The sequence below is a fragment of the Oreochromis aureus genome, linkage group 22 (assembly GCF_013358895.1).
Source record: "Oreochromis aureus strain Israel breed Guangdong linkage group 22, ZZ_aureus, whole genome shotgun sequence".
In the NCBI taxonomy this organism is placed as follows: Eukaryota; Metazoa; Chordata; class Actinopteri; order Cichliformes; family Cichlidae; genus Oreochromis; species Oreochromis aureus.
Window position 1 is genome coordinate 41120979 of NC_052962.1, and position 71914 is coordinate 41192892.

The 71914-nt window shown below is 46.7% G+C and overlaps 3 protein-coding genes and 1 gene segment (V, D, J or C); all 4 read right to left on the reverse strand.

Annotated features, from left to right (window-relative positions):
* Positions 1-16592: 16592 nt before the first annotated feature.
* On the reverse strand, positions 16593-19680 carry LOC116322264. 3 transcript variants are annotated; one of them, XM_031742294.2, is made up of 6 exons: positions 19545-19680; positions 18483-18812; positions 18254-18349; positions 17834-17884; positions 17595-17719; positions 16593-17470 (listed from the first exon to the last, which is right to left on the reverse strand). In XM_031742294.2, the coding sequence occupies exons 1-6, from the start codon at positions 19582-19584 to the stop codon at positions 17282-17284; spliced, it is 831 nt and encodes a 276-aa protein (XP_031598154.1). In that variant the 5' UTR covers positions 19585-19680; the 3' UTR covers positions 16593-17281. The 3 variants fall into 3 exon arrangements, with proteins under 3 accessions (XP_031598154.1, XP_031598153.1, XP_031598152.1); XM_031742293.2 differs by having other exon boundaries at positions 18224-18349; XM_031742292.2 differs by lacking the exon at positions 18254-18349.
* A 1535-nt stretch (positions 19681-21215) lies between these two features.
* LOC116322257 (zinc finger and SCAN domain-containing protein 2-like) lies at positions 21216-24394 on the reverse strand. Its single transcript, XM_031742288.2, has 2 exons — positions 24040-24394; positions 21216-23160 (listed from the first exon to the last, which is right to left on the reverse strand). Exons 1-2 carry the CDS (start codon positions 24209-24211, stop codon positions 22301-22303), a joined length of 1032 nt encoding a protein of 343 aa, XP_031598148.1. The 5' UTR covers positions 24212-24394; the 3' UTR covers positions 21216-22300.
* A 10761-nt stretch (positions 24395-35155) lies between these two features.
* LOC116322263 lies at positions 35156-44998 on the reverse strand. The segment is given in 4 exon segments: positions 35156-35587; positions 36374-36408; positions 44312-44639; positions 44798-44998. Coding segments are annotated over 4 exon segments (750 nt in total).
* A 6071-nt stretch (positions 44999-51069) lies between these two features.
* The window catches only part of LOC116322258 (semaphorin-6D-like), a 103367-nt gene continuing 82522 nt past the window's right edge, over positions 51070-71914 (reverse strand). For both annotated transcript variants that reach the window (XM_039605599.1, XM_039605598.1), the window contains 3 exons: positions 56211-56461; positions 55689-55820; positions 51070-55215 (listed from right to left, as the gene is read on the reverse strand). In XM_039605599.1, the coding sequence (XP_039461533.1) occupies positions 53992-55215; positions 55689-55820; positions 56211-56461 (1607 nt within the window). In that variant the 3' untranslated portion in view covers positions 51070-53991. The remainder of the gene's footprint in view (positions 55216-55688; positions 55821-56210; positions 56462-71914) is intronic.

The window sequence follows — 71914 nt, forward strand, 5'->3', positions numbered from 1 at the left end:
ACGAGCTCTCAGCACTGGTACGGAGTCAGAGGGAATACCGAGAGTGTAGCCTGATGTGTTTCACTGAATCATGGTGCTTCCCTGGAAGGCTTCCACACTGTTCGGGCGGACAGGGACAGCATCGCTAGCGGTAAGCGGAAAGGAGGTGGGCTTGCTGTTTTAGTTAACAACCGGTGGTGTAACCCCGCCCACATAACAATCAAAGAAAGGATTTGTTGCCCGGACATTGAACTGTGTACCGTATTATTTACCCAGGGAATTCTCTCACGTCATCTTGGTGGCTGTTTATGTCCCTCCCTCTGCTAACCCCACAGCTGCATGTGACACTATCCACTCGGCCATAGCCCGGTTACAGACTCAGCACCCGAGTGCCTTTATTGTGATCTCGGGTGACTTCAACCATGTATCACTGGACAATACACTACCAACATTCAGACAATATGTGGACTGTCCCACCAGGGGAGAGAAAATTCTAGACCTACTGTATGCTAATGTCAAGGATGCATACAGCTCCTCCTCCCTCCCCCCACTTGGTAGGTCAGATCATAACCTGATTCGCCTCACCCCACGCTATGTGCCAATTGTGAGGAGGGAACCTGTGACCACGAGGAGCAGTAGGAGGTGGTCAGAGGAGGCCTTAGCGGAACTACAGGGCTGTTTCGAGGTGACCGACTGGGAAACACTCTGTGAGCCTCACGCCGAGCACATCAATGGGCTTACTGAGTGTATCACAGACTACATAACTTTCTGCACCGACTCCATTGTTCCAGCTCAGACTGTTCATTGTTACCCAAATAACAAGCCGTGGGTGACTAAGGACATCAAAGCTCTCCTCAACGACAAGAAGAGGGCTTTCAGAGGGGGCAATAAAGAGGAGGTGAGGAAGGTCCAGGTGTTACTAAAGGACAAGATCAGAGAGGCTAAGGACAATTACAGGAGGAAGCTGGAGTGGAAACTCCAGCAGAACAGCATGAGAGAGGAGTGGAAGGGCATGAAGACCATCACTGGATTCAGGCCAACCAACAGCAGGGGAGCTGAGGGAGGTGAGAACAGAGCTAATGAGCTGAATCTGTTTTTCAACAGAATCGACACTACAGTGTCTGCTCACACCCCCACAACCTCACCTGTAGTCAGCCTGGAACCCAGAGCCACACCCCTGTGCCAGCCTCTCTCTTCACATGGCGCTGTTGCCTCCTGTGAGATTCCTGACACCCCTCCCCCACCCATCACCTTCACTCAATACCAGGTGGAGATGCAAATGAGGAGACTTCACTCAGGCAAGTCTGCTGGACCAGACGGAGTGAGTCCCCGCGTCCTCAGGGCCTGTGCCCCCCAGCTGTGTGGAGTCTTTCATAAACTGTTTATGCTGAGTCCGAGTCTGCAGAGGGTACCAGTGATGTGGAAGACATCGTGCCTCGTCCCTGTACCAAAGACGCCACGTCCCAGTGGCCCCCAGGATTACAGGCCCGTGGCACTGACCTCCCACGTCATGAAGACCCTGGAAAGACTCATCCTGGACCAGCTGCAACCCATAGTAAGACCACATCTGGATCCCCTTCAATTCGCTTATCAGCCTCGTCTCGGAACAGAGGACGCCATCATCTACCTGCTCGATCGTGTCTACACCCATCTGGACCAGCCGGCGAGCACTGTGAGGGTCATGTTTTTTTGACTCTTCCAGTGCTTTCAACACCATCAGGCCGACCCTCCTGGGTGATAAGCTAACAGCGATGCAGGTGGATGCTTCTCTGGTGTCCTGGATTGTTGATTACCTGACAGGAAGACCACAATATGTACGTCTCCCACAGTGTGTGTCTGACAAGGTAATCAGCAACACAGGGGCACCACAGGGGACTGTCCTCTCCCCCTTCCTCTTCACCCTCTACACCACAGACTTCAGCCACTGCACAGAGACCTCCATCTTCAGAAGTTTTCTGATGACTCTGCGGTGGTTGGATGCATCAGCAGGGATGATGAGACAGAGTACCGGGCTGTGGTCGACTCCTTTGTCATGTGGTGTGAGCAGAATCATCTGCAGCTCAACATGGCAAAGACCAAAGAACTGATCGTGGACTTCAGGAAGACCAGGAAACACTTGACCCCTGTTTCAATCCAAGGGGTCAGTGTTGACATTGTGGAGGACTACAGATACCTTGGAGTACACATTGACAATAAACTGGACTGGGCTAAAAACACCACAGCACTTTACAGAAAGGGTCAGAGTCGTCTCTATTTTTTGAGGCGACTGAGGTCCTTCAACATCTGCCAGAAAATGCTCAGGATTTTCTATGAGTCTGTTGTGGCCAGTGCGATCCTCTCTGCTGTTGCATGCTGGGGGAGCAGGCTGAGGGTCGCAGATGCCAACAGACTCGATAAACTGATCCGTAAGGCCAGTAGTGTTGTGGGGATGGAGCTGGACTCCCTCAAGGTGGTGTCGGAGAGGCGGATGTTGTCCAAAATAAAGACAATGTTGGATAACACCTCCCACCCACTCCATGACATGCTGGCCAGTCACAGGAGTGCGTTCAGTGAGAGACTGAGATTACCCATGATGCACCACTGAACGACACAGGAAATCATTCCTGCCTGTGGCTCCCTGTACAACTCTTCCACTTAACACACTGGTTACTGCTACAACTACATGTTTCTTTCCAGCTATTTATTAATGTGTGACTTATATATATATATATATATATATATATATATATATATATATATATATTGTACTATTCTTAGTTAGCGTGTTGTCTGTTTTGTTAATGTTGGTTTATTATGGAGCACTGTAACAAAAAATAATTTCCCCCAGGGATCAATAAAGTATTCTGATTCTGATTATTTATATTATAATCTGTATAGTACTTTAGCAGCACACCTTTCACTTTATTAAAAGCACTTTATTTAGCATCACACTTTAAGCATGGATTTGCACAGAAGATTATTTGCATTATTGCATATTTATTGAATATTTATTGGGAATTTTAACATAAGTTGGTAGCCTTATTTCAGGTCCTGCACAGCGCTCCTCATCAAGGAATGTGGTGGTGTCTGTGAAAAGGAATGGTGATTGAGAGGGAATAAGGTAAGGAGAACTAATGTTGCACACTTGGATTAAAATGAATTGAAACCAGTGTGGCTTTGTGAGCTCGCCTTTACTGTATCTGCAAACATCTGCAAACATATATGTAGACATAGCACAACGTTACACACTTTTGCAGTCTCACACAACTCTTATAGGCGCACTGCCTTATGGTTAGTCTTTAAACTCAAATCTCTAATATTTCTTACAGTACAACAATGAAATAAACATAAACAAAAGATAGTGTGATCCACCAGTCTATATCTGCTGTGGTTACAGCTCGGTGCAGGTATAAATCCACAAAAGCGCCACGAGGTTTCCGTACAAACTAATGAATTATCTCTAGCTGCTAATCGTTAGTGCCACGGCTAATTCACATCGCTACCAATAACTTATATACTAATGACACATAATGGGGATTAACGGCCAACTTTCCCACATTCTCTGCAACCCAGTGGACTCATCTGTAGATACATTTTAAGTTATTTACCATCTTGTATCTGCTTACCTGCAAACATATATGTAGACATAGCACAACGTTACACACTTTTGCAGTCTCACACAACTCTTATAGGCGCACTGCCTTATGGTTAGTGGCTGGGCTTATTTACTCCCGCTAGAGCTGCTCATTTTAGGGGATACTCCCTCTTGTGGTGTAACGGAGGAATAACTACCCTTCCTGCGCTATATCATTTTTGGAGACTGGGGCACACATTATTTTACAACAATCAAAGAAAATACATATTTGAACAATCAGACCATTTAACTAACTATAATATTGTGACTAAATTATAGGGGGGTGTCCTGTTTTGTCCACGATGTCTTTCTTGTCCTTACACTAATGCAAGTGTGTGTGTGAAAAATCTAGAATTAAAGGGGGTGCAAAGAAGTGATTGTAAGATGTGATTACTCACCTTTCTTTCCTGTGTTCTCTCCAAGGTGTTTGGGCAAATGCTTCCCTGGGGGTCCAGACACCATTTAAAGGTTCTGAGAGAGACGATGGGTTAAGGGAGTGTGGGGAATCTTTTTTGCTGGGGTTTGGTGTAAGATTAAAGTGTAAAATATTTATTAATATGAAAATGTGAAATGCATTTATATATTTATTTTTTCAAATTGATGTGTTGTATACTGTGGTGGAAGGTTGGGATTTAAGAATTTACCTGTGAGTGAATTAATGGTTTAGTCTAGAGATGGCACAATACCACTTTTTTATGTCCGATACCGATATCATAAATTTGGATATCTGCCGATACCGATATGAATCCGATATAGTGTGTTTTTTTAATCAATAAAACTGTTTTTTTTATATTTTGCTGCATTTTGTATAAGTTCATACTAAAGTTTAAATAAACAACGACACTAAAGCTATTCTGTTATACCTGCATGTAAAAAATACACTGCACCCAAAATATTTCATAGTTCAGCAACACTGATCAATCTAATAAACTTAAACCTGCTCCATCCTCCCTATTCTGGTATTTTAAAGAGTACTTAGCAGAAATATTAAGCAACCTAACTAATAGGGTTGCAAACTCCCAGCAAAAAAAAAAATAGGGAACCACCCCCCACCCTCCACCTCATGATGCTTAATCGACGTAATCAACTTTAATTTGATGCAGGGTGAAAAAAAAATGCACAGAAATAAATTATTTTTCAAGAATAATTAAATAGATTCAACATCTTTCTTCTACAGAATTGCAGACTGCACAGATGGTACCTTCCCAAAGGAAAAAGTACTATAGCTTACTAGGGTATATTAGACTTAACAGTTACTATATACAGTAATGGACTTCTATACATTTTACATCAGATTAAAACTTTGGGTGTAAGATTCAGATAATTATTTATTAAAAGCTAGACATTTTAAATGAGAATAAGAAAGAAAAGTATGTCTTTGTGCCCCCTTTTCCCTGTTCATGCCCTATCGGCCCCCCTGGCTACACTTTGCTAGATCCGCCCCTGCACAGTTACCAGCCGTCAGCTACTAGAAAAGGATCCTGGTGTAGAAAGTAATATTAAATACATTCTAACAACAGCTTATCAAGCTTAAACGTGCTGCTGTTGTTCAGCCGCTGGTTTCCTCTTTCTGGTGCAAAGTGGGCCAAAAACAAAGAAGAGAGACGGACTCACGACAGAAAAGCCGATCAGCTGATCATTGATCAGTTTAATGATTGAAGTAGCAGCAGGAGAGAGAGAGAGAGAGAGGCAGTCGCTCCATATATCGGTTGTTAAGCTTAACGTGGGAACGCTTTACAAACATTCAGAGATGAACTTACACACTTGCTTTACTTCTCTCTGGGATAACTTCCTCGGAGATGAAATGCTGGTTTGGTAGCGAGGCTACAAATACACACAGCCGCTCTATCACATGAGCACACTGCTCCGACGTGCTACGGTTATGAGCCGAGTTACGCCGTGTGGCAAGTTTTGTGAGGTGCATTTTTGATATTTAATGGATCGATTACAGTTTTTATTTCTCGCCGATATCCGATCCAGGAATTTACGTCAGTATCGGACCGATACCGATACGTAATATTGGATCCATCCATCTCTAGTTTAGTCTGTGACAGCTGAAGGTATTTAATGCTGCCAGTCGTCATTAGATTGGAGTGAATTGTTTGTAAGGAGAGCTTCATGGCAAATACTTTTTGTTCCACTGCACTTGCCTTGGTCCATCTCACTGTGATTCCAGCCGCCTAAGGGCCACCCTATTACACTCCTGTATTGTCTTCCCTTTGTAATGATAACAGCAAATCCTTATTTGCCTAGTATCATGTGTTAGTTGTTAATACTCCTAGACTGTAGGGGGCGCTAGATAGCTAGAGGGCGCTACCTCGGAGCAGACTGTGATGGCTAAGGTTGTTTTACATGTGAACCACAGTTCGATAAAATACCTTCTCTTCAAGTAATGGTGTCATTCTTAAGAACCCACAACAACATAAAGAAATAAGACATGGTGTCAGAAGATGGACTTGAAGAAAGGTAACGGACTACAATATAGCAGTACCGACGGATCAGCTTAGCAGTGAACGTAGTGTAGCTAACTCGCTGAGGGAGAGAAAAGAGACCTAGCGACGTGAGCATGGACGGCTTACACCCACCACCGATTCTTCAGTTGACTGGAAATGTGGCTGAAAATTGGAGAAGATTTAAGCAACGTTTCATGTTGTACCTGTCAGCAATTGGACTTGACGAGGCAAGTGATAAAAAGCAAGCGTCAGTGTTTTTGCATGTAGTAGGTGATGAGGCACTGGAAGTCTATAATAACTTCACGTTTACTGATGGTGACAGAATGAAGCTGAATAAAATAATGGAGAAGTTTGAGGCTTACTGCATACCTAAGAGAAATGTGACATTTGAGAGGCACAGATTCTTCACATGTGTACAGAAGACAGGGGAGACAATAGATCAGTATGTCACAGAGCTGCAGAACAGGAGTAAAACATGTGAATTTGGAGGACTGACAGACTCTTTGATAAAAGACAGACTTGTGTGCGGGATTCCAGATAACGGTCTGAGAGAGAGGCTACTGAGAGAGGAAAATCTTGACCTGGAAAAAGCATTAACACTGTGCAGAGCAGCTGAAACAGTGAGGGCACAAGCTAAAGAACTGCTTGGTGACAGCTGCAGAGTGGATGCTGTGAATAAGAACACACACAGAGTCAAAAAGGAGAGTGCTGCTGCTGAAATGAAACTGCAATTGAAATCGCCAGCAAACAGGGACAGAAAAGAAAAGACTTGTGGTCGCCATGAATGCAACATCCTCCTAAAAATGTCCAGCATATGAGAAAAGATGCAATAATTGTAACAAAAATAACCATTATGCTAGGTGCTGCAAAGCTCAAACCCTGAAACAAAGTACAGTCCATACTGTGGATGAAGAAGACACAGAGGAACTCTATGTAGCTGCAGTGACAGACAATAAGACAGGTGAAAAGGACTGGATAATGACACTCAAAGTGAATGACACACTCATGAAAGTCAAGCTGGATACTGGAGCTCAAGTGAATGTCATATCAGAAGCAGAGTTCAAGAAAATCAGACCTAGACCTAAAATACATGCAACAAAGGTGAAAGTGAGTGGATACTCAGGTGCAGAAATACCTGTGAAAGGAAAATGCATGGTTAAAGTGACACACAAAGACAAGGAGCACACGCTAACATTCATTGTGGTGCCGAAGAATGTGCAGCCTATACTAGGGTTACATGCCTGTGAGCGTCTGAACCTAGTGAAAAGAGTGCTCGTCGTGGAAACTGATGATGACATGGACTATAATGAGCTGATGAAGGAATATGGTGACCTATTTCAGGGACTTGGTTGCCTTGCTGGGGAACACACAATCAGAGTCGATGAAAGTGTAACACCAGTCATTCATCCATGCATGCAAAGTACCATTTGCTCTACAAAAGCCACTAAAAGCCAAGTTGGACAGGATGGAAAACCTGGAAGTGATTGAAAAGATCGATGAACCAACGGAGTGGGTGAGTTCTCTTGTTATTGTGGAGAAAAAGACTGGAAAGCTCAGAGTTTGCATGGATCCTAGAGATCTGAATAGAGCAATAAAGAGAGAACATTTCAAACTACCTACAAGAGAAGAGATAATGTCACAGTTTGCAAAAGCGAAGTACTTTAGCAAGCTAGACGCTTCATCAGGATTTTGGCAACTGAAGCTGGACGAAGCAAGTTCAAAACTGTGCACGTTCAACAGCCCATTTGGCAGGTACAGATTCCGGCGACTGCCGTTTGGCATTGCTTCAGCACCTGAGGTGTATCACAAGACAATACACATGATCTATGAACACCTGGAAGGAGTCGACACGTCAATGGATGACATCATTGTGTGGGGAAGCACAAAAGCTGAACATGACATGAGACTGAGAAATGTTCTTGAGGCAACCAGAAAAGCCAATCTGAAGCTGAACAAAGAGAAATGTCAGCTTGGGGCGAAGGAACTGACATTCGTTGGAGATCTCCTGAGCAGTGAAGGCATCAGACCAGATCCTCAAAAGGTGTCTGCAATTGAAAACATGCCGAGGCCGCAATGCAAGAAAGATGTGCAGAGATTTAATGGCATGATAAACTACATGGGAAAATTCATACCCAATCTCTCAGAAAAATGGCGCCACTGAGACAGCTAACTGAAAAGAGAATCGAATGGGGTGGAATCATGAACATGAGAAAGCATGGCGTGACTTGAAAGATCTGCTTACAAAGGAACCAGTTCTGAAGTTCTATGATCCAATGAGACCTATTAAGATCTCATCAGATGTATCACAGAGTGGGCTTGGAGCTGTTCTTCTGCAGAAGTATGATGAGTGGCAGCCTGTTGCATATGCATCGCGATCCATGACAGATGCAGAGACAAGATATGCACAGATTGAAAAAGAACTGCTCAGCATAACATACGCCTGTGAGAGATTTCACCAGTTTGTGTCCGGGCAGGCCATCAGTGTTGAAACTGATCACAAGCCACTGATAGCATTGTTCCAAAAACCACTAAATGACTGTCCGCTGAGAATCCAAAAAATGATGATCCGGCTGCAACGTTACACGCTTAACGTGATGTACACACCTGGCAAGCTGATGTACACAGCTGACACATTATCCAGAGCTGTTGATCCGAATGAGCCAGCAAACACCAAGATGGATGATGATGTCAGGGCATATGTGAGCATGGTCACAAGTGCACTTCCTGTTGCAGAAGGGAAGATGGAGCTCATAAGAACGGAGACAAGCGAAGATGGAACGTTACAAGCACTGCGCAAAACCATCATAGATGGATGGCCCAGCTGTAAGCAAAGCTGCTCACCTGTTATTCAAGAGTATTGGAACTGCAGAGCAGAACTGTCTGTAGTGGATGATGTGGTGTTCAAGGGAAGTAAAATTGTCATCTCAAAGAGCCTACGGGGAGAGATGCTCAAAAAGATACACGTAGGGCATCTAGGCATGGAAAAATGTAAAAAGAGAGCACGTGAGGTGATGTACTGGCCACGGATTAATCAGGATGTGACAAATGAAGTGTCGAACTGTTCAACATGTCTGACATATCAAGCAAGCAATCCTGCTGAGCCACTAAAGCCACACCCAGTGCCAGACCGACCATATCAGAAAGTGGGGGCTGACCTCTTTGTGCCTGGAGGAAAGGACTATATTGTGGTCACAGACTACTACTCTTTGTATCCGGAAGTATGTAGACTGCAAACAACAACAGCAGAGGCTGTAATCATGTCTATGAAAGCCGTATTTGCACGACACGGTGTGCCAAGTGAAGTGTTCACAGACAATGGACCACAATTCTCCAATATTAGGTTTGGACAGTTTGCCAAAGAATGGGACTTTGTTCACACAACATCAAGCCCGCACTACCCGCAATCTAATGGACTAGTGGAAAAGTCCGTCCAAACAGTGAAGATGCTGATGAGTAAGGCAAGAGACAGTGGTGCTGACTTCTACCAAAGCCTGCTAGTATACCGCACAACGCCACTTGAGTGTGGTATGTCACCAGCACAGCTACTTATGGGACGACGCCTGAGATCAAACCTGCCCATTCAGGATAATCTGCTTAACACAAAAGAGGGAAACAGCGTGAAGAAGTTTAAGGAGCAACAAAAAGCAAAGCAGAAGTTCTATTATGACAGAGGAACGAAAAACTTACCTGAACTGCATGCTGGGGATCAAGTGAGATTCAAGGACAAAACCAGCACTTGGGCACAGAAAGCGACTGTTCTAAAGAAAGATCAACCACGATCATACATCATTCAGACAGAAGACGGAGCTATGCTGAGAAGAAATCGCAGAGATCTTCTTAAGGGACCAGTAGTAGTGGAGCAGAGGTTGGAGGCTGCTGAACAACCCCAACACACACATGAGACACTATCACCTGAAACACCTGCACATACACAAGAACAAACACTGAGAAGATCTGTAAGACAAGTGAAGCCACCTATGAGACTGATTGAACAGATGTAATGTGTTGACATGTTGTTTGGAAGATAATGTCATAGTATCTATGCAAGTTGCACTATGTTTGGTTACTAGTGTTGAATGGACCATAATTGTTGAAAACCAGTTGTGTTGTTAACGTTACATTGACAAAGCCTGGCTTAACAAGTAAAAACCAAATAGAGACTGTTTATGTTTGTGAAAGTAGGTATGTTATTTTATTGTTGAAAAAAAAAAAAGGAAGATGTAATGATAACAGCAAATCCTTATTTGCCTAGTATCATGTGTTAGTTGTTAATACTCCTAGACTGTAGGGGGCGCTAGATAGCTAGAGGGCGCTACCTCGGAGCAGACTGTGATGGCTAAGGTTGTTTTACATGTGAACCACAGTTCGATAAAATACCTTCTCTTCAAGTAATGGTGTCATTCTTAAGAACCCACAACAACATAAAGAAATAAGACACCCTTCATTGGCTTCCTGTTAAATCCAGAATTGAATTCAAAATCCTGCTCCTCGCATACAAGGTCTTAAATAATCAGGCCCCATCTTATCTTAATGACCTTGTAGTACCATATCACCCTATTAGAGCACTTCGCTCTCGCACTGCAGGCCTACTTGTTGTTCCTAGAGTATTTAAAAGTAGAATATCTGGCTCTCTTCCACAATATGTCTTTTATCCTGTCTGTCTTCTCTCACCCCAACCAGTCATGGTAGATGGCTGCCCCTCCCCGAGCCTGGTTCTGCTGGAGTTTTGTTCCCATTAATTTCTATTTACAAATATTTTCAAAGCTAAGAAGACACCTAAAAAAAGTTCCAAGTGATCCAGGAAAGAAGAGAGAACAGTTGAGATGCATTTTTTCCAAACACCGGGTCTCTGTGGCTTTTAAACCCCAAAACACGCTGCGCCAAAAATTGGTCCACCCCAAGGATCGGGTCCCCCGACACAAACAGAGTAACATAGTGTACGCTGCTAAGTGCAGGAGGATTGGCAGGATTTATACATCGGGGAAACCAAACAACCTCTGGCTACAACACAGGAGAGCCACCTCGTCAGGCCAGGACTCTGCAGTTTATTTACACCTACAGGCCAGTGGACACTCTTTCAATGATGAGGATGTACACATCCTGGACAGGGAGGAACGCTGGTTTGAGGGCGGAGTCAAGGAGGCCATTTACGTGAAAAGGGAAAGACCATCTCTGAATCGAGGAGGGGGCCTAAGGGTACATCTGTCACCATCTTACAATGCTGTGATTGCAGCCATTCCCCAACTCTCTGTGAATGTACTCATGGTTATTGATCAGTGGTTGTTGATCAGTGGTCATGAGAATTTGCATATTAATGATCATGTAACTGAGCTCGGTGGCAAACTCAAGGCCAGGAACAGGAACAGATCTCACCTGTGATACAGATCCTGAGTAAAACTATTGTTTTGTCCTACTTCCATGGAAAACATCCAGGTCAGTAATGACTCACCGAGAACTCTGAGCTGTGTCACTGCTCAGAAGATCTGATATTTAATTTCAGCTGCTCTTCAGTTAACAGTATCACGTTTAGCATCGCAGTACTCACTGCAGCATCAGCTGTTTCTTTCAGTTGCCGAAATTCCAGATTATGAACATGTACCGAGGAATGTAGTCCTTAGAAAGGACTGAATGCAGCTTGGTTACCCAGCTGCATTAACATGCTGTACATGTTGGGCTTCACACACACACAGAATACCTGCTAACCACCAACACTGATGTATGAAAGTGGAAATCAGACACAGGGCCCAAAACCTTTGTTTTCATGAGACAGGACACAAACACTGGACAGAGCTGTGTCAGCTGTTTCACACCAAAGCTCACTGATGTAGACAGGTGGAGTAGATGTGGTCCTGGTCTGTGGTGTGGGGGCTGGAGTCATGGTCTCGTAGGTGGAGTCTTCACATGTGGATCCTGCAGCCCCGTTCTTCTGCTGGGCCGCAGGTATCTGAAAATATTTAACACATCCAGTTACAGCACATGTGTGTATGTGTGACCTCTGTGTAGTGTCTTCTCTGGTCTGCATTCACAACAAAAAGGCAATGGTTAGAATGCTCTCTTTTAATGGCGTGGGCAAGCAGCACAAGATCTCGCGGGAATCCTCCATTATTCTGAGGATTACATTTCCACTTGCAGTGCGATCGTATAGTGATAAATTTATACAACCAAAATAGAAAAAGCTCAACACCATTAACATTGCATGTTAAATTTCCGAAATGAAAAGAATACAGAAATATATTTCAAAACTGTACATGAAACAATTTGAAATTCTCTAAACAGTGTGGCACAGTCACATACCTGCATTCACAACAAAAAGGCAATGGTTAGAATGCTCTCTTTTAATGGCGTGGGCAAGCAGCACAAGGTCTAAATGGGAAAGCAACAACAGAGTTAGCTAACTATGCTCCCATTTTTTTCCTCTCTTCCCAATAAAGAAATCTCACATAAACGTGCACTCAATTCAACATAAAGACTGGAGAAATGACCCGCAACAAATGATGTATAAACAACAAAAAATAATCGGGTCACATTGTATTACTTTAACAACCTGCAATATGATTTTTCTTCCCCACGACATTTGCGCATTCCTTACCTTGCGGGAATCCTCCATTATTCTGAGGATTACCCAGAATCCCTTGCCCTTTGTGAATGTTGCAGGGTGACTTTTACAACAATAGGTGGCACCAATGTCCCATTTAGCGGGATTTAACTTTGACTCTATTTAACTATGTTACATATGCAGCTGGTGTTTACTGCCCTCTAGTGGCATTAATCTCTCATGCAAGATTAAACACTGACAGAAACACTGATGGAGAGTTACCTCCACCTGTCTTCCATCTGAATTCCTGTTTTTCCTGTTCTCCATCCATCTGTAGAGGAGCAGCAGGAAACCAGCCGACAGCACGACGATCACAACCACACACACAACCAGAGACACAAAGTAATCTGCAGAAGAAGACGACGCTGAGTGGGACGTCAGACAGTGATATGAAAGACTGATTTAAAACAAACAGACCTTTGTGCTCTGATGTTAATAAAAGCTGAGGTGGGTGTGGTCCAGGTGGGCGGAGTTGTGAACAGATCCTGAATCAGTGATGATGCAGAGACACACTGGTGAAAACATGAGACACAGCAGCTCCAGACAGATATGTAGACATGAGGTTCTCTCTGACCTCAGATCAGTTTTGGTCCAGAGCAGACGGCGCAGTTTCTCCATCATGTGTCTATCACATGTGGCTTCTTCTCTGCGTGATGAAGCTGTAACCTGCAGGTGTAGATGGCACGCCGAGCTGCTCACAGACGCTGATGTCTGGACGTGTTCCTGAGCCCATGTACTGATTTCATCCCAGAGTCGTCCCTGCGCACAGAGATTCCTCCAGGATCTGTGAGGATGTTGAGGATATGATGTTCTGTAGATGGGTTCACAGTGAGGAACATTATTCTGAGACTTCCACAGTTTGTAGATGCAGGTTTTTGCACGTTGGTGAACAACTGATGATCTCTTTATCCTTGATCATGTGACGGACCTGCTGAAAAATAACGCGGTCAGCTGCTACTCCAGCTCTATTTTTTCCCCTCAAGTCAACTTTTAGACGTGTTGCTGAAATCAAATTTAAAATGAGTCAGAAATATTGAGGAAATATTAAAATGTCTCAGTTTAAACCCCGGATTTGTTTTTGGGATGTTCTATAGTTCTCTCTCTCACACACACAATTGTGCCAATGATGGTGAGCTCCCTTCTTATTTTTAATTATGAATTATTTGCTTTTCATTCTAAGAGTTTTTCTAATTTAAAGCCATCAGCACACATTCAAAAACACGAGGGCTGAACACCAAAGACCAAAAACGCACTTCAGAACTTTTCTGTTCAATCTTTATTCGACCAAGATAATCAGACTTAAGATGTAGACACAGGTTATTGTCATGTCCAGAGTTCTGGACTAACATACAGGGTAAGAGTGAATAAAGAAAGCTGTTCAACATCGTACACTTACATGTGAAAGCTCAGGAAACTGTAGACACAGAATAAATAAATGTCAGCATCACCTTGGGCCCAACCAGGGGCCCGTTCTTCGTACCTCGCTAAGTAAGTTAGCCGGATTTGATTGTTGACGATTTCGCGTGATCTTGGATCGTTCGGTTCTCGAAGCTCATCTGGGACTTGCTGTCATAGCAACAGATCCGTGGCGTAAACCTGCTCGGGAGCAGGTTTACTTTATGTAAACAGGATTAGATCGCGGCCACTCAGGTATGTCCGCTGCAGTTATATGAAAGCAACAGCGATATTTCACCACTGTTTTACCATAAATAAATATTATCAATGTAACTAAAGATAATGCAGCATTTGATTCTTTTATTGATTGCATACAGATACATACAGGTCATTTCCTAAAAAAAGGGAAATGTACTATTAATCATTCTATTACATGTATTTGATTATGTCAGATGTAATTCATATTTTAGAGTAGTAATAGTAAATTACTACGTGCAATCAAGATGAGGGACCACGACTATAAAAGCGAAGGTGGATTTGGGAAGTCTGTCGCAGCCATGTCCTGTCCGTTTGTACGCGAGCAAGGAAGGTGCAAGATTGATAAGGAGAGTTTACAGAATTTAGCGTATATTGCAGGATAGACAGGATCCTTTAGCTCAGCGTGACAGTGTGCTCATAGAGAGATATCGATTTTCCCGTCAGGGTATTATTTACTTAACACTCTCTCTCTCTCTCTCTCTCTATATAGATATATATATATATCTCCCAACTTACTGTGCATGCTTCAGTCACCCCTTGCATGGGAACAGGTAAAAGTGATGGAGTGTTATGTCAAACTACACACAAAAAACCCCACAATGTCAATAAATGTCACAGTACAAAAAGCCGGGTGTGACGAGGGGTGCAGGACCACCACCTGTCTTTATTTGCTCTGCCCTTTTCTTGGTTGCTGTTATAAACAAACAAACAGATTATTTCAGGGTCTCTTTTCAAGAGACTAAAAGCAATATAAGTGATAAATATTACCATTCTGTAGAATATTCTTATATTTCACTTTTACTTGTTCCCATGTTCTAGTGGGTCCTGTTGTGGCTCTAATGTGAAAGAGGATATAATGTAATATAATATAATAAATTACTTACGAGTTTAATTTGTCAGCAACTTTCTGCCAGCCCTCTCTCCTTGCTTTTGCAGCCTTTGCAGTGTTCCCCTGCGTTTTAATTAAACTCTGAAACTCCTGATATCCCTCAATCAAGAGTTCTTGCTCTGCTGCCGAAAAATACTGAGCGCGCTCCTTCGACATCTTCGCCGACCAATCAAATGGTTGCCGATCAACGTTTCTACTATCGATGCGTAGCCCCTTTTAAGCCACCCAGTGATCTCAGATTACTTCATCCAGCTATACTAATCGTCAACAACAGGTGTGTTCGGAGAACCGGATTAGCGAGCTCAAAGTTGGCGCGATGATTTGATCTTGGATGTGTCATTTGATCTTGGATGTAGTAAGCGAGGTACGAAGAACGGACCCCTGGGCAGTAACGCTCAGGTGCAGGCCTGAGTAATGTTAAGGGTCCGATATTGAGGACGAGAGTAAAACAATGATGGTCCAGAAGAGCTTGTTCAAACAATTGATTTTAATGAATACACGCAGCGTGGGGAGATGTAAACTGCAAAACATCAGTTGTAAATCCCCGCCCAAAAATACACTTCAGGTTGCTTTTATAACATCAGGGTATTATAACGCCCCCTCTTGCGTTTACAAGCACATAATTTGCCTCTTTTACAGATAATGATCAATTCTAAGAGATAAATGCAGACACAGGAGTTCCCCTTTCTGGCATCCTCTTCCAAATATGGTGATGATCTCAGGCCTTTGAGGTCCCCATGGACTTGTCCTCCTTCTGTCACCTGTTGTCAAGTAAACTCTAGTGCAACATGTTGCTGAATACACTCAGGCCTTTGCTCTGCTACTATTTTTACTGTAACAATATACTCAGCATATAAGCTTTTAAGATTATAGATTTAACTCAACGATTTAAAGTGGTTATAACTGCACCTGTAATAAACATGTTAATATGTGATTATGATAACCCCTGTAATACAAATTATAACATAATGCCAACAGCTTCAATAAATGCTTTGATGAAATGATAATTAATGCAATGATAAAGATGATGGTTATGAACAGTAGCAGTAAAATAATTTCTTTAATCCTACAGTAACTGCTCTCAGATCATTCCAAATCATCAGCAGGACCAGCTCAGTAAGATAGTTCTGTGTGATATTGCAAACTTTGGCACTGATGTGATACCAGGTAAATACACGGCAATTATAAGCATCGATGCCAATACTGATACTTTTAACCCATAAATGTAGCTTCTGTACAGAAGAGCACTGTGTCATGAGATCAGATTAATTTGCATACTTTCAGCTTTTATTTTGAAACTGTTTTCTGTAGACCTGAGTGTAAATGTGCCTGTCTCTAAGGCTCGTCGGGTCAGCTTCTGCTGATTAGATGTATTATAGGATTTAAATAAAACAGACGTGACAGCCAACATGAAAAAGATATTTTTATAGTGAATGTGTGACGTACATTTTTTATTTCCAAAGAAATGACTGATTTAACACAGTTCAGTGAGCTACATGCTGAACTTAGAGGACAGAAAGAAAGTGATCGTAGCACACTAGTATAGATCCAGCACCAGCATCAGTGCTCGTACTGACCAGCAACAGTCACAGGACTAAGAATCAGACAAAGTGTGCAGCAATACGACTTTTTACTATTAGACACAGGTAAACAGGAACCATTCAAATCATGTAAAGAATTTACAGTACAAAGGTTAATTATGTTTGATACCAAAACTCACTATATAGTGTAATCTTATTTACCCATCCAAACAGCATTTTAATGCTAAAGCTGGTCAAAGTGGCCTCTTTAATCACATTGTAGCAAAAGTTATTGAGTCATTAGATCAGTGACAATCATACAACATACGTGATGTGAAATACAGCGTCTGTAGGGACGGCAGCAACAGAAGAGACTGGCGAAGGTCAGAGTTAGGGGGTTAGCGTTCATTTACACCCACAGCTCAGAGAGGCGGGGCTTATAAACTGAAGTAATAACAAACATACACAAATAAAAAAACATGAAAACGATTAATATTATAACTGATGTTTATAGTTATACAATTATAAACATCACAAACGTATCTGTGGATGAGTTTGTGATGGAAACATTTCAGGATTTTACTGGGATGTTACTGATTTGCAGGAAATTGTGTCCGTTTGAATGTATCGCACATGTGACATGTACTGCATGTCAGTGAGGGTGGAGTAGATGTGGTCCAGGTCTGTGGGGGCTGGAGTCATGGTCTGGTAGGTGGAGTCTTCACATGTGGACCCTGGAGCTCCGTTCTTCTGCTGGGCCGCAGGTATCTGAAAATATTTAACACATCCAGTTACAGCACATGTATGTATGCAGCTGGTGTTTACTGCCCTCTAGTGGCATTAATCTCTCATGCAAGATTAAACACTGACAGAAACACTGATGGAGAGTTACCTCCACCTGTCTTCCATCTGAATTCCTGTTTTTCCTGTTCTCCATCCATCTGTAGAGGAGCAGCAGGAAACCAGCCGACAGCACGACGATCACAACCACACACACAACCAGAGACACAAAGTAATCTGCAGAAGAAGACGACGCTGAGTGGGACGTGTGTTTTTCAGGGTCATAAACAGAACGTTTTAATGGACTGACAGGATATCAATAAAGCTGCCCGACAGGTGACAGGTGAGTACCTGTGATCTGCTCAGGGAGAGCTGGCATGGGGGTGGTGCCGGTGGGTGGAGCTGTGAACACAGAGAAATGCCGATGGAGACGTGAGACAGTAAACTAGTCGTTTTCCAGCTGTGAACAGCAGGGGGCGACAGACGTCTCAGGGACTCACTCACAGGAGTCTCTCAGTGCATCACTTCGCTTTTTCTAAGGAAGTAAACTCTCAATAAAAGAGGAAATCTGTGTGTCAGTGACGCTGAAAGTTCCTGAAAAAGTGCTGAGAAAACACAAACACTCCTAAAATAACACAAAGACTATTTCAGAGCATCCATGTGATGGTGTCACTTCCCCTTTCAGCAGAAAGAAGAGTGGGACCTGTCCAATCGTTCAGGCCTGTTCACATCAATCATTACATTTCATTGTTGCAGCTGGGACCGCCACACCTGGTCCTGACACGGTTTGCCCGTACGTGCTGAAAACCGAGCGTCCACATGTGACGAGTGAAGAGCGAGCGCGTGGATTTCCTCCGTTCTGGGTCCCTGTTAAATCCACAATCAAACTAAATGAACAACATAAAGCAGCAGAGCTGTGAAGATGACTGCATAACGTTTTCAGGCTGACACATAAAGTTTGGTTTGAACAAAAATAATTTGGGATCCAATAACGACTCACCTGAGACCGTGAGGCGTATCTTTGCAACGTCGCTCTGACCGTGTTTGTATACGATGGTGATGATATATTCCCCACTGTCCTGCAGTGTCAGCGCACCCAGGGTCAAGTGGCCGTTGGCTGGATTAATCCACGCTCTGCCCTCGTAGGACGTGTTCAGTCTGAGCGTGGAGGAGCTCACCGAGGCAACATTTACAATCTCCTTCCCGTCATTAAAGTGCCAGAACAGAGCCGAGCTCTGCAGGTCGTGAATCGGAGTTCTCAGCGTCACATTGCTTCCGACACCTGCGTGCACAGAGCTCTCTGACAGGATCCTCTGACCCACGCAGCGCCCTGCAGGGACACAGGTCACATGACGTACCATCAGAGCTGTGCTGATTATACCACCGTGACCTCTGACACTAACAGCTGTGTCACACCTTTACCACAGGAAGCAGAAAAAGCAAAGCTTTCAAAGTAAAACCAAGTACCAAAACCCACTTTATGTAAACATGTTCATATTTCCTGCTGTCCTCTCCACAGTGGATCCATTTCACACGTTTTCACTCCTGATTTCAGTTTGTTTGTTTTCTGTAAATCTGCTCGGACGGTGAGGAGGTCACATTCACAACCTTCCTCAGAGCTCCTTCCTTCAGCTGAGAGCGGGGTCAGCTCTGAGGAGGGCCGGACTACAAGGCCAGACTAACGGCTTCTGTTTTTTTACCTGTTTACCTGCTGGGTCACCATGGTAACAGATGCTAAAACACCTGATGTGATCTTCAGATTGGTTCTTTTATGCGTACAGTGTCACAGCAGCACTGAGCACACTCAGACACAAAATCATTCCGTGTACTTCTTTATTCAGTGCCACGCCCCACCAGATGAACCAGGTTTGGGATAACCTCCGATAAATACTTCATGTGTTTATTGGAGGTTATCCCAAACCTGGTTCAGACTTCAGTGCCACTGCTTTGCGTTAACTTCAGCGGAGGCTCTGACCAGGACAGATCAGACCTAAAGGACAACAGCTTCAGCCTTTATAACTAAAATATTAAACATTCAGCTCTGAGACGTTTAAATTCTTACCGATGGATGCGAGCAGACACAGGAGGGCGACCCGAGCCATGGTGGACACGTCAAACGTTCCCAGCTGAGGACTGGTTTCCTGATCTTTCTAGCAGCTCTGACTCACAGCAGAAGAGGAAGCTGGTCCATGTTTTCTGCAAACGGTGGCACATTCAGGGTTTCAAGAAAATCACCAAGCAAACGAGGAAGCGTCCGAGCCTTCACGGCTGCACGGGCCTGAAGCCCACAGCTAGGGGACGTTTGGTCATCACAGGAAGGGTGATGTCAGCAATCCCACTGCGACCTCTCCGACATCCTTGGTACACCTTCCAGTGCAACCACACCGACCCTCAGTTTCACACGTAGACACACATACAAAGGCTGAGGACGTCTGAAAGTGTTTCTGAACCTGCGAGCGTTCAGGTACAGCGGGCGGAAGATGTTTGGAGCCAGGAGGACGCTTCAGACAGAAACCGAGGAGCTACTGAAGCACTTTGTTCATCAGGAACACGACCGAGAACCCAACGGTCGCGCTGACCACAAATCACCCTCGCAAACATGAAACCTCCACCATCATCTTTAACAGCTCTAACACATTAACGACAGCACAAACATGTCTGTGGGGGTTCTGTCATCCCGCTCATGGCAGTCTGAGGAGGCTGGACTTCCACCTCTCGTCACAGAGGCTTCTTCATTTGGTCTCAGAACAGCAGAAGCTTCTCTGATTCAATTCAATTCAATTCAATTTTATTTATATAGCGCCAAATCACAACAAAAGTCGCCTCAAGGCGCTTTATATTGTACAGAGAAAAACCCAACAATCATATGACCCCCTATGAGCAAGCACTTTGGCGACAGTGGGAAGGAAAAACTCCCTTTTAACAGGAAGAAACCTCCGGCAGAACCAGGCTCAGGGAGGGGCGGGGCCATCTGCTGTGATTGGTTGGGGTGAGAGAAGGAAGACAGGATAAAAACATGCTGTGGAAGAGAGACAGAGATTAATAACAGATATGATTCGATGCAGAGAGGTCTATTAACACATAGTGAGTGAAGAAGAAACCCCCAGTGCATCATGGGAATCCCCGGCAGCCTACACCTATTGCAGCATAACTAAGGGAGGATTCAGGGTCACCTGGTCCAGCCCTAACTATATGCTTTAGCAAAAAGGAAAGTTTTAAGCCTAATCTTGAAAGTAGAGATAGTGTCTGTCTCCTGAATCCAAACTGGAAGCTGGTTCCACAGAAGAGGGGCCTGAAAACTGAAGGCTCTGCCTCCCATTCTACTTTTAAATACTCTAGGAACAACAAGTAGGCCTGCAGTGTGAGAGCGAAGTGCTCTAATAGGGTGATATGGTACTACAAGGTCATTAAGATAAGATGGGGCCTGATTATTTAAGACCTTGTATGTGAGGAGCAGGATTTTGAATTCAATTCTGGATTTAACAGGATCTCTGATGAGATCAAGTCCAGTCGCCTTCGTTCCAGCCTCCTCAGACTGTATTACAACATTACTAAATCTATGACGGGTCCAAATAAGACTCCAGTGTGGGTGAACCATGTTTCCTGTAATCAAGAAATATGCCGGCTTCATTTGTCAGATTCAGCCCTGTTTGATGATGAAATCACTCGTCATCACATCCTGAAGACTAAAAAATAATTTATCACAAAGACACCAACACATTAAACAAGTCTGTCACCATTTCAGCTTTTTATTAAATAACAAAAGGTCAGAAAATGAAGAACAGCTGGAAAACAAACCAAGAGGCAGTGCTGCCATCTAGTGGACATCAGTGAGGACGCCCTCATGTAAACTACAGGAGTCCAGCTAAAACTGTGTTTTTCTGACATGTGGTAACTGAGCCGCCCTGTCCTGTCCCCCTCAGTGTTACAGCATTTGCATATTTATTTATCTCACAAAGTGGAAGACGTGCAGTTAAAGGACATCCTGTAAATCTCAGTATCAGCCGAGCAATTAACTAATCCTCCTAACGAGATCATCTGAAGATTCACTGTGTGACACACTGAAGATACCAGCTGTGAGACGCCAGCCTTCTCCTAAACACAATAACAATAATAATAATAATAATACATCATGACCAGGATATCTTGACCTATCAGGTTAAAGTTATCCTAACATCAGGTGTGTGGGGGCGTGGCCACAGGAAGGTCAAAGTGCTTTATACTGTTTGACACCAACAGGGAAGCAGCAGGTATAAAACTGTTTCTGAGGATCTGTATTTCATACTGGCTCCTCCCACGTGCTCCTTCTCTTCCAGAGCACTGATTGGTCACCTGAAGTTACACGGATGAGCCACAGAGCCGAGATCACACATCAGTCCCAACCATCCTACACAAGCTTTATCAATAACACTGCAGCTGCTCAGCCAAGCTCACCTCACAGGAGCCTGTCACCTGACCGCAGTCAGCTGATCAGCAGCGGGGATGCGCGACGTGCACGACGAACACATGACTCTAATTACTCATGCACGACTGCACGTCGGATCCAGGAGGTCAGGAAGCTGCCTCCCTCCCACCTGCAGCAGGTGTGACCACGCGTGTGATGTCACACAGCGCACAGAGTGTGGACACGCTGCTGCGGCCGGTGGACGGACAGCATTCCCGACAGCGTCCGCATCACAAGGTCGTTCTTGCAGTGAAAACAGGAACACGCTAGTTTCTGCTGATGTCTGAATAAAGTCTTGATTCCACCGCCAGGCGAGGGTGAGTGACGGGCTGGCTGAGCTGCGACGCCACGCCGAGCTCTCATCCTCGCGGCGTTCATGTCTTGCTGCTTTCGGCGACACACTTGTGCTTTTTGACCTGCGAATGCCAAGTGAACCTTTTGTCGCACACGTTGCACTTAAAGGGCTTCTCCTCCGAGTGGACGGCCATGTGCGTGATCACGTTGGCCTTGTTGGTGAACTTCTTGGCGCAGACGGAGCAGCTGAACGGCTTCTCGCCCGTGTGCACCCTCATGTGGTTGACGAGCGTGTTGCGCAGGCTGAAGCTCGTGTTGCACACGGAGCAGGTGAAGGGCTTCTCGCCGGTGTGCACGCGCAGGTGTGTGGTGAAGTTGGAGCTCTTGGAGATTTTCTTGCCGCAGAACGGGCACGTTTTCTCCCCCGTGTGGCTCTTCATGTGGCTCTGCAGGTGGTTCTTGCCTCCGAAGCGTTTGCCGCACTCGGAGCAGCTGTAAGGTTTCTTGGCTAAGTTACTTCCCGCGTCTCTCACAGCGCCCTCTGATGGCGGTTTCCCGCTCTGCACTGGAGCATCCTCTGGGGCCCCTGTGTCAGAGGAAGTCCTGACAGGCTGCGGGTGGTTTCTGGCTGCTTCTGGTCCTGCTCGGTCCTCTCCACCAGCTACAGGCACGAGCTGGTGGCTGCTGAGCTCGCCGTGGGTGTGAAGGAGGTCGGGGCACTGAGCGCTCTCTTCCACCTCCTCTTCAATCTTCACGGTGACAGGAATGATGGTGAGGTCCTCGTGCACGCCGGGCCGCTCCCCCGGCTGATTGGTCCAAAGCTCCTCACGTTCATCTTTGACTTGTGGCGGTTCTGGACTCTCCCGGTGCAGACCGGGGCTCCTCTGCTCCTGTGAAGCTCCTTTATCCGCCGTAACCTTTGTGGCACTCAGAGGAGACCCTGGAGGACACAGAGGGAGGAAACGAGCACTGGTTAGCCCAACAGACCAAATGGGACCAGCAGGGGGCGCTCCTCTGGAGCTATGAGTATGTCTGTCCCATTCACTGCTTTCAGGTCTGACTGAATGAAACATAAAGTTCATTTTGGACATTTTGGTTTTGTTAGAGAGGACCAAACAGCAGGATTAGTTACCATGGTTACGCCAATCTAAGACTGCACGGTCATGTGATTAGTGTCGTGTAACACGTTACTCATAAACAGTTATTGAACATGTCTTCTTATGGGCGGGGGGGGGTTAACTTTCAATATATCATTTAAATGAAAAATAATGGGGCTGCCGTGACATCACCGCTGAACCATAATGGCTCCTTTAGGTGCTGAGGGGGAGGTGTTCCTCACAGTGACACCTGTGGGGCTGCAGGTACACACCGTCACCTTCACCGTTAGTAAAAACACTGCTGCTCCATCCACAACACCAGAGAAAAGTTATTCTCTATGGTTACTGTTCCTATGGAGACACAGCTCAACCACACCTAACTTACAATTAAACTGCCTAGTTAAAATTTACAAAATCTGGAACAGCTGCTTATCCTTTCGGACGACAACAACTAATACTAATAACAATAACAAGAGTAATAATAATATTAATTATTATTATAAATATTATTATAACAACAATAATTGTTATTAGTATTATTGTTATTTTGTTGTTGTTATTATAAAAGAATAACATAAATAACAATAATAATAATGATAATTGTCATTATTCATTCATTATTGTCATTATTAATAACAACAACAATGGTGATGATGATGATGACGATAACAATAACAACCACATCAATGGTGAGAGCCGCCCGTCTGTTTCCGGTAACGCACCGTGCGGGCCCCCCCGGCTCTTGGCCGCGTGTCCGTCCGGCTGCCTGCTCCTGTGCAGGCGGATCTCCTGCTCGTACTCCTCCATAGTCTTCTCAAACAGCGCGAAAATCTCCTCAGCGGCCGCGTTGAGCCGCTGCTTCACCAGCGCTCTCAGCACCTCAGCCTTCGACATTTTCCCCGCCGTCAGCCGGACACGCAGATGCCGAGCCGAGCGGGTCTGCGGCTGCGCGGAGAAGGTTCGGAGGACAAAGTCGCAGGGAGCACCTACACCTGCCCGCTAACCTCCCCAGGCCCTAACCCTGACCTCACCTGTGCTTAGTTACTCGGACGGAACACACCGACCTGCCTAATCCGAACCGGAAACCCGACTGCTGCTAATCTGTTTTGCACATGCGCTGAACAAACTGCTTCCCGTTTTCGACTTTTCATAATAAAAGCATTCCTTCAGCGCGATTCTCATATGGACACCCCCCACCGCCCGACCCTAAAATGAAGAAAACGAGAGGATGGATGGATGGATGGATATGTATCATTGTGTTCAGTATAAGAACAAAGTGCTTGACATACATCAAAACATAGAGAATAACTAGAAAATGAGGTGTAATAATATGACTATCCAGAGTTGGGACCAGGAAGCAGAGTTGCAGTCTTACACGCCTCTCTGCAGCTTCTCTCCTCCTGCTACCCCCCCAAAAACCCATCTCCATTGAGACTGTGTCAGCTCCCAAAAAGACAAAAAACAAACCAAAAACCAGCAATAAACAACTTAAACATAAAAAATCCCAAAGAAAGAACAACACAGTATCCACATCTGAACCAAAGAGTAAAACAGTGAAATGTGGATTGTTAAATATTAGGTCTCTCTCCTCCAAGTCTCTGTTAGTACATGACTTAATAATTGATCAACAAATCGATTTACTCTGCCTTACAGAAACCTGGTTGCAGCAGGATGATTATGTTAGTTTAAATGAATCAACACCCCGAGTCATTCTAACTACCAGAAATCTCAAGCACAGGCCGAGGGGCGGTGTGGCAGCAATTTTTCACACCAGCCTATTAATTAACGAAAGACCAAGACAGACTTTTAATTCATTTGAAAGCCTGATGCTTGGCCTCGTCCACCCCAGCTGTAAAACTCAGAAACCAGTCTTACTTGTTATCATCTATCGTCCACCTGGGCCTTACACAGAGTTTCTCTCTGATTTCTCAGACTTTTATCTGATTTAGTGCTCAGCTCAGATAAAATAATTATTGTGGGTGATTTTAACATCCATGTAGATGCTAAAATGACAGCCTCAACATCGCATTTAATCTGTTATTAGACTCAATTGGCTTCTCTCAAAATGTAAAAGAACCCACCCACCACTTTAATCACACTCTAGATCTTGTTTTAACGTATGGCATAGAAACTGAACATTTAACAGTGTTTCCTGAAAACCCTCTGCTGTCTGATCATTTCCTGATAACATTCACATTTACAATAATTGATTACACAGCAGTGGAGAGTAGACTTTATCACAGTAGATGTCTTTCTGAAAGTGCTGTAACTAAGTTTAAGAATATAATCCACCCACTGTTATCATCTTCAATGCCCTGTACCAACATAGAGCAGAGCAGCTATCTGAACGCTTACTCCAACAGAGGTCGATTATCTTGTTAATAATTTTACCTCCTCACTACGCACGACTCTGGATACTGTAGCTCCTGTGAAAACTAAGGCCTCAAATCCAAGTCCCTGACTCCGTGGTATAATTCTCAAACACGTAGCCTAAAGCAGATAACTCGTAAGCTGGAGAGGAAATGGCGTGTCACAAATTTAGAGGATCATCATTTAGCCTGGAGAAATAGTTTGCTGCTTTATAAGAAAGCCCTCCATAAAGCCAGAACATCTTACTATTCGTCACTGATTGAAGAAAATAAGAACAACCCCAGGTTTCTCTTCAGCACTGTAGCCAGGCTGACAAACAGTCAGAGCTCTACTGAGCCAACCATCCCTTTAACGTTAACTAGTAATGACTTCATGAACTTCTTCACAACAATAAAATTTTTATCATTAGAGAAAAATTACCAATAATCATCCCACAGATGTAATATTATCTACAGCTACTTTTAGTACCATCGATGTTAAGTTAGACTCTTTTTCTCCAATTGATCTTTCTGAGTTAACTTCAATAATTAATTCCTCCAAACCATCAACGTGTCTTTTAGACCCCATTCCTACAAAACTGCTTAAAGAAGTCCTGCCATTAATTAATGCTTCAATCTTAAATATGATCAACCTATCTCTAATAATCGGCTATGTACCACAGGCCTTCAAGGTGGCTGTAGTTAAACCTTTACTTAAAAAGCATCTCTAGACCCAGCTGTCTTAGCTAATTATAGGCCAATCTCCAACCTTCCTTTCATATCAAAAATCCTTGAAAGAGTAGTTGTCAAACAGCTAACAGATCATCTGCAGAGGAATGGCTTATTTGAAGAGTTTCAGTCAGGTTTCAGAGCTCATCACAGCACAGAAACAGCTTTAGTGAAGGTTACAAATGATCTTCTTATGGCCTCTGACAGTGGACTCATCTCTGTGCTTGTCCTGCTAGACCTCAGTGCTGCGTTCGATACTGTTGACCATAATATCCTATTAGAGCGATTAGAACATGCTGTAGGTATTACAGGTACTGCGCTGCAGTGGTTTGTATCATATCTATCTAATAGACTCCAATTTGTACATGTAAATGGAGAGTCCTCTTCAGACACTAAGGTCAATTATGGTGTTCCACAGGGTTCAGTGCTAGGACCAATTCTATTTACATTATACATGCTTCCCTTAGGCAGCATCATTAGAAGACATAGCATAAATTTTCACTGCTATGCAGATGACACGCAGCTCTATCTATCCATGAAGCCAGGTATCACAGACCAATTAGTTAAACTGCAGGAATGTCTTAAAGACATAAAGACCTGGATGACCGCTAACTTTCTGCTTCTTAATTCAGATCAAACTGAGGTTATTGTACTCGGCCCTGAAAATCTTAGAAATATGGTATCTAAGCAGATTCTTACTCTGGATGGCATTACCTTGGCCTCCAGTAACACTGTGAGAAACCTTGAGTCATTTTTGACCAGGACATGTCCTTCAACGCACATATTAAACAAATATGTAAGACTGCTTTCTTCCATTTGCGCAACATCTCTAAAATTAGAAATATCCTGTCTCAGAGTGATGCTGAAAAACTAGTTCATGCATTTATTACTTCCAGGCTGGACTACTGTAATTCTTTATTATCAGGATGTCCTAAAAACTCTCTGAAAAGTCTTCAGCTAATCCAAAATGCTGCAGCAAGAGTCCTGACAGGGACTAGAAAGAGAGAGCAGATTTCTCCTGTTTTGGCTTCCCTTCATTGGCTTCCTGTTAAATCCAGAATTGAATTCAAAATCCTGCTCCTCACATACAAGGTCTTAAATAATCAGGCCCCATCTTATCTTAATGACCTTGTAGTACCATATCACCCTATTAGAGCACTTCGCTCTTGCACTGCAGGCCTACTTGTTGTTCCTAGAGTATTTAAAAGTAGAATGGGAGGCAGAGCCTTCAGTTTTCAGGCCCCTCTTCTGTGGAACCAGCTTCCAGTTTGGATTCGGGAGACAGACACTATCTCTACTTTCAAGATTAGGCTTCAAACTTTCCTTTTTGCTAAAGCATATAGTTAGGGCTGGACCAGGTGACCCTGACTCCTCCCTTAGTTATGCTGCAATAGACGTAGGCTGCCGGGGATTCCCATGATGCATTGAGTTTTTCCCTTCCAGTCACCTTTCTCACTCACTATGTGCTAATAGACCTCTCTGCATCGAATCATATCTCTTATTAATCTCTGTCTCTCTTCCACAGCATGTCTTTATCCTGTTTTCCTTCTTTCACCCCAACCGGTCGCAGCAGATGGCCGCCCCTCCCTGAGCCTGGTTCTGCCGGAGGTTTCTTCCTGTTAAAAGGGAGTTTTTCCTTCCCACTGTCGCCAAAGTGCTTGCTCATAGGGGTCATATGATTGTTGGGTTTTTCTCTCTGTATTTATTATTGTGCTATCTACTGTACAATATAAAGCGCCTTGAGGCGACTTTTGTTGTGATTTGGCGCTATATAAATAAAATTGAATTGAATTGAATTGAATAAGTAAGAACATACTTTACAGGAGAGAGGATCAAAGTTGGGAGACTTTTTATTTAATAATATTGTTTATTCATTTTTTCAGCTTGATAAGATTGTAAATACGTTATACGTTAGTGTCAGATATGAATTGGACAGTTCATACAGTCCTACATATGAAAGCAGTCCTACATATTTGTTTAATATGTGCACTGAATATCAGTCAGTGATGAATAGTTTTCAAGAAGGCCTTCGTGTTTTGAGCAGGACAATGCGTAACTGCAGACTGCATCTGTTCCAGCAGCACGGCTGCAGTCCTGACCTCTGACCAGCTGAGAACATCTGGATCATCATGAACGCAACAACAGGACGAAGCAGAGCCAGGACTGCTAAACAGCTGCTCTCCTCAGCTCACAGACCCAGAAAACTAGGAGCTCTGAAATGAGCTCCTAGTTTGCTTGAAATGATGCATTTCCTCAGATGACAGGTTGACATGTTTTCTGTGATCTGCTGTGAATAAAATGTGAGTTTGTGATTGTCACTTCTCCTCACTTCTATTGTTGTTTTCATTTTACATGGATTCCCATTTTTTTTGCAATTAGTGTTTTACTAATAAGCATATCATACGTGTGTGTTTGTGTGTGTGTTGTGTGTGTGTGTGTGTGTGTGTGTGCGTGCGTCTGTGTGTGTGTGTGTGTTGTGTGTGTGTGTGTGTGTTTGTGTGTGTGTGTTTGTGTGTGTGTGTCTCTGTGTGTGTGCGTGCGTGTGTGTGTGCGTCTGTGTGTGTGTGTGTGTGTGTTTGTGTGTGTGTGTGTGCGCGCGTGTGTGTGTGTGCATGCGTCTGTGTGTGCGTGCGTCTGTGTGTGTGTGCGTGTGTGCGTGTCCTCACTGCAGACACTGATACAGTTCATGATCTTCCAGCTGCAGCAGTCACTTCCGTCTGTGAGGTTTTTGTACGAGTGTGTTTCACTGTGTGAACATCGGAGTGCTGTGGTAACTCTGACAGTAATAAACTCCTGCATCGTCAGCCTGGACTGCACTGATGCTCAGAGTGAAGTCAAGGCCATTCCCTGCTCCACTTCCACTCAGTCTGGAGGAGATTCCTGAAAATCTGTCTGATGTTAAGTAGATCAGAGCTTTGGGAGCTTCTCCAGCTTTCTGATGGTACCAGGCCAGGTAGTATCGTGAACCAGAATAGTGAGCTACTTGTGTGCTGACTTTACAGTTGATGTTTACAGTCTGACCGAGCTGCACAGATTTGGATGCTGACTGAGTCACCACAACATTTTGTCCAGCAGACCCTGAGGAGAGAAGAAACTCTGAACATTAGATGGTGAGGTGAAACTCGGCTACACTCTGAATGATTTTCACGTGACAGAAAAATGATTTTCCTCACCCTGAGTGAAGCAGAGGAGAGTCCAGATGAGGACGCAGAGCACAGTCATGTTTTTGATGAGGAGGATTTCTGTGGCGTCTGTTGTGATGAAGGACAGCTGTCAGTCATGCAGTGTTCAACTGTCAGGACTATAAACTCTCCCAGAGCACTGGAGCATGGTGCTGCTGATGCAAAGCAGCTCACTGTGGAAATACTCAGACTGACTCCAAGTGGGACTCGATTACTCTCGTGGATCTATCAGATAGCACAGGATTCATCAGCAGTGTTTTCTGCATTTTGCATCTATTTTCTTTGTTTTTTACATAGAGAAAGTAGATAATTTGGCATATGTACCGCAATAACATAACATCACTTTCCTGTGAGCTGAACTCAGTCACATCACATTTTTGTTTAGCTCCTTTACTGAACCTGTCCTCACATGTTCCATTTTTAAATCAGGAACAATCTGAAGGATTAAAGTAAATGTACTCTTTAAATCTGCTGCAGAATTAAAAGGATTCAGGACAGTGTGACTGGAGATCAGTTCTTAGTGTTTCTGACAAATCTGTGAATTTTAAAAATGTCCCACTTTGTGTTTGACCTCAGTTTGAATTGAAACTGTCTGAGAATATTTATCTTGTTTAAATCTGGCTTATGTTGAAATATTCTCACTGGTTAGATTTAGCAGATAATGTCTTTATCAGTGAAATGATCAGCTGGTGATAGTTTAACAGTAACTATGATTGTAGAAATGCACCAAATGAAATGATTAAAATGTTGAATCTAAATAACTGAATATTTGTTCAAAGTGTGTTATATTTTGTATTAAACACTAAAACCATGCATATAATTAGAAGTTGATGCTGAAGATAATTACTGAGATGCTGTGTAACAGTTTGGCCCCAGTGCAGTTTGTTGAGCTTCAGGTCATATGAGGACAGTGAGTGCGCTGATGTGCATGAGAGCTTTGTTAAAGGGAAGTGAAACACTGTGTGAGTGAGTGACTGGTGGAGCAGAAAAACATCTGTCAGAAAGTCCTTAAAGGAAAAGATCCACTCTCACACAGTGTAGGTGTTACTGCCAGCTGTGCCGTGTGCTCCCTGTCCTCTAAGCCGATTGGTGTCTCCTAGGTGATGCTCGACCCACCCTGACGGTGCTGCCCCCCTCCAGAGAGGAGCTACAGCAGGGGAAGGCCACGCTCATGTGCCTGGCCAACAAGGGCTTCCCCTCAGACTGGAGTCTGTCCTGGAAGGTGGACGGCAGCAGCAGCTGGGAGGAGGGCAGGAGCCCTGGGATGCTGCAGGAGGACGGCCTCTACAGCTAGAGCAGCACCCTGAGGCTCCCTGCAGACCAGTGGGAGAAGGTGGGCTCTGTGACCTGTGAGGCCACCCAGGGCTCCCACACTCCTCTCTCACAGACACTGAGGAGAGACCAGTGTTCCCAGTCCTGAGCTGACTCGCTGGTTTTCCTCTGCAGGTGTCTCTCTCTTTCTGTCACTCGTCTTTGTTTTGTTCATCATTTCACCGTTTGAACAATAAAGATTCATTCAAAGAAACTCTCGTTCCATCTCCGCTCTTTTTAACTTGCAAGAATTGAGATCCTTTCACAATAAACAGAGTTGTTCTTCATGTTTGTTCACATTGAAGTGATTTCATGATCTGCTCATAATGGGAACAGCGACTGTATCAAATCCAGTCAAACACTGAGCTGAAAGACATGCTGTCATTTCTCCGTGGTGACTTTAATCAATCAATCAATCAATCTTTATTTATAAAGCACTTTTCATACAAAAAACTGTAGAACAAAGTGCTTTACATGGTTAAAAGCACCCCACCCCACCCCACCCTCCCCACACTGTCATTAACATAAACGATCATGAATACACACATCCCCCCCCCACACACACACACACACACACTTAAAGAATAATATTAAGCTGGGTACGCATTAGCCAAGTGAAGAAACACTGCACCGAGCCGTCTGCACCGGGTGCCGGTCACAGACCGCAGCCTCCAGGCTGGGCACACAGCAGGAGGGAGGCAAAGAAGCCCCCCAGCCAGGCTGAGAGGACCCACAGAGCCCCAGCAGCCACGGTCGATCACAGCCGCGGTGCAGAGAGCCCCCTCCGAGGAAACACTGGAGATATGACCTAATAAGAATATATACAGGATAAAGAGATAAAATAAATAAGAATGGGATACAATATAAATATAAATATAAATAGAGTAAGAAGATAAAAAATGAATAAGAATAAAATCAATAAATATTAGGTAAAACTAAATGAATAATATAAATAGAATAACAGGATAGAATAAATAAGCATAAAATAAATAAGCGTTAGTTAAAAGCTAAATTAAAAAGGTGGGTCTTGAGCCTGTTTTTAAAAACATGTACGTTCTCTGCGGCCCTGAGCTCCTCCGGCAGGCTGTTCCACAGTCGAGGACCGAACCACTGAAAAGCTGCCTCTCCGTGAGTATGTGTCCGGACTTTAGGGACAATCAAAAGGCCAGTACCAGAGGACCTCAGGGTCCGCGAGGGTTCATATGGTAAAAGCAGATCTGAAAGATAAGAAGGCCCAAGACCATTAAGACATTTAAAAACCAATAAAAGAACTTTAAAATCGATCCTGAAACACACGGGGAGCCAATGCAGCGATTGTAAAACCGGTGTAATGTGGGCCCGCCCTCTGGTCTTCGTCAGCACACGAGCTGCAGAGTTTTGTAAAAGTTGCAAAGGTGAAATATTCTTTTTGGGGAGACCAGAGAGCAGGGCATTACAGTAATCAATGCGACTGGTAATAAAAGCATGCATCAATATCTCCGTGTTGGCCCGAGAGAGAATAGGGCGGACTCTGGCTATATTTTTTAGATGATAAAAAATATAGCCAGGACTTTAGAAATAAGGTGTGAGCTTCCATCATGGATCAGCACATGTACTGTAAACTGTAGATGAAGAGTGACAGTGACGGAGTCAAACATTATTGTGTTCACTTATGTCTGCATTTTGATTCTGTTAAGTACGAACACAATGACAGCAGAAGTGCTGCTACATGTCTGCACAGACAGAGAGGACCAGTGTGTTTATTTGGTAGTTCAATGAAAGGCTTCAGTTAGTTAAGAAGAAGGAAAATAATCTGTGTTGATGTTATACAATATTTAAATTTTTAAAAAAACAAAACAAAACACTTTAGGAAATATTTGTGTGGTTTTTGTTTTGTACTACTTGAACACTAAAGTGGCCGTCCAATAAGACGACAGTGTCAGCTTTGGCCCACAGCTCATTTAAATTTGACACCCCGATCTTAAATGAAAGCACAACTATGTCAGTTTTCTTTTATTTAAAACTTACAATCCTACGCTCCCAAATCATTTTCAGGCACATTTCACTCACCTGCATTCAGACCATGTTAACAACACTTAATCGTAGGTTTACTTCAATCACTCCTCCTCACATATTCTAAGAGTCTGGAGGAAAAACCGAAGCACTCAGTGTATTTTATACTGAACTTTTTCAGAGCACACAACCATAACGAGTCTGCCGGTACTGAAACCTGCTGTGGACATTTTCAGTTGTTAAAAATAACGTTTGGGAGCAGCAACACAGGACACATATGCAAACACAGAGTCAGTGAGCTGTAACTGTCCTCAGCACATCACTGATGAAACTTTGGTCTCATGACTGTTTGCAATTGTCAACATATATTTTCTTCCTTTCACAGAAAACTCATCCCTGTTTTCAGTTCAACACTACTTTCTTATCTTTGATATTTACCTCACTCCATTCATCCTTCATGGAATACATGAAATATGTAGTGACTTAAAAATAAATGGTAAATGCCCTGTATTTGTATAGTGCTTTACTTAGTCCCTAAGGACACCAAAGCAGTTTACACTACATCCAGTCATCCACCCATTCACACACACATTCACACACTGGTGATGGCAGCTACATTGTAGCCACAGCTGCCCTGGGGCGCACTGACAGAGGCGAGGCTGCCAGACACTGGCGCCACCAGGCCCTCTGACCACCACCAGTAGGCAACGGGTGAACGGGGACTCTGTGTCCTGTGTGCCCTCGGGTTACCCCTGAGAATGAGACCCTCACTTGCACCATCGGCACTCTCACCTGGAAAATAGACAACACAATCCAGCAAACCCTGATGTCAGAACCTGATCCTGGGAATGCTGTCCTCGATGAGTTTGATGACTGTAATGTCATCTGCAAACTTCAGGTTTTGACACACTTGACATTAACTGTGCAGCCATCTGTGTAGGACACCTCCACTGGGTCGCTAGTGCTAATTTTCCAGGTGCTGGATGCCTTTATCTGTCAGTGATGCACTGTCTACCAGGTCTACCAGGGAGCATGTGATGTTTGCAGATAGGTCAACACTCATTTCTTTACTACAGACATCAGGCCAACAGCTCTGTAATTAATAAACAGTGACAGAGTGTTTCATGGGAAAGATGATTGTTAGCTGAAAACCCATTTTTAGTGTTTCAGTGTAGCGCCTCTTTGCTACCCTGATCTCCTTTGTCAGTATGTTTCTGGCCTGGTCCTCACTCCTGTAGGCGTCGTTATTCCTGAGTTTTCCTGTAAACCAGGGTTTGTTGTTATTGTATACACAGAAGGTTTTAGTTGGCACACCTACGTTCTCACAAAAACTGATGTAGGATGTCACAGTGTCAGTGATGTTGTCCAGGTGTGCCTCAAAAACACTCCACTTCCTGCATTCTCTCACAGCACAAGGCCAGGCAGGCGCCTGTGGCACTTTTATTTTAACTGAATTGTTTATTGTTGTGTATTGTAAACTGCAGTATATTTACTCTTTATCATGCTGCTGCATGCATGCAAATGTCCACTTTATTTGCAATAAACAAAAAACAAACAAACTAAAAACCCAAAACAAAACGCAGGTACACAGTGAAAGACCAGATGTCCCATTTTTTACACTGGGACTTGAAAGCAGCTTACATTTGTGTATCTGTCTGGCTGTGGCTGAAACCCCCACGTGGACGTGTGACGTGATCTGTGGGTGTCGGGCGATTGGTGCACATCAAGGTTTTGTGAGTGAAGATAGTTGTTTAGACAATTGTGTGCACAGACAGGTTTGTGAAAGAGAAAATGATCAGATTTGTGAAGCTGAACTTAATAAATTGTGTGTAAATGATCAGTATTGCACCCACTGCCTAAGGGAAGCATGTATAATGTAAACAGAAATGGTCCTAGCACTGAACCCTGTGGAACACCATAATTGACCTTAGTGTGTGAAGAGGACTCTCCATTTACATGCACAAATTGGAGTCTATTAGATAGATATGATACAAACCACTGCAGCGCAGTACCTGTAATACCTACAGCATGTTCTAATTGCTCTAATAGGATATTATGGCTATATTAGCTAACACACTGAAAACTTCCCTCCCGAACAGAAAAAGTTGCTTCAAGGGACAAACTGCATTATATTTCTTCACGTCAATATTTGTGCAGCAAGTGGTCCCCGGGCCGCGAGTTTGAAACCCCTGAGTGAAGAACGACTGTTCTTATCGTGAAAGGATCTCAATTCTTGCAAGTTAAAAAGAGCAGAGTTGGAACGAGAGTTTCTTTGAATGAATCTTTATTGTGTCAAACAGTGAAATGATGAACAAAACAAGGATGAGTGACAGAAAGAGAGAGACACCTGCAGAGGAAAACCAGCAAGTCAGCTCAGGACTGGGAACACTGGTCTCTCCTCAGTGTCTGTAAGAGAGGAGTGTGGGAGCCCTGGGTGGCCTCACAGGTCACAGAGCAAACCTTCTCCCACTGGTCTGCAGGGAGCCTCAGGGTGCTGCTCCAGCTGTAGAGGCCGTCCTCCTGCAGCACCCCGGGGCTCCTGCCCTCCTCCCAGCTGCTGCTGCTGCAGCTGCTGCCGTCCACCTTCCAGGACAGACTCCAGTCTGAGGGGAAGCCCTTGTTGGCCAGGCACATGAGCGTGGCCTTCCCCTGCTGCAGCTCCTCTCTGGAGGGGGGCAGCACCGTAAGGGTGGGTGCGACTTGTCCTACTGGAGGAGGACACAGAGAGATAATATGAAGAAATTTCATGCAACGAGAAGAGAAACTCCACCCTGTTGGCTGCAGCTGGGGAGCTTGCTGGTTCTGGTCTTCAGTGTTTTACTTCCCTCTCTGAGCTCACTGATCGTTTTTCAGTTCAATCTACTTTTACAACAACAGTCGCCTCAAGGCGCTTTATATTGTAAGCAGGAAAATCTCAGTTTAGTTTCATGAACAAAGTCAAATGTAGATTTACAGGTATCACTGCTGAAGATGACCACAGGCTCACCTCAACATTTAGATATTCTTTAAAGCCTCAAAGACTTTTTACATCTCCAATAAACATACTAGTGTAGCATGTGCTTGGATCAGTCACATTATTATGCTAGAATGAGGATGTTACATGTCATTAAAAAGGAAGACTGAGGACAACACGTGCAAAGATTCCCAGGAAAAATCTTTACACATTCTTTCTTTGGTCATTATTATGAAAAATATCATTTAATACTATAATATGTTTTCTTTGAGTCACATTTTTCAGTCTAATCTTTGTGGACAGAATTATGAACTAAAGCAGCCTTTCCAATAACTAACAGTATTTTCTAATAACATTATAAATGATGGTTATGTACACACTGTGAAAATGACCAGAGAAAAACGAGTTTCTTCATCAAACTAAATATCATCTGCAAAATTATTCCAAATGATTTAAAAATCAGAAAATAAACCCCAATGTTTTTTAACCTTTTCAGCAAAATAATCTCGATTAATTTCATGTAGAAGTCAAAGAAACTTACAGTCAACATCCAGCCTGGTTCCTCCACTGAACGTGTGCCACAGTGATACAAACTGATCGAGGCGTCGTACAAAAACCTGTAGAGAGACACGGCTCTCTGACTCTGAACACAAACAGTCTGTGAAACACAGCTGCTACAGGGAAATCCACTCAGAGTGACAGAAATCACAATAAGAAGAATTTATTTTAAATTTAATTAATTTAGATATGTTGAATTACCCCTGGGCTCTAGACAACCCAAACGGATAAGTGGAAGTGGATGGATGGATGCTGCCAAATCGTAGCATCCATCAGTGATTTTGGCAGTTTGCTAGTCTGGAGGTTTCACATGTCTGTTAATGCCACAATCACAATCAATATCTCATCAAACTGAACCTGAGGACAGACAAAAAAACCAAGAGAGCAGCAAATCTCCAACAGAATCAAGGTGTTGTAAAGGTCCAATCAAAGTCCAGACCTCAACCTGAGTGAGGTGGAAGCTGCAAACCAGTGCCACTTTAAAGTCAGTGTATTTACCAGCTACTGAATCAGACCACACCTGGATAAAATACAGCCTAGCCCTCGGACCACCTCTCAGTGTGTGTGTGATAGCAGACAAATATATTTAGCTTTTATACTGAAACACAGAATCCAAGAAACCAATTCAACTGAGTCTGCATTCTGGAGTCATCATGAGCGTTTCTAGAAGAAAATACTCAGTGTTTTGGTAACATCCATCCTGAGACACGATCAGTGTACCCAGGTAAGGCTGTGGCTCAATGCACTATGAAGTTTAGAAACAGTTTGGTGCTTTGTGTTGTCACCATGAGCACAAACAGTGGAAGGATCTGTTGAATCATCAGCGTTTAATGCAGCTGATCATCATCAGTGACTCCTGCCTGTTTCCCAGATATTATAGAAGTGAGCGTCTTTCCTTTCTCTTTTCAGTTTTATGTAAAAAAAGGTATTTAAAGTTCATCGCTCCACATTTATTGTTGTTTGCATCTTTTTTGAAGCCAACCAGTCAAACGGTACTTTAGAGGCTGTTTGTCTTGACCTTATGTAAAGGACCTCCACAGTTACTGACGCCCACACTGGCTTGCACTTGGCTTCCGGCGGCGCCACGAGCATACAGCGGCTGATAGCGTGCCGGCAAAATTCAGTGTTTTTTTCTATGGTGTATTGCGACCGAAGAACGATGCGCACCAACCACAGCAGACAATTTCTGCTCAGAATCAGGAAAAATAGCACGATTTCCATGAATAATCTGCCAACAGAGAAACTTCGGATTCTGGGTTTGCTAACTCCCCCCCATCGAGGCAGTGAGGCACAGCCGGCCGAAACGCAAGCGCTGCACACGTAAACAAAAGCGAGGAAAGCGTGCCAGTGCTCCCGCTAGGCTAAAGGCTAACCCGACAGCACTTCCACCCATCCTGCTCTCCAACGTTCGCTCCCTGGATTATCCGTGGCTCCAGCACTCGATCCAGCGTGAGTTAAGAACTGTTGTTTTCATCCTCACAGAAACATGGCTGAACGCAGACATTGCTGACTCGGCTATCCAGCTAACCGGCCTAGCATGCTATCGAGCCGACAGAGAAGCCTCCTTGTCTGGTAAGAGCCGGGGCGGTGGTCTGTGCATCTACATTGACAAACTGTGGGGCACGAATTCGGATGAAGTGAGTCGCCACTGCTCACCACAGGTGGAGTTTCTAATAGTAAAGTGTCGCCCGTTCTATCTACCAAGAGAGTTTTCCTCGATACTTGTTATAGCAGTGTATTCCCACCAAATGCTAATGCCAATTGGCACTAGCAGAACTGTCTTGTGATATCAACGAGCTCCAAAAGGCGCACCCGGAAGGTTTTTTTGTCGTAACCGGCGACTTTAACCATGCAAACCTCAAGACAGTCCTCACCAAATTCCAACAAGATGTAAACTTCCCAACCAGAGGGAACAACTGCCTGGATAAAGTTTACACCAACGTGCGCGGGGCCTACAAGGCAGCTGTGCACCCACACATCGGCTCAGCTGACCATGCCACTGTGATGCTGCTGCCCATGTACACATCACTGCTGAAACGCACAAGACCAGCCAGGAAAACCATCAGAGTCTGGCCGAGTGAGGCTGTCTCAGCGCTTCAGGAGTGCTTCAAGTTCACAGACTGGAACATGTTTAAAGAGGCAGCCACTCAAAGTGGCTTCTTGGACCTGGACGAGTTCACTGAATCTGTGACCTGCTACATCAGTAAGTGCACAGAGGATGTAATGGTCTCCAAAAACATCACCACAAGAGCCAGTGAGAAGCCCTGGTTCACTGCAGAGGTACATGCATGTCTGAAAGAGAGAGATGCTGCTTTCCACTCTGGAGGTAAACCGGCTCTCAGAACAGCCAGAGCCCAACTCGCTCGTGCCATCCAACATGCAAAGCGTGCACATGCACAAAAGATCCAGAGCCAATTCCACACCACAAAAGACTCTCACAGTTTATGGCAGGGCAATCAGGCCTGCACCAAGCAGCTGTGATGGAGATACCACACTTCCTGAGGAGCTGAACAAGTTCTACAGATGGTTTGATACACTGAACAACACACAAGCAAAGAAAGCCACGCCCACCACCGACCAGACAATCTCTCTGCCTGCAGCCGATGCGAGGAGATCTCTCACCAAGGTCAACCCACGGAAAGCTGCTGGACCAGACAACATCCCAGGTCGCATGCTGAGAGACTGCACTGTTCAACTGGCCGATCGTCCCAGCATGCTTCAAGTCCACCACTATCATCCCAGTGCCAAAGAAATCCTCAGTATCCGCCTGACTACCGTCCCATTGCCCTGACCCCCATCATCATGAAGTGCTTCGAGAGACGTGTCATGGCACATGTGACGAGCAATGTCGCCTGCTCACTGCATCTGCTGCAGTTTGCATACCGGCTGAACAGCTCGACCTGCACCTTACATCTCCCTCTCCCACCTGGACAAGAAAGACGCATATGTCAGAATGCTGTTCATGGACTTGAGCTCAGCATTCAACACCATTATCCCCCAAAAACTGTTTGACAAACCCAGCAAGTTGGGACTGAGCGCCTCTCTCTGCAACTAGATACTAGATTTCCTGTCAGAGAGGCCTCAGTCCATCCGAATCGGCGACAACATCTCCAGCACCATCAGGCTGAGCACAGGAGCTCCTCAGGGCTGTGTTCTCAACCCACTGTTGTGGGGTTGACACACGACTGCACCACCCTACACAGCTCCAACCACATCGTCAAGTTTGCTGACGACACAACCGTGGTTGGACTCATCAGTAGGGATGGGTTATGGCATTATGGCACAGGTTCTGACATAAATGGTAGTAACCAGACCAAAAACCAGCGCACATTTCGGTGCTTTTTTTCCCCCTGAGATGTCATACACTTTGGATTCTAGCCAATCATTTTACCTTTCCAAGGATAGCAGGCGGGGCCAGGTACGTACGTTCTTTTAGAGCACAGCTACAGATTAAAAACGCCCAAGGCGAAGCGATCAAAAGTCTGGCTGTACTTCACAGCAAAAGATGCAAACTCAGCAGCCTGCAACAAGTGCTTTAAGCTGATACTGTGATACTGTCAAAGGAGGTAACACCTCGAATCTGATGAAACACCTGGCGACGCATAGCGTTTTTTTAAAAGCCGAGAAATGCGCCGTGTTTGATAGCTTGCTGCGAGACCTCACACCGAGCACATCTACTACAACTCAGACCCTCAGACCCGGAGTTAGCAACATCCCCCAAGAACCCGAAGAGTAGAGTCCTGGCCCCTAGCCCTGCCAGTGTAGCAGAAATGATGACGGATGATGATGGCAGCAGCAGCCGTTCTTCTCTGGGTGTTGTTCCTGTGTAATTTACGCTAAGTAGGCTAAGCACGTTATTAAATTAATGCATGTAAGGCAAACACCGTCGTAGTTACATGCGGCTGTCTTCTTGTTTGATGGCAGATACTCCCTTCACCCTGGCCAAAAACGCTAAAATCACCAAAGAAAAAGTGGAAAACAGCTAAACATGAGAGGTTTTTGGACAAAGTTTGTGTTTTTTCCATTGTTTAAGCACTGCTTCCAGCCAAGAGTGAGACCACATTAGTGATGGGATTTCCGGCTCTTTTTAGAGAACCGGTTCTTTTGGCTTGGCTCACTAAAAAGAGCCAGCTCTTTCGGCTCCCAACCAGCTCTTCAGATTGTTTTGTTGTTTTAATTAATTTATTATTAACAACAATATAAAATTATGCACAAAAGGAATTACTAATGTAAAAAACAAACGTGGTTTTATTTATATATGTTTAGATATAAATATATACGGTGGCCCCTAGAGACAAAGCACGTACAAACTCCAAAACACATTCCTAGCGTTAACTGAACTTCCCAAACAGAGCTACCTAGATCACTTAAATTACACAATTGGAAGCATATGTGTATTGTTTGTGTATTTATACACAGGCACTCATATATACAGTGTTGGGGAGTAACGGAATACATGTACCGCCGTTACGTATTTAGAATACAAAATATGAGTAACTGTATTCCGTTACAGTTACCGTTTAAAAAGGTGGTATTCAGAATACAGTTACATTGTTGAAATAAATGGATTACACGGCGGTACTTCCCTGTTTCATATTGTCGCGGGTCAGGACTGTTTGGGTTTGTTTGACAGCTATGTTCTGTTGTTCCAGGCGGCAGCGTTACGGTTGCCATGGTTACAGGGTGACGCTCTCTCTCTGCGTGTTTCCTGGGTGAGAGCGCTTTTTGTTGTTGTTGTTGTTGTGCTAAGCTAAAGGCAGAATGCTACAGGCATGGCCCTAAAGAATGTAGCCTCATGGGCAGTGTAGTCCGTGCTGCAGGGAGAATGGACTGCCATACACGTTATGTGTCTGTGAGCAAGGGAGGGAGAGAAAGGAAAAGTCCGAGCTGTCACGGGGCAAAAACGGGAGCTGGAAGCATGTAAATATAATAATAACCACTGCAGCCAAGAAGAGTGCCTGACGAGCCCAGCTGTAAGTAAGCTATTAAGACTCAACTGTACACTGTGTTCGTGTTTTCCTCCGGAAAAAATAAGTTCCGTTGGAGAAGCCTTTCAACGCCTCTCTCTGTCTCCCGCAAGCAAAGTTGACCCAGACAACAAAGTAAAGCTATTTTTCAGCTACCAGCCCGACACAGAACCCACCGTATTAGCCAGAGGTCCCTTTACTACGGTTCGGAGCCGCGGACCTTCAGTAACAGTAATAAATCACAGCAATAGTACATTCACGTAGTTGTAAACAGCATGATAATATATTAAGTAATCCAAAGTATTCAGAATACGTTACTCTCATTGAGTAACGTAACGGAATACGTTACAGAATACATTTTGGGGCATGTATTCAGTATTCTGTAGTGGAATACATTTTAAAAGTAACCTTCCCAACACTGTATATATATTCAAATAATAAAAAAAAAAAAAAGTTCATTTACCTGTTACTACCACACACCAAATCCGGTCGTTGGTACTTCCTGGCTTGTGTAGCCACTAGGAACCAAAAGCTCAACACTGCCCCCTAGCATCCTGGAGCACTTCTGTTGTGTTTTGTACGTGTTTTCAGTTTGTACGTGCTTTGTCTCTAGGGGCCACCCTAAATATACTTTTATTTATTCACTCCACATAAAATGTCATAAATAAATCATATAATACAAAAACCAACTATTTACATTTCAACTTTTAACTATTTAAATTTTCAGCTTTTTCCTTTTAAACAAATTTAAAGTGAAAAAACACAAAACACTGCAAACCACAACACAATTAAATATAAATTAAAATATGAAAACAAAAAGAAGATTCTCTGTCATATGGGCCTGCATGAATAAACTTTCTGAATCCTTTATCATCTGCAACTGAAAATATTTGTGGATGATTACTATACCTTTTCTAATGTGACGTTGTTGTCCCTGGCTCTTTCTCTCTCTCTTCCTCCCGCTCTGTTCCTGTGCTACTGCCAGTGTAACTACCGCCCCTCCCCCCTCTGCCTAGCACAAAGCACAAGGCTCGCGTGCGGAGAGAAGCGGGAAAAAGTGCGAGAGAGAGAGAGAGAGAGAGAAAAAAAAAGAAAAAACACGGCTCCCAATAAGGAGCCGGCTCGCAACGTTCACTTCAAAGAGCCGGCTCTAAGACCCGTTTCGTTCGCGACCGACACATCACTATACCATATATGCCCTATAGCTGCAGAAAAGGCTTGTGATCTTTTTACAAAAAAATAGCTAAACATGAGAGGTTTTTGGACAAAGTGTGTGTTCTCCATTCTTTAAGCACCGGTTCGAGCACCGTTTAAGAACCGGCACTGTTTCAAAAGTACCGGTTTGGCACCGGTATCGGATAAAACCTAAACGATACCCATCTCTACTCATCAGCAGCAATGACAAGATGAGGGACATTAACAAACCACTAACTGACTCTATTGGACTCCACACACCACTGCCTTTGTAAATACAGATGCTGCTCTATGGTCAATCCTACTCTCAGGAATCCTGCTCATGTTGATCACTTTATTTCACACTGTAAAGCTGCTACGTTGGTCATTTCAAACCACTTCAAAGTCACTTTAAATCTCAATTGTAAATTGTAAAGTTTAGACAGTTATTAACTCTTTTTACCTCATAGTGTACATTTACTCCCCTTACCTCAGTCTCAAAGTGTATGGTTATTCTTACTCTTCCTATATTTATTGAACTGGAGCCTCGTCGTCTCGTCTCTGTAAAGCAGAGATGACAATAACGTTTAAATGTTTTAAATGTTTTAAATGTTATATACCTATGTGGTATGTGACTTTTGTTGCCATGATGCCAGGTCTCTCTTGGAAATGAGATTTTAAATCTCAATGAGATTTTTACCTGAATAAATAAAGGACTAATAATAAAATAATACTTTGACTTTCTACCAGGATCTGTGCTTAAATGGTGAATGGACTGGTTCTTCTACTCCAGGGGAACTTAAAGCGCTTTGTACAACACGCCTCACTTACACATTCAGACGATGCTGAAGTGCTTTCACACACATTCATACTCCAGTGTGTGACCACTAACCTTCAGTTAGCAGCAGGTTGCTCTACCTCCTGAGCTACTGCCACCCACTTCTTCTTTGTTTGTGTACTCTTACTCTGCCCTGGTCAGCACACAGAGATCCCGCTGTGTGCTGGTAACACAACATCCAGAACACAAAGAGCCACAAAAGAACACAATTACACAGGCTCAAGTTAGATTTTACCAAAGCGCTAACTGTGTTCATCTCAAAGTGACCACAGATTGAGTAGGTCTCTGTTCAATCTGTCTCTCAGTTTTCACACTTCACAATATCATGCAAGTCAGAAAGGCTGCAACATAACAGGCTTGAATGTATGTCATAGCTATGATCCTCCCATGTTGTGTAAGGCTGACTAGTGAAACACACTGGAAGTATTTTCATGTTACACGGTGGGACTCTCACCATTTGGTTTAGAACTGATGAAGCTTCACAGATGAAACTTAAAGAAATGTGTCGCTTTCTTTCCAGCTGCTTAGACCAACGTGTCTGCGCAGACTCTCGGTCATCCAGAGAGTCTGCGCAGACACATTCATATTAGATTACTTTCACTGCTGATGTTGTTGGTGCATTCACACAGACCATCAGAAAACATGATAACAGTCAGACGTGCTTTGAGACACGCCTGTGTGTGGTGTCATTTCCACATGTTTGAAGCAGCACAGTTTGACTTTACTAATCTTACTCATGGAAAACGTCTGCTGTGTTTATCTTGGGAACCATCCTGATGTTCAGGAGTTTGGGGTCATAATTATGTAAAAATCAGTACGTCAGTGGGAAACTAAGCTGTGCACATTAATGCTGCTGATATGTGTATCTGACATTGGTGTGTGTCCATTGAACTGTGTCAGCCTGACTGAGGGAGGTTTTTGTACTGCGCTGTTACGCTGTGTGAACACGTCTTGATTGTTCCACCAGTGGACGCTCTGACAGTAATAAACTCCTGAATCTTCAGCCTGGACTCCTCTGATGCTCAGAGTGAAGCCAGTTTTAGATCCACTTCCACTGAAACGATCTGAAACTCCAGACTGACGAGATGTAGCATGATAAATCAGGAGTTTAGGAGCTCCTCCAGGTTTCTGGAGGTACCAGGAAAGCAGGTTTTTCTTATAGTAAATACTGTAAACACTTGAACTGGTTCTACATGTGATGGAGACAGACTGCCCTGCAACCACAGACTGAGCTCCAGGAGACTGAGTCACTATGATCTGTCCTGATGAACCTGGAAAGGATGAAAAAGAGGAGAAGGGTTACTGAGACAAATCCAGCGTGGAGAAAGACGATCAGCATCCAAACAGAAGATGGAGAACAGATGGAAGAAGGTCACTGCTGCTCATTTCAGTGTTCACGCTGAAGCCAAGCGCTCACAGAGAGTCTCACCCTGAACAAGGAGCCCCAGGGTGGCCAGCAGTAGAGTCAGTGACATCATCATTGTGCTGCCGGCGTGTCAGTGTCTCTGAAAGTCCTGGACAGACACTGATCCACACTGGCCTCTTAACGGCTGGGAGCAGAGAGGCAGGACACGTATGCAAACACACAGAGTCAATCAGCTGGAGCCGTCCTCAGCACATCACCACCTTTCCTCCTCACTCGTGGCTCTACTCGCTGCACGCTCGTTATTATAAAGTCCACAGTCTTCTCAGGATCGTCTACAAATCAAATGTATTTAATCAAATGAATGCAAAGTTTGTTTTAATAATTCAAGTCCAACCCATCTGAGGGAAATCTGTTTTAGAAATGTTATTTAAGTAACCAGGAAGTATCCTGACAGAAACTGAATAAGTTCATAACATAAAATAAAATTCTACTGTACCAAGCTGAGGTCAGGCCGCTGTGCTTTACTGACACTCAGTGGTTAAACCAGCAACAACAGTTCAAACATCACCTTTCATTTGCTTTAATTATGAACTCTCATTAGCTGGAAGCATTAAAGATGTATCTCTACAGAGCCGCCAGCAAAATTTCTTTTTCCTGTTGAGTTGACATTCATGGCCACAATGAGTGGATGGAAACTTGTGCTCACAGCTGCGTCTTTGTCTCGTCACTGCTGTTTAATCAGGTGGAAACTTTCAACTTCATGAATATGAAGCCCCACAGTCCCACAGCCGGGCTGTTTTCACTTCCCACTGTTAGAGTTCACAGAAGATTCAGAGCACACATTCAGACTGAAACACGCTGAACATGACTTAATTCTTTCTCCTTAATCGAATTCTCAATTTTAAATATCACCATTTGTTTTTTTAACCCACCATCTTCATTCATCTGGACCTGAACCTTACTTTAACTCAGAGCTTCCCAAAGTGTGGGGCCCGCCCCCCCTAGGGGGCAGAGCCATTGCAGGGGGGGCGCGGTATGAAAAGGGAAAAAAACCCCAAAATGCTTGGACACTGCTAGCACAGGGCTCCCACACAAACGCGAAGCAGAAGATGAAGCATCATTGAATATGTTTCCAAACCAACTTCATTCCAAGCCAAAGACTAGAAAATATGGTGAAGCATATCTTCCCTTTGGCTTCACCTGCACAAGTGCCAAGGTAGGTCTCCCCTGCAAAATTAGTTTCCCTGCGTCGGAAGCAGCGCTGGGCTCTCCAAATCACAGACAAACAGGATCCCACATTCTTGATTTTTAGTTCACAAACACTTGTGGTAATGACTAACTACTCCTGACATGTTGGAGATGTTAGCTCTTTATACAGTGCACTGCCACGATTTGTTCCCCCGGTTCAAATCACGGACAAACAGTATCCCACAGCTGTTTATGTTTTTAAACCCATTTAGCACAGAGAGACATTTTTTGAAAACTGTATTGATAGCAATGTTGAATATTATTACACAGAAGAAAAAAACAACTACATGTCTGAGACTGAAGAAGTCACTTGGATGAGTGACGAAACGTTTCTCCCACAAAACGCTACGTCCAGATGAACAGAATCAACTTTTGGAGAACTACACGTAAAATAATCACACCGTGACGCCTCTGCCTTTCTAAATGGAGGGACAGTAACTGCGTGTGTGTATGCAAGCGTGTAAAACTGCAGATAGTCAGATTAACAGTATTTTTGTCAGGGTTCTGGGTCAATTTTGACCCAGCTTTTTCTGTTTCTGTTTTGGTTTGCTAAATATATGAATTATTTGGGGTTTTTGAGTTGTGCTTGTTTGATTTTGTATTAAGGGTTATTCTTGGTTTTGTTCTCCTTATCTCATTTGGTGTTTTGGCCTTTAGTTTAGGTCACTGTCTTCTGTTTTCTGTGCCATATTCTTTCTGTCTTTCTCTCTGTGTCAACTTTGCGGTTTTGTTATTTGTTTCTTATTTCCTGTTTTACTTTGAAAGTTCATGTCTCATGTCAGTGTGTTCAGTTTTACCCCTCCCCTGTCTCGTTAGCCTAATCTCTCCCAGCTGTGTCTCCCTCCCGTTGCCCATTACCTAATTACTCCCATGTGTATTTTAGCCCTGTGTTTTCCTGTGCTCCCTGTCGCGTCGTACCTTCAACTTGCTGTGTGTTTGTAATGTCCAGTCCTCCAGCACCTCGGTTTAGAGTTTTGTTTTGCTTTTGTAAGTTTTATTTTGCGAATCGTTCTTCCAGCAATAAAGCTGCGTTTTCAGTTTATTCCCGTCTCCAAGAGTTCTGCATTTTTGGGTCCACCACTTCTGCTTGCCTGCCACACAGCCAACCATGACAATTTTGTCTCTATCTGCCATTCTGCAATTCATCTCATGTAAACAATAACGTGGCGCACAGCGTGACGTGAAAAAGGCACATACCTTTGACGTTGCATGACGAACTCTGTAATCCTCGTCCACACGTAAACGCAAAAAAGGAGTTTTAAAAAATCTCAGTTTTCGGTGATTCGAAACGCTGTTTACGTGTGGACGAAACAAAAATACCCGTGTAGGTGCGGACAGTGGCGGTCCTAGCCTGTTTGGCACCCTGGGTGAACACTCCCTCCCCCCCCCACCACACACACACACACACACAGACCTGATGCACCTGATGGCTTTGAACTTTTCTTGTCCATCTTGGTTTTCATTTTGCACTCCAGTAAGAACACAAGTCCCCCAACTCGAGGATCACCACAACATAACCTAACAGACCTACACCTTAGTTCACATTTCACACAACCCAGGATTCAAATCATGAATACATAATGGGCTTGGATTTACAACATTGTGAAATGTGCTCTATATGGAAGCAGCCGGCCCCTCCCCTTTTGACGGGTTGTGTGAGACTTTAAATCATCAAACTGTAAATTATGAATTATAAATTGTTATTGATCCCTTTACCCCGAGTCCTAAAGTGTATATTTATTTTCTTACTCTTATATTTATTGTTTATTTACTTGCACTGCTGTGACTGGAGCCTCGTCGTCTCGTCTCTCTATATACTGGACTGTCTGTAGCGGAGATGACAATAAAGTTTACTTTGACTTCAGCAGCGAGCAGGCGCACCGAGGGCTCTCGCGCTCACTTTTCGTGTATAGAATTTCGAAAAAACATCGGTGCAAATTTAAATCTGTATCATAATGTCCGGTGTTTTCGTGTTTGTTGGTTTGTTTTTATTTTGTTTTATTTTGCGAGTTGGTTATTAGATGCTGCTCCAGCCAGCCAGAGAATCCCCCGCCGCCCCGCCCTCTCCTCCCTGTGCCGCAAGCAGCAGGCGCACCTCGCAAACGGAGGGCGCCCTTACTCCCAGCAAATGGGCGATAGAAAACCGATCGGTGCCTACGACATTCCCAGTATGCGATTGCTGATGTCGGGGCAGCATGAGTACGGGCAATTTTTTTTTTTTTTTTTTGCCGATGCCCATGATGCCGCCCCGGGCAACCGCCCGTGTTGCCCGCATCAAAAACCACTACTGAGGAGAGGGAGGGGAGAGAATGAGAGGAGAAGAGGCAGCTGTGCAGCGTAACGACAGAATAACTCCACCTTTGTGTCTTTTTCCATCCTAGCTGAAGTCCAGTGTGTCCCTTCTCAGCTCAACACGAAACGCCTAACATTTTCTCTGAATACGTCTTTTTACGGGACGGTTGGCAACTCTACTAACTAACCTTATGAATAAAATAAAGTTCACTATCAGTAACATCACAGCACCCACCCAGCTGTATAGAAACTCCATCATGCTAGCTAGTACACAGTACGAGTTATTGTAACTGACTATAAAAAGTCAGCACAATGGAAATAAACTCCACCTAAACTTGGTTTATATCTGACCCAGATAGACTGCAGGTCATAACTTCGTACCTGAAGTTCAGCTCACCTGATATTCGGACCGGCGGCTGCCTCGGGTCTCTCCTCCTCCTGCCTCCCCCTCCCTCATCCACCTGCTGGCCTCCACCACTTGTTAATTTTACTGAATCTGTGGAAGCTCCGCCATAGCCACCACCAAACAACTGAGTTATTTTTACACACCGACCAGCATCTGGCCAATCCACCATCTTTCATTGTTTACACCGTTACAAAAAAAAAAAAAGAATAAAAATCATCGGGCCACCGAGCAAATGCCCGGTATGCCCAATGGCCAGTCCAGCTATGGTCGTGCCATCAGTTAACCCTTTGTGTGCCAACTGTGGCACACGTGCCTAGGGTTGCCGACCCCTGCTCTGCGGGAACACCCGATTAGATTCTGGACCGGAAACGTTGCTGTGACCACGGATGGGAATCAGTTCGATTCCTTATCGAGGTCTCTTTGTAGTGATCAATGTTGGTTGATTACATTCATTACATACATCAATTACAGTATTACACAGAAGACTTTATTAAAACGAATGCAGCACGTTACTTATTAGGTACAGACATCAGTCATACTACTCGTTATGTTACTTTCACGTTACTCTGTAAAATGACCTGAAAGCCAACATTTAAAAATATAAACCTGAGGCTACAGCACCACACACCAGCACAGATCCTGTCCTGATGAGGACACACGGGACCTTTGTCTTAAACCAGCAGAAAGAGACTTTAAAGAGGTGGTCTGAACGTTTACTGTAGCTCAGGTTTACTCCTTTGATTCAAACCAGTAAAGATGAAGGCAGAAAACTGCAGTTTGTCATCCTCATCATCATCCAGATAAGCCCACAATCCGACAGTGAAAACAGAAAAGTGCTGAATGATTTGAGCTGACTGTGCTGAGAGCTGCTGAGTCCACTGCCTTTGACAAAAACTTCTAATAAAATTCAGAGCCTTTAAAATCTGCTTTTCTCTCACTGTCTTCACATTTATCAAAGCCTTCCTTCTTTAATATTATCTCATGAAACCCAAGGTAAGAAGACCTGCTACCTTTACACCAGCAGATGGCAGCACAGCACTTCCAGTCACCTCCACGGCGCCTGGACCTGGAGGCGTGTTCTTACTGGAAGGATAAAGCGAAGTCATCAGAGGTCTGCAAGATGGTTTTCCTGTTCAGAGCCTCAGACGGGGTTCAGACTTTCAGCTTTTCAGCGTTTATGGCCTTCGTTTTATTTAACGGTCATTTTATTGTGGCTGTCGAACAGCGCGCCGTGCTTCTAGCTTTACAGTCACGGTTTGAATTTCACAGCTGAGGGTTCTGTTCGACTGACCGCAGCAGTAGGTGATCAGCAGTGATCCAGGACATCGTCACAGAGCCATTACTCCAAGGACCTCTGCAAACAGCGACAACAAACCACCTGACAGCCGGTTCGAGTCCTCATGCCGTCTCAGGGTCATCGCATCGAGGATCACTGATGCTGCGTTCATGACGTGTGAAACTCCCAAAGCTGAAAGCAGGAAGTCCTTCATACAGTCAGATGATGTTTGTCTCCAGAGGTGTGAGAAACTCATTCATATGCTTTTAATTAATTTGGCAGAATTGAAATGATCCAGCAGGGATTTCCACTAATCTGCAGACGACAACGCAGAATATCAAACACAGCTCACTTAAACCATCTGCTGCTGGAGAACACTTCCTTTTCCCCAGTTTTAGGAACTTTGTCAAGGACATCTTTATCCTCGGACCAACGGGTCCAAAGATACACTGGAGACTGAAACACTGAGAGGATAAAAGACCTCAGAACCAGAACACTGACCTGTTTTAAATATCCATGCAATCTTACTGTAGTCATCACAGTTCATCAAGCCAACTGACTGAGAATAAAACATTAAACACTTGAGGTCCTGCTGTGCTCTGTCCCAGGGAGCATGTTGTGCACTCAGGAACAGGGCCAGTAATAACGCCTGTGGTTACTCTGTCCGGCTGTCAGAGGCACTGCGCTGTAAACGAAACATACCAATGCAACAGTCTGTGTGTGGACAGTTAACCATAGAGTCCTGTGATGAACCTCCAAGCTGACAGGAGAGTTCATATAAATGTGAGGTAAGAAGGTGGCAGCTATATGATGTTTCTAATACCTTTAAAGACTGTCATCTATCTCAGTACCTATGTATTTACAACAGGACATCCTCAGTGATGAAGGAACCAATAATCCTTGGTCCACTCTTGAACTTTGAACCCTAATGAAGACGATGCATTTAAGGTCCTCACAAACCTCACTGGGCTGTTTGCTGTGTCCCTCAATTCAGCACATCAACCATCAGGAAGTGTTCTGGCTTATAATACCTGTGTTTCAGCGCCGTTTCCTGTTAATCACCCATCCTTTCAGAATAAGAGTCCACACAAAGAAGAATCACTCTGCTGCCAGTATTATTCCACAGTAGCCTTTATTTACACCGTCATCCACATTGTTAATTCATAGCAGTAAGGTAAACATAATAGTGTGTGACATTATTACATTGTCATTGCAGCGTGGCCCACCGGGTGGCGCTGTGAGTCCACAGCGTCTCTGCTCCTTTCAGCACTTCAGAGGACGAGAACCACGAAACAAATAAACAAAATCATTTTCAAGGTTACAAGTGCATCTCATACAAAACCTTTATAAAATACGCCAAAGTCTTTATGCTCTGTGGCGCCCCCTAGCAGCACCCAGTGGAAACATTCATAAAGGACCTTTGAAGATTCACACGTGATTTTGGAGAGTTCAGCACTGCTCACAGACGCTGAGGTGGCGTTTGTGCTGTGTGAAGGTTGGAGCGGCTCGCCGCAGGTCTAAAGGAGCGTTCAGCCAATTATCTATGGCACATTAGCAGGACTCGAGCCACGGATTTGTTACCAACTGAACAAGAACCAGAACTCTGAGCAAAACCTTAAAGCAGCATTTTCATTTTAATTCAAATACAAAAAGCTCAATGTGACACTTTGGTGTTTTTACGCAGCCCTCCTTGTTTTCCATTAATCAGTTTTTAACGGTCGGTGTTCACAGAGGTGCGTCTGCAGTGATGCCACAAACGCCTGAACCTTCCTCTTCGGCTCGTTTTTAAATGCCGTTTCTTTTTCTGCAGAATCCCCTGCTGAGAGCAGAGGGTGGGACTGGCAGTAAATTTAGCCTCCGAGTCCTGCGGCAGCCTCCTTCAGTGACCACAGCAGCTGTAATCTGTGGTAACTACAGTATTTCAAACTGTTTGAATCAGGCGAGATGAAAGAGGATGATGTAAGCGCCTCAAACGCTGTGGCATGAATCCTTTTACAGTGAGCAGCAACCATCGCGCCGCTGCTTTGGCCTCTTTTATTTAACCTCAACAAACGCATCACGCACCGCGGCTCGCTATCGGCTGCATGTTGCATCATGTTGGTGCAGAGCTCGTCCTCCGCCGTGGACCGCGGTGAGAAGTCACGGCTGCAGGACGCGACAGTCAGTTCGCTCAGACGATTACACGTCACAGCGGCGTGTTCTGCATTCAAACCTACGTCTCAAACTTGTGCTGGTTAGTACGACTGCCTGATGTACCCCAGAACTGTCCCTAAACAGCCAGGCGAGCCAGAAACCCTCAAACTATTCAGGTATAAATGAGATAAATGTAATAACACCAGTAGCAGCGCCACGCCAAAGCTCGAATGACTGGATCTGAAAGTTGACGCCAGCTGTTTTCGGACATGTGACGAGATTACTGGTGTTTGTATCTGAAACTCTTCATGTTTTATGGTCTGAACGAGCAGGTGCAGAGGTCCTGAATCATCTCTTTTACATTTATTGCTTCGTTTAGCGGCGCTGCCCGTGCGGCTCACTGGTGACGCTCCGAGGGTTTGTGCCTCAGTGTAGTTAAAAGAGCTGCAGCTTCAGGGTTTGTGACATGAAGCAGGTGTTCAGGTGTTCAGCGCCAAAGTCAGAAACTGAATCCGTCTGCGGACAATGATGCTAACAGACCTGAAAGCAGTGCATCCAGACGTTTCTATCAGACGCCACACGCTGAGGCAACACGGAGAGCTGGCGTCACGTCACCCGCTGGTCTGCAGGGACCGCTCTGCAGTCTCACCTGTGTTGGCTCAACATGTTGCCTAAGCCCGGGGGCAGAAACAGAACCCGGCAGAACCGCTAACAAACACCGAGGTAAAGACAAAGCAGGAACAGCTGATCCACTGTTCTTCAGCTGGAAGGAAACCCTCCCACAGACCGAAGCAAAGCAAACCTTCATTCAAATTACCACCAACAGAATCCTCACGTTCCCACTGCCTGCTGGGAAATGTAGTTTTTAATGAAGGTGCAGAGTGAGACTGAATTCAGACTGAAATGTCTCCGCCACGGCAGACAACAGGCCACGCCCCCCCTCCCAGACTCTGGGCTGTTTCATGCCTGCACACATTTCAAAGGTTTAACAGGTACCTGAACGCATCACCAGCCTCGGGCGGAGCGAGTTAGCATTAGCTTAGAGGCTCACAGAGCATAGCTGCAATGACAAGTCTGCCTCTGCTCCGCCCTCGTGGGGGCCGGACCCCGGACACCCCGGGAGATCAGTGGGAGCATGAGTGTGGCGGTAATTTGGGTGAAACACCATTTTAAGAGCAAACTTTGTTAAAGTTTCCACAGTGTGTCCTCAGCTGGTGAAGAGAAAACACGCCCCCTTCAGACGAGTGCAGGGCCTGAAACGACCCGCGGGGGGTTCGGTGTGACGCTCAGCAGGCGTCCCGGCGTTAATGCAAGAGGGTCGTTGTAGTGATGTGGAGACGGTTATCACACCTGCTGGGCGACCTGTAGATACCAATATGGTATAAAAGACCGAGGTGGTCTGTCCTCAGAGTGCTGCTGAAAACACAAGTCTGCGCCCCCCACGGGGACGGGAGCCACCCCTGCAGCGGGGTTCAGTTTTCCGGCCCAGATTCACAGACAGGCCGAGGAATTTTTTCCACTGGGTTCGGTTTGCTGACGATCCTGGCAAATGAAATCCGGGCCTGACGACGGGATGGCGCATCAAAGTGCTCCGAAGAAAACTGCATTAATCTGGAATTCTATGGCCACCTCGAGCCGCCTTTGGAATGTTTAGTAGTTCGTGCTGGTTTCGAGCCCCGCCCCTTTCAATGAGCCAGAGATGCTGAGTGGCGACGGACGGCGTCCTCTCAGTGGCGGGGCAGCAAGCACGGCTGAGGGGTGGTAACGAGGAGCGATGGGGACAAAAAGCTCTCGGTCTCTTTTGTGTCTCCAGCCCATCGGCGCTCTCCTCTCATCCTCTCTCACCAGCCCGGCAGGCATCTGTGGACAGCAGCGGCCATGTCGGTGCGGCGCCCGGCGGTCTCAGTAGTTGTACTTTCCCACCTCTGCGCCCGGTGACGTGGCTGTGTTTGGCAGGAAGAGCGGTTTAGGAGGGAGCTGGGGTTTGAGCGACGCCGTTCTCCGGACAACGGCGGCCCGCTGGGCGTGCGGCCCCTCGCTGTAGCTGTGTTGCCGTGTGAGGCAGGCGCTGGCCACCGACGGCTGCTTGCTGTCGGCGGGGGCGGGGCTGTCGCTGTTGTTGCTGCTGTTGTTAGTGTTCATCCTGGCGAGGAAGTGAGCGTGCTGCGGCCCTCGCTGATTAAAGCTGTGATGGCGGGGCACGGCGCCACTCCCGCTGCCCATCCTGATGAGGGAGTGACGCTGAGAGTGGTGTCGCATCACCGAGACGCCGCCGCCTCCTCCAGGTCGTTCTGGAATCACTTGCTGCTGGAGCGGAGTGGAGGAAGAGGAGGAGGATGATGAGGGGATGGAGGTGGAGGAGGTGGGGTTGTTTGAGGATGAGGAGGATGAAGATGAGGAGGAGGTGGTGTTCTGAGGAGGAGGGTCGAAGCGTTTGGGGAGGCCGTCACTCGGCAGCGCGGAGGTGCTGTGGTAGGACGCCGTCTCATTCTGTTGCTGGTGACCGCTGTTGTTGTTGTGGTGATTGCTATGGTGATGGCCGTGGTTGTAGTGGTGTGTGCGCGTCTGTGCGTGGTGGTGATGGTGGCTGTGATGTTGCCCTGCGGTGGAGCCGGACGACCCGGGGAACAGCGAGGAGGAGGAGGTGGAGGTGAGGACCTTGATGCCGCCGGTTCCTGACGCGCTGACCTCGTGGATGTGTTTGAGCAGCTCGTCCAGCGCCGACACGTCCACCACTGTCTGGGGGAGGGACTGCTGGGAGTGGTGGTGATGCGGGACTCCTCCCCCTCCCACTGCCGCCGCCGCCCGCTCATCATTGGAGATCTTTCTCTCCTCTGGGAGGTGCAGAGAGGTCGAAGAGGCGCCGGCCCCGTGGGGCGTCCCATTGCTTACACTGTTGCCATGGTGATGAGGGAAGGGAAACGCCTGCTGGTTTAAGGCGTTCCCGACGACGGCCATGAATCCCAGACTGGAGGCGGAGCAGCTGGGTTTGTCTCTGGCGTTGTTGCAGTTCTGGTTCTTCTCGTACTGATGGTGTCGCAGCGCCTTCATGTTCTTGATGGGAAGCTCCGGGGTGGAGTCGGGCGTGGGCAGGCCAGAGAGCTCGCCATCCCCCTGTGACAGAGACTAAACAGAGGCCAGAGGTTAGACACGGCCGTGGCGCGTCGTCAGTGTGAACGTCGAGATTAAAAGTTCTACCTGAAAACCTCAGAGTGAGCTTTAGCGCTCACGTCACGCTCCGTGCTGACAGGAGAGGGCGCTGTGTACAAAACTTTAAGCACTTATGTGTAAAACTCAGCTGAGTTACATCAGTGTCTGAGAGCAGGGTGTCGATGAGCTGTATGTGTGCAGCATGCAACCTTGGTGGAAAACGTTATGCAGACGCAAACACGTCTCCGGCGAGTCGGACCGCAGCAGGAGCGTCGTGCTCCAAGGGTCGAAATTTCAAAATAAAACACATGTAACATCTTTAATGTTAGCATTAAATGGCTGCGGCGTGTAAATGTGATCGATTACACGTCCAGCGTGTGTGCCTGCACTCCCCTCCATCCTCCATCACTCACACAGACAAACTCTGATTGGACAGATTCGCTTCCTACCTGTGACAGGCTGAGCTCGGGGTCGCCCAGCGGGAGGCCCTGGTGCACGGGGCTGTGGAGGTGATGCTCGGCCCGGCCGTTGGGGATGAAGGAACTGTACATCTTCGGGGTGGACACGTCCAGTTTGTCCTCCTGGAGGAAGAGAAGAAGAAGAAAAGCTGCGATCAGCTGTCGTTATCTTTGCCTGCCGTTTCATCTCTAAAGCACAGGATGACCCTTAAGTGGGAGGAGCCACAGAGAACAATGAGGAACTTGTATAAATATACATTTGAGCCGAGGGTCAGAGGTCAGCTCAGAGATTCAGTTTCCTGCTCAGGGACATTTGGACAGAGGATGGAGTTCCTAATGAAACGCTCGACAGTAATGAGCGAATAAAAGACTGAAGTGAGGCTTATTAAGTCTGACCCCGGGGGAGGAGGAGGAGGGGGTGAATATTAACATCGCTGCCTCTCAGCTCGCAGACGTGTTTCAGCTGCGATGCTCAGGTGAGCTCTGATGAATCCGTTTCCTCGTCTCGCTCACCTTGGGCTGTCCGTCCAGCAGTCCGTTGAGCTTGGCGAGGGATCGCAGCGACAGGGCGTGAGGCAGCGACGCCTCCGGGTCCTTCCCCAGCCTCCGGGCCCGGTGGGCGGCGCTGCGGCCGCAGTAGCATGACACCAGGAAACCCGACAAGATGGCGCCCAGGAAGAAGGCCACCAGCACGCAGGCGATAAGCAGCGTGTAGTGCACGTTAGCACCTGCACGCTGGTCCATCTCCGGAGGGCGCCGCACGCCTGGAAGACACAGGAGGAGAAGTCAGCATGTTTCCACCTGAGTGTAACACACCTGTACACCTGTGTAGGTTCATGGTCTCCAGTAAAATACGTCTTCTTGGCTTCTCCAGCACGAACACTGTGTGTGTGTGTCTGTGTGTGCGTGTGTGTGTGTCACATGCAGTAAGTTCCTAAAGGCTGCTTTGGCTCAATGAGCAAACAGTTTGATGAAGGGGAGCTGACGGGGGAGAGGGGGGACAGATGGAGGAGAGGTGAGAGTAGGGTGAAGGGGGGGCAGAGAGAGAGGGTGAGAGACAGAGACGAGGATTGGACTTAATGAGGAGGAGGTTGTTCACAGGTGAGGAAACGGGATGATGGAGGAGGAGAGGAAGAGCAGGGAAGGACGTTAGGAAGGTGAGGGAGGGGGGTGGGGGTGGGGTGGGGGACAAAGGGATGGAGGGATGAAAGACAGAGCGCACCGTTCAGCAGCGCTCGCCTCATCGGGTCCACACACATCAAAGCCTCTCAGATACACTGACTCATCAGTCTGTGCGCACGCACACACACACACACACACACACGAACACACACGCACGCACGAACACACACACACACAGAGACACACACACACACACTTGCGCAACACACACACACACTGCGCGTGCGAAGAACACACACACACACACACACACACACGCACGCACGCACGCGTGCACGAACACACACACACACGCGTGCGCGCGTGCACACACACACGAACACACACACACACACAGGCACGAACACACACACACACGCACGCACGCACACACACACACGCACACACACACACACGCACGAACACACACACACACACACACGCGCACGAACACACGCGCACGAACACACACACACACACACGCACGCACACACACACACACACACACACACACACACAAACACACAGTTGTGTTTTTATGTCCTTGTGGGGACATCTAATTACCCTTCCCTAGCTGTTTCCCTAACCATGAAATATAAAAGCCTAACCACAACATAACTGTCTCCAACTTATGGGGACGATCACTTTGTCCCCATAAGGGCTGTTGGTCCCCACAAAGATATGTAAACATGGTACACACACACACACACTCGGTCGGTGCTGCACAGGTTTGTCTCACACGTGTGTTTGAAGTATGACATGTTTCTGGTTCTGCTCACATGTTTGTGATGTATGTGTCGTGCTGTCTGCACTCGTAAAATAAAACATGTATACACATAACTGTCACTTTTATTAACTTCCACTTCTCTCCAAAAACCCATCAGGGTGAGACTGATCGTCTGTATAAAGTACAGCGGCTGCTGAGGACTGGGGTAAAGTCATGCTCTCTTTCCGATGTTTGGGGCATCTGGAAAAAGGATGGTCCGCAGAAGAAAAGGTGGGTGCTACCATCTGTCCTGTCTCATGCCAACAGTAAAGATCCTGAGACATTCATGTGTGGGCTGCTTCTCATCCACGGTAGTTCACTCACTCACAACTTTACCAAAAACCACAGCCATGAATAAAGAATGGGACCAAAACATCCTCCCACAGCACCTTCATCCAACCATCCAAGAACAGTTTGGTGAACAACACACAGCCTTTTCCAGCATCATGGAGCGCTGTGCCGTAAGGCCAAAGTGATAACCAAGAGGCTCGGGAAACAAAACATTTACATTTTGGATCCATGGCCAGGAAACCCCCCAGACCTTAATCCAATTGAGAACTTGTGGCCAATCCTCAAGAGGCAGGTGGACAAACAAAAACCAACTAATTGTGACAAACTCAGAGCGTTGATTATGTAAGAATGGATCACCATCAGTCAGGGTTTGGCCCAGAAGTTGACTGACAGACTGACAGAGGTCTGGAAACAGAAGGGCCAACACTGCAAACACTGACTCTTTGCATAAACGTGATATAATTGTCAATAAACTTTCAAACTTATGAAGTGCTGTTAATTATACTTTAAAACATCACAGAAACATCTGACACAAAGATGTGAAAACACTGAGGCAGCAAACTTTGTGGAAACAGACATTTGTGTCATTCTTGAAACTTTAGGCCACGACTGCAAGTCTCAGCATGCACTCATGAAACTGCAGTAACCACACTCACCAGCAGAGGTCACTGTTCCACAAGCTTGACCCGCTGGGTAATCGTAATGAATTAAAACAACTGCAGCTTGGGCTCAGCTTTGACCTTTACTGTGACACGTTCATGACCTGGTGTCAGTGTGGAGAGAGCTGCTGTTCACCTGCTCCTGGTAATCTGATTACTGCCTTTGAATGTACCTGCAGACTACTCCTACTATTGAAACTTAATCTGTTTGAGCAGAGTTGAACCATCGGCCTGCACCGATCACAGGGAAAGCTCAACTCCACGAGTGTGAAAGTCAAAGGTCTTGTGGCAGTCAGAGGAAGTGAGGTCATGTCAGAACTGGTTCTTCCTGTTTTGCGTGAGTCATGTGACAGCGTTTTCAGCGGCGGTCTGACTGATTAAACGCTTCCACAGATGAAAGCTGTGACTTTTGTTTGCCTCGGCCTGCGTTTCCGATCGAGCAGCGCGTTTCATTACCGCCGTCCTGCTTCACATTCAGAGCGCCGCGCGCCCGCAGACGGGCTGACTGACAGGTTGATTTACCTCGCGGACGCTCTCGGTGCTCGCTCCGAATGCCTTCAGCTGCTGACAGGTGGAAGGAAAGGTCTCCGAGGCTCAGGCATGATTTTACACGCTTCCACTTCAGCCTTTATTTGTTCTGCTGAAGCGAACGAAGCCGTCCTGATTACGCGCTGATGGATTGTTTCAATAAAGCAGATGTTAGAGGGCGAATGGAAACGTGGCGGTAAACCTCTTTTTGTAGCAGGATCAGGAGGGAACGTTTTCATTTCAAGGACGTATCAGGAGCGTTTGGGGGAAACCCTCCAGAGCGCTGATGGAGTTTGACATGTGAGGACAGGCTGAGGCTGAGCACGACGGCTGTTTCTCTCACCGATGTTTGGCGATGTAAACGTCTGACACACCAAACACAAACAGTCACCTGACCAAGCATCTGAAAAATGATCAATGTTCAACTGTCGCTGCACGCCATGGGCGGCACTCGATTTGTGTGCCGTCAACAGGTCAGCTGCAGAGCGCCCTCTAGTGGACAATCGTAGCATGGATTCTCTACCTCACTTAATGTTCATGTATCAGCTGTTATCAGTGCTGACAGCAAACAGCTGATATCTGTGGGTCTGCGTCATTGCTGTAAACCAGCACAGGTGTTATGATACTGAGCTGTTTACCTGGCCGTCGGCAGGTAAGCGTCCGACAGCAGCTGCAGTAAAAACTTATTTACACTGGAACTAACATGGAAGCTAGCATGTTTCTGCGTCCCGCCTATAGACTCCCACCTTAGCGCCTCATCACCAGGACGTGAGGGTTTTCAGTGACGCCTGCTGCAGCTCGGTCCATCACATTTAGGCGGCGTGCTACTTTAAGGCGCCGCTCGCTGCCTCTTATTATTTCATAGCTCGTCTCAGTCGCTCAGAAGGAGCTGCTCGTCCCTGAAAACCTGATCAAAGGGCCAAAAATACCCCCAGAAACAAAAAGCTAATTTCACGCCCTGCACTGCTGGTCGTCGGGGGGAGGGGTTTACTCCCATTCCCCACCGGCATGGGACTCGAACTGGCAACCATCTCTAACCTCAAAGCCAGCATCGCCCCGGGGCCTCCGAGGCTTCACTTTGATACGAGACACCGCGGAACAAATTTGTCTTTTATGCAAAATACTGTTGAAATAGAGCGAGCAGTCATTACACGTCCAGCCAGGATTAACACGCACACACACACACACACACACACACAGACACACACACACACTCCCCTGTGTCTCACAGCCACGATTTCATGTTCGTTATTTGCACTCTTTCATCTCCGTCCTTCACTCTGACAGATATAAATAGGATGATGGAGACGCACAGAGAAAAATATTATGCTAATTACAGCCCGACACAGAAATGTTTCATTCTCTGCCCTCGCTCTTTGTTTCTGTCTCTCTCTGCTCCGTCACTTTCAAAGTTCCTCCCTCTCTGCTGTCAGCCTGGATTGGAAAAACAACTTTGTGGCATGGCGGGTGAAATCTTCTGGGTGCAGTCTTCTCGCTTCTTCTGTCACCGTTTGCTCTTTTCTTTCACTCTGAAACTTCAGCATTTCTCTCTCTGCGTCCTTTTATCTGTCTGCCTCATACGGCTTTATGCCTCCCTCCATCTCTCCATCTCTCTCCTCATTCTCCTCCTCTGCTCGCTCCTCTGTCTCCTCTTTGCAGCTCAGATCAATACACAAGTTCTTCCTGTCCCAGAAAATCAAGTGAAATCAATCCAACAAATGAGCCATTCTAAGCAGATTCAGCACGAAGCCATCGCACCCATGATTAAAAACGCTTCAGTAAGGAGGAAGATTAACTGCACGAATGACACACGGCGACACAAAAACAGGTTTCTAAACGTGCGTTTACAAAAATGTGAAGCAGGCGGACGTGTGGCCTGAGAGTGAGGACCTCCCCCTCTGGGGTGGATCGCTGTGGCGTACCGGCTGCCAAGAGAGGAAGTCTGGCTTTAGGGACACGTGACATTGACACGCAGCGGTACCTCCACGTCTGAAACATCTGCACTGCAGCTGTCTCACCCCAGAGGGGGAGGTCCTAAGAGTCAGTGACCCACCCTGTCATCATGTGACTCAGTGAGGTCACACGGGCTGAAGACTGAGTTACAGGTGGATGTTAGGTGGTGTCATAGGCCACCACTGCTGTGGGGTGCTGGTCAGAGGACGTAGCTGTAGCTTATGTGTTAAATGCTTTTGAATTTCACCAAAACACCCTTTTTCCTGCCTATGTGTTTTGAGTCTGTGTGTGTGTGTGTGTGTGTGTGTGTGTGTGTGTGTGTGTGTGTGTGTGTGCACTGCGTGATGACATAGGCGTGTGGATGTGTGATCACAGCTCCTTCCAGCGTGGCCGGAGTCCCTGTCACGCTGCTCTCAGCTAATGGAAGTTTCCTGAGGCCGCAAGTCTGAACATGACTGAACCGCTGCGTTTGGCCCGTGTGATATCAGACTCGCTGGGCGTGAGTCTTGTAGAGGGCCGAGTTTGCTAACTGAAGTTTTCATACAGCTGTAACACTAGCATGCTAAGTTAGCCTGGTCGCTAGCGGCAGGTGAAAGAAGTCGCTGCGGTATTTAGTTAACGTGCACTGTGTTGATTTATCAGCTCATGGTTCTGTTTCTCTGCATGTTGCAGTGATTTACAGTGAGGAGCCCAGAGATCCAGTGCCGTCTGCTGCCTCCTATCTATACGGCGTCGCGACGACAGGCGTAACACAGACGGGTTACATGGAGCCCTCCTTCGCTCCTCTGGTGCTTCGTGGTTGGGATGGAGCAGTTTGTGTGTCTGGCTGTGAGACGCCTGGGACAGATTCATGGCTCCTCTCCCAAACCTGCAGTCCTCACTCTCACCGAGGATGTGTGAAAACTAGAATGCTGATTGGCTGAAAGTGGACTTCCAGGAAGGAAGTGAGCTAACAAAGGAGAGGAAGTAGGTTTAACGATCACCAAGCTGCAGGGCGTGACCGCTCACAGCCATCTCAATAAGAGCAGATGTCAGATGGAGTCGAGTTTTCACCATCGTGTGCACGTCGTGTGCACGTCATCTACACTCACAGAGACTCGCAGTAACTACGGCACCAGAGTCCAGCCAGAACCTCTCACGTCTCAAACTACCTGAGGTCGAGTTTCTGTGGTCAGGACGAGGTCACGCCGAGGACAAAGGTCAGCGCAGAGCCGCAGCTCAGTGTGTAGTTCTGGAGGAGCTGGTGTGTGTGCCATCGACGTGCTTCATGAAGTCATCTGGTGATGAGGCGAGAAGCGACCACACATTTAACCACACCCCAGTTTCTCCTCGATCCTCCGAGCCGACCGCAGAGACACGATGCCGTGTCGTACGCCGAGAACAAACGCCCACAGCTGCAGAGTCATCACGCCATCACGTTTCCCCGGAGCTCACAGACTTCATGTGCGGCGACGGCAGATAAATGTCGTTTTAGACCTCTGTAACAGCCGAGCTTCTGCTACTCTGATCGCTGACTGTGCTTCAGTGCAGACGCCTCGCACATCTGTCGCTCCTCCTCAGACGCCATGAGCGGCGGCTTTAAGGCCGAGGCGGACGAGCCAAACGCGGGAGTCAAGCTCCAGAAACTTCTGCCCTATTAACATGCTCTCTCTCTGCCTCTGCTGCTCTCTCGCCCACTCATTCTCCATTGGTATTCACACAGAGCCAGACACCAGTGACAGAGGCTGAGGAGGAGGAGGGAGCAGCGAGGAGGGCGATGAAGGAGAGACAGAGCGAGCAATGACAGACATGGATTAAAGGGGGGAGAGAGAGGGAGAGAGAGTGCAGAGGAAAGAGGAGACAGGAAAGAGGAAAGAGGAGAGACCTTGTCAAGTTTGACTTTTTTGCTTTGCCACTGAAACACACACAAACCCGCTGACTGTAAAGGTCAGATAATCCACACCTGACACACAGTGTGTCAGGTGTGTGAGTGTGTGTGTGTGTGTGTGTGAGTGTGTGTGTGTGTGGTGAATAACAATGATGCCGTAGTACCTGCTGAGGAAGTGAAACTGGGAGGATCCTTCGTGTTTAACCAACACCTGAAAACGACACGGCCTACAGCAGCGCGGCCTGTAGAGGGCGCCGGCACACGGCTCCAGCTGGACCTCAGGATTATGTTCAGACTGTAAATGATCTCAGGTGCTCTCAGGTACGTGTGGACGAGCTGCTGCTGGCTCCAACTTTCTGCTTCCCAAATAGAAGCCGCACATTTTATTTTACTCCAGAAAGCTTGTGCGTCGCTGTGATCGGCTCTGCTGTCGCTCTGCGGAGGGGAGAAACGCGCTCTCTTTGGACGATGTTCTGGATCCGTCCATGCGAGTGATTAAAGCGCCGCATTAGGCCCCGATGATGATGATGGTGATGGACTGACCTGTCATGGCCTCTGTGGTGCTGACACGCCGCAGAGCCACACGCAGGATTTAAAGGTCTGAATATGAACCTTCGGCTTGTAAAATGAGAGAAAACATCTCAGTAACAGTTTTTATGACGTCAGTAAACTTCCTGGATTTGGGATCGTTTCTGTTGTGAAACTGCAGCTGCAGCCCAGCTGCTCAGCGACCGTTCAATCCAACTTTATTAAAGCATCACAACAGCAGCGTCCTTGACAGCACCCGGCAGCAGGGAGGACTCAGGGTCACCTGGTCCAGCCCTAACTATATGCTTTAGCAAAAAGGAAAGTTTGAAGCCTAATCTTGAAAGTAGAGATAGTGTATGGTACTACTACAAGGTCATGTTCACAGAGTCAGGCTGTGGGCTCAGAGCTTCCTTTGAGCTCCAGTTTTGATTGGATTTTCAGCTGCTGCTATTTGATGCATCGTTCAGCAGCTCGACTTACGGGAAACAAACCTCCGAGTGCGCTCTGACACAACGCTCGCCATCAGCAGCTGCTGCCACAGCAACGTGAAAGTAACCACGGTGACAGAGTGATGATCCAGACAGCACTGAGAATTAGTACACTCAAGCCTTTAGTGGCATTTAACGGTGTCTTTGTCAGGGCACACAAGTCCATTTCCTTTGTGGTGTGTGTGTGTCCTCTACACTCCGTCACACTTTCAGGTCTAAAGCTGCCCTCACTCATTACGTTACCCTGATGACGTCCACACCGTTGTCATCAGACATGTCTGCAGCTCGCCATGCTTCCGGTTTCTCAGCTTAAACAGCTGCTTTCCTTCATGTGCAGGAAACAACATAAAAACGCAGTCTTCAGTCCCCACGCTGCGTTCTCCCCTCAGCTCGGCAGGGAGCTTCACGTCTACTCCCCGTCTCTGTTAGCTTAGCGCCGAGCATCATCGTCCTCACACCTGCACAGAGGTAAACAGCTGGCCCCTCCCAGCACCACGATCAGACGATCCACGGGAGACATTTAGAGACTTTGGCTTTGTGCACACCTCAGAAACAGCAGCACACACGCCCAAGGGCGCCGCCAAACCCAAAGCAGCTCGCCTGTTTGGAGGAACTGTGGACATATCACGTATCCATCCGCCCAGCGACGCCAGAGAGCTGCGACGGCACAAAGTCACACATCAGTCTGACCTGCACTTTGTATACACAATATATATGAGCTTATATACACACACACACACACACACACACACACACACACACACACACACACACACACACACACACACACAGACACCTGACGGTGTGAAACACCTCCGGCTGCGTGCTTCTTGTTGTTGATTGATTCCCACTGAGCTCCATATTGTGTTTTCATCGACCGGGCCAATCTATGTGGGCGTCTCACTGTGTGTGTGTGTGTGTGTGTGTGTGTGTGTGTGTGTGTGTGTGTGAGAGAGCATGTGTGCGGTAAAGGGACTGCAAACTGCTGATTGGTCGAGTCAATCAAGACTGATGAGGGAAGGTCAGCACAGAGACAGCAGCAAAACCACACAGACACACACACACACACACACACAGGTGTTTGTACTGGCATGTTTGTGAGGACCCTCTAATGAAGCCCCTCGCTGCTGACTCTGGGCGCTGGAAACTCTGAAAAGTCAAACAGCGTTTTGAAGTTTGAAGAAGAGAAACAGACGAGTCTTCAGCACTTCAAAGAGTCCTACATTCACCTGAGCTCATGTTTCACTCTCACCTTTAGCCAACCTCAGCATCATGTCTCAAAATCTGAAAGATCTGTGATGCAGGCATCCTCACAAAGTCATTTATAGGTGCACACTCACACACACACACACACACACACACTGAGGTGCCCACTCATCGACCACATGCTCTCAGTCAGTAATCAGTCCGCTCCATCTGTGTGTGGGCTTCAGCTATTAGAGTGTTAGCTTGTGTTTTAGCTTCCATCAGAGCAGAAAGCATCAAACTGATGTGAAGGACAGCAGACTCTCTGAGCACAGCATGAGTGGCAGACTCCACAGTGACGTGTGTGTGTGTGAGATTTACCTAATCCACTAAAAATGCTTCCTGCAACGATGAGGCCACGAAACTGGAAGCAGGTGAAATCAGAAGATTCTTCAAAGCCAAAGCAGTGACTGTCGCCCTGTGTCCCCGTGTCCCCCTGTGCCCCCCTGTGTCCCCGTGCCCCCCTGTGTCCCTGCTGTGTCCACCTGTGTCTCTGCTGTGTCCCCCTGTGTCCCCGTGTCTCGCTGTGTCCCCCTGTGTCCCCGTGCCCCCCTGTGTCCCTGCTGTGTCCCGCTGTGTCCACCTGTGTCTCTGCTGTGTCCCCCTGCGTCCCCGTGTCTCTGCTGTGTCCCACTGTGTCCCCGTGTCTCGCTGTGTCCCCCTGTTTCTCGCTGTGTCCCCCTGTGCCTCGCTGTGTCCCCGCTGTGCCTCGCTGTGTCCCCCTGTGCCTCGCTGTGTCCCCCTGTGCCCCGCTGTGCCCCCCTGTGCCTCACTGTGTCCCCGTGTTCCCCTGTGTCTCGCTGTGTCCCCCTGTGCCTCACTGTGTCCCCGTGTTCCCCTGTGCCTCGCTGTGTCCCCGTGTTCCCCTGTTTCTCACTGTGTCCCCCTGTGCCTCGCTGTGTCCCCGCTGTGCCTCGCTGTGTCCCCCTGTGTCTCGCTGTGTCCCCCTGTGCCCCGCTGTGCCCCCCTGTGCCTCACTGTGTCCCCGTGTCCCCTGTGTCTCGCTGTGTCCCCTGTGCCCCGCTGTGCCCCCTGTGCCTCACTGTGTCCCTGTGTTCCCCTGTTTCTCGCTGTGTCCCCCTGTGCCTCGCTGTGTCCCCGCTGTGCCTCGCTGTGTCCCCCTGTGTCTCGCTGTGTCCCCCTGTGCCCCGCTGTGCCCCCCTGTGCCTCACTGTGTCCCCGTGTCCCCCTGTGCCTCGCTGTGTCCCCCTGTGTCTCGCTGTGTCCCCCTGTGCCTCGCTGTGTCCCCCTGTGTCTCGCTGTGTCCCCCTGTGCCTCGCTGTGTTCCCCTGTGCCTCGCTGTGTCCCCCTGTGTCAGAGTGCACCTCATTAACAAACACTCTGACCTTTCACTTCTCCATGATGGCGTCTGCCTCAGGCTGCTTTGTACTGTAAGGGAGAGCCCCTGCAATAACACAGGGAAACCCCAACAACTGCACCATAACAGGCCAGCAAGCGCTTGGCGACAGTGGGAAGGCAAACTCCATCATACGTTTTTGCGACGAGGGCTGGTCTAAGTGACGCTGTCACCTTCACACTCTGCTCCTCCCCTCACCTGTGACCACGTCTAAGCACCAGAGCCCACTGCAGGGTGGAGACGCCCAGCACCATCACACACAGAGCTCACCCCTCACAAACACCTGCACACTCACTCTCCCCGTCACTTCCTGTTCTGAGAGCCGAGAGCGTCAAAGCTATCAGCGCCATCACTGGAAGAAGGCGGGCGCTCGTTAGCAATAAACGGCCGCCTGAAATCTGTCCAGCGAAGCTGCTTTCAGTCGGAGAAAATGAAGACAATTAGCGTCAACACAACAGCTTCTGGCTGCTTCCTAACAGCTCTCATCCCCGCCTTTTCAGCGTGAGCCACACGACACGCTCAGTCCATTTGTAAGAGCTCCAGCTCATTAAAAAACACTTTAACACACTGTGATGGCTCTTTTTCCTGCTCGCACACTCTCTGAGATGCAAATGCTCTCGCCAAAGCTTTTGGCAAACACATGATCACACACGCTTCACACTTTAGGCGACACACACACACGGTTTTGTTTTTGTGCGCTGGAGCCGTCAGCGTGCCGCTGTAATCACACGCTCGGTGTCGTCGGCGCAAACACTGTAATTAGGATGTCGTCTCTTCTGGAAGGCGCCCGGCGAGGCTGCTGATTTCTACCACAGAGATAAAGGCGGTGCTAGTTAACGCCGTCCTGAGCTGCAACACGACACGCACAACAAAGTCTGCAGCTAAACTGCAGGTCACACATCTCAGAGCGTCCGCGTAAACCTCGAGGCTCGCTGGCCGGAAGCTGCGCGTGGGAACGAGACGCAGCTCTGAGATCTCTTTCATCGCACGGCTCGCTAACGTCGCCACAAGCTGATTGCTGCTCTTCGTGGTTACCTGCACAGGTGTGTGACGCCATGTGCTTCACAGCACATCACAAACTCCTGAATACGAGAGCAACGATGGCCGGTTCTTAGACCACTCCCACACTCCCGAGGAGACGACCCTGAAGGGACGTCAGACAGGTTTGTTTCAGGTGTGGTTTCTGGTGCAGCGGGTGGAGTCGAGACATCACCCACAAACTTACTCTTCTATCGAGAACTGACTCGTGGAAGCCCGCAACCTGCTGTCGATCCACCGCAATGACACACACCAGCACACGGAAGGTGGTGCAGCAGGTGGAGAGGCTGTGTTTGGGGCGCACAGATCCTCACGGCTCCTTCTGGATAAATAATCCAGCAGGTTCTTTCAAAATAAAAGTCACAAACGTGTTTAACAGCAGAGACCTGAAGGTGAAAACTCCTCCTCCTCACACGCTCCAGCCTCAGCTTTGATTTGGAGCTGCAAGAGCACCTGAAATGGATCTGGGGGGGGGGTTCGCACTGCGCGCACACGCACACACACACACATGCACACGCACACACACACACATGCACAAAGACACACACACATGCACACATGCACACGCACGCACACACACACACACACACACGCACACGCACACACACGCACATGCACACACACACACATGCACACACGCACACACGCACACACACACACACACACGCACACACGCACACGCACACGCACACATGCACACGCACGCACACACACACACACACACACACACACGCACACACAGAGTAACAGCAGCTCCGAATAACAACAACCTCCCACGCTCCTGTGAGCTGCAGCAGCGATGCAGGCTGAGTGTGTGTGTGTGTGTGTGTGTGTGTGTGTGTGTGAGAGATCACTAACAGCGTTGCTATGGTGATATGAATGTGACCCCTGAGCACACTGCACTCTGCAGGTTTGATGGTTCAATAACAGCAGCTGCTTAACTTCAGTGCTGGGCCTTGAGGCCCCGCCCCCTGCGAACAGGTGTCACATGATCAGCTGCTCTAAAGTCTCTGACAGGTTAAGGTGAGCGCTGCAGGCTCTGTGGATCTCACAGAGACAGACTGCTGAAAAAACTCACAGCACCAGTTAGAGTACTGAGAGTACTGTGAGTACTGAGTACCCAAATACTAGGAGTACTGAGAGTACTGGTCCTCCATCCCGTCCTAAAAAGCCGACGCTACAACCTGATGGGGGCCGTGTTGCAAGGTTTCAGATAGAGGGGGGAGCCAGGAGGCAGGTGTTAGAGCTGCAGGTGAGCCTCCATCTTTTATATGCAGTCTTTGTATGGGAGCCACTGATGCAGTCGGAAGATCAGAGAAGTGATTCTGAGATATCGCTGAGAAAACCTTCAAACAAATGTCACCTGATAAGACGCTGAACGGCCTCAGAGCTGCGAGCGTCCTCTAAATGTCAGCAACTCACTTAATGTCATTAAAAAGACGGAAGAACGCCGGACGCCATCTCCTCCCTGCGGTAGCACAAACCCCCTCAGATCGCTCGGATCTGCGGCCGATCGCGGCGCTCGCTTCTCAGCGAGGATAAGTGTAACCCGGTCATAGATTACATATTGTAATAATTACACAAAATGTGTTCTAGACCACAAATTTTATTTGCCAGTTTATACCTGACTTTTAGGACCTTCAAGCCTGTAGTTATCAGTTGGAGCCCCTCCTCATTGTTCTTCTTCTTCTTTGGTGCAACCCTATAAATACAGTGTACCCCTTTGGCCTCTCCCCTTTTCTACAATTCCCCTGTGGGAGAGGAGCTGGAGCGAGCAAGTTATTTACTTGGAGGTCTTTCTTTCTTTTACCTTTCTTTGTCAGACACAACGCAGAAACACACCGTTTCTCGAGGTTTTACATCATCATCCGTGACCCCTGTCGGCCTTACAGGTGTGCGAGCTCCGCCCTGAGCCCGGTCTGTCGGACCCACGCTAACAGAACAAACTTCATTTCCTGGATTGGCAGTCCTCCAATCAGTAACGGGCACAAACAGCAGTCACGTCACCCAGGAAGCACCGGCGTCTGCACGACTCACAGCGCCGGCGCTCCTCTAATAAAAACAGCGCACTGCTGCATGAGGCCAATCTCAGAGCACTGAGTCCACAGTGAGCCCACGGGGCCGCGTCGCACTGCATTAAAGAACCAATTTGCAGAGAAAACGTCGTTATGGGAACCGTTCCCTGCAAAACGATGTCATTACAGTAACGACAGCCACTCTAGCGTGGCGCTGTGGATGAATGTGTGCTCAAACATCACTCATTCATTGTTGTCTGAGTCCTTCACGCCCGGCTGGCCGACACCAGGAAGTTAATGGTTCAGACGCCATTATGAAGGAAGTACCTGCTATCAGGCCACCAAAGCAGCGGCAGCAGCTCTCTCTTCTAATCAGAGCTCCACAGTGAGTGTGAAAAACAGGCGAGGCGGCGAGCACAGACAGAGTCACCCTGCATCTGCGGTGCGGTTAACCGCCAGGGGGATCCCCGCAGGCGTCAATAAACCCTGAAACTGAAATGAGAGTTAATCACGATACGATTAGCTCGAGTGAGGAGACGAATCCCTGCAAGCACGTCGGAGCGTCCCCGCTGCTTCGCATCTGCTACGCCTGCAATCATTTCAGTCAGTCGGGGCTAATCGCCGCACAGCGCGGTGCAGCTCCGCCTGCACACGGGTATTCATTATGGAGAAGTCTTTGTTCTCTAACCCGGTGTGTAAATGACTGCAGGCTGCGACTTTATGCTCGCTTCCTGCTGCTGTTTCACCGATTTAGGAGGCAAACGAGGGGCGGAGCTGAAGCTGCACAAACACCTGAGCGCAGCCGGCGTGCACACAGCATCAGGCTCGCGCTGCTGCGTGCACGAACATCACACACACGGATGCACTTCAGAAAAACAGACGTTTCACTGGCTTCCATTCACATGCTGCTCGTCACACTCCAGGGTCCTCCTGATTTCAAACACAGCTTCACTCGACACGACAAACAGGACACGCTGAGGCTGACGTGTGAATGAGGAAACATCTGCAAGTTCAAACTGGAGACTCGCACATGGCTCATACATGTTAATATCAGCTTCATGCACACACACACACACACACACACACACACACAGAGGTGATAACTCTTACAGCCAAAAAACAGTGACATCATGAGAGCAGCTGGGGTGGAGGTGGGCTCCAAAGTGGCTTGCAGATGCATTGCAGTCACTTATAGGGCGTGGCCTACAGGAGCTCAGCCAGCCTGTGTGACCTCACCTCAGCTGTGGTGACTGCCAGGTATTCTTAATGCTGATTGGCTCTCTCAGCTCCACTGCTGTCTTATTTTTTAATCACATGCTTCGTCTGGTCCACTCAGAGAGCGTCAGCTTGATGCCAGGTGACTGTCACTAAGCTAAGTGCTCGGTCAGGACGCGCTCGGCTGCAGGAATGAGTCCCACAAAACACGCCGACGGCTCTGATGAGGCTGATAACGGCGTCATTCAGACCTGATTACGTCTGTGATGTTTTAGTATGCGCTCCTTTATCTCCGCACTTCCTCCTGATTCACCGTCGCCTTCGCAGCACGGTGACCCACTCCGTTCACCTTCCTCCATTTCATCACTGCTATTGTGGCTGCTGACGCGCCGCCCCCTCTCGAGAACACTCGAGGCACTCCTGAAAGACGAAGTCACCTGGTGTCAAGTAGAGCGTCTATCAGCGACGCGCGCACGCCTGTCCCCTCTCCGGCTTTAATCACAGTAACGCAGCTCCCGGAGCCTTAATGGATTCACTGCGTGGGTCTGCCTGCGCTCTGAATGACAATACGCCGGCCGGCTTCCCAGCAGGACTCCTGACAGGCAGGTAGCAGGCGAGCTGCAGCCTGAATACAGAGCAGGCAGCTGCGTTTGATCTGCGGGGCTGGGAACTAGCGAGGGTAATGATGTCAAACCGAGCGACGAGCTACTGTACGTCAACACGGGCCGGTCGAGCCGGAGCTCGTTAGCAGTGGAGATGATGACGTTCGTCAGAGTCACGTCCTCCAGGTTCCACGCTCGCTGACAGACTTTTTAGCTCAAACTCACATCTGAATAATCTTAAAGTAATCCTGTGCTTGGACCTTCATTAGCGTCAGAAGCAGAAGGTAACAGGACGTATTTGCTCATCACATCCCCATGATGACAACGCCTACAGGGATGAGGTTCAGCGGCTGTCAGAATGGTGTAACTACAATAACCTCACCCTAAACACTAAGAAAACAAAGGAAGTGGTCATGGACTTCCGCAAAACAAGGACTGATCCTCCCCCCCCTTCCATAAAAGGTGACTATGTGGAGAGGGCGTCCTCCTTTAAGTTCCTCGGCA

Bases quoted from the DNA above. Each gene is read 5' to 3' on its own strand.
- LOC116322264 (XM_031742293.2), bottom strand. From the start codon at position 19,584: ATGGCTCGGGTCGCCCTCCTGTGTCTGCTCGCATCCATCG. The intron at 17,885-18,223 runs GTAATGATTGAT...CTGTGTTCACAG, and splicing joins CCCAGCTGCAACAATGAAAT to CTCCACCCACCGGCACCACC. The intron at 17,720-17,833 runs GTACTCACCTGT...CTTCTTCTGCAG, and splicing joins TCTCCCTGAGCAGATCACAG to ATTACTTTGTGTCTCTGGTT.
- LOC116322257 (XM_031742288.2), bottom strand. From the start codon at position 24,211: ATGTCGAAGGCTGAGGTGCTGAGAGCGCTGGTGAAGCAGCGGCTCAAC. The intron at 23,161-24,039 runs GTGCGTTACCGG...TGTGTCCTCCAG, and splicing joins GAGCCGGGGGGGCCCGCACG to GGTCTCCTCTGAGTGCCACA.